Source organism: Apostichopus japonicus, chromosome 20, assembly GCF_037975245.1.
Source record: "Apostichopus japonicus isolate 1M-3 chromosome 20, ASM3797524v1, whole genome shotgun sequence".
In the NCBI taxonomy this organism is placed as follows: domain Eukaryota; kingdom Metazoa; phylum Echinodermata; class Holothuroidea; order Aspidochirotida; family Stichopodidae; genus Apostichopus; species Apostichopus japonicus.
The window spans coordinates 10,402,662-10,474,750 of NC_092580.1; the positions used below are offsets into that span (position 1 = coordinate 10,402,662).

General features: G+C 38.3%; 3 protein-coding genes and 2 long non-coding RNA genes across 12 annotated transcripts in view; 2 read left to right on the forward strand and 3 right to left on the reverse strand.

Annotated features, from left to right (window-relative positions):
* Positions 1–26,061: 26,061 nt before the first annotated feature.
* LOC139961691 (ankyrin repeat and SOCS box protein 13-like) lies at positions 26,062–37,064 on the reverse strand. Of its 6 annotated transcripts, none has more exons than XM_071961094.1 (7): positions 36,910–37,064; positions 31,655–31,714; positions 31,277–31,470; positions 30,620–30,770; positions 29,387–29,521; positions 27,999–28,190; positions 26,062–27,187 (listed from the first exon to the last, which is right to left on the reverse strand). In XM_071961094.1, the coding sequence occupies exons 2-7, from the start codon at positions 31,692–31,694 to the stop codon at positions 27,045–27,047; spliced, it is 855 nt and encodes a 284-aa protein (XP_071817195.1). In that variant the 5' UTR covers positions 31,695–31,714; positions 36,910–37,064; the 3' UTR covers positions 26,062–27,044. The 6 variants fall into 6 exon arrangements, with proteins under 6 accessions (XP_071817195.1, XP_071817192.1, XP_071817193.1 ...); XM_071961091.1 differs by lacking the exon at positions 36,910–37,064 and adding an exon at positions 34,189–34,364; XM_071961092.1 differs by lacking the exon at positions 36,910–37,064 and adding an exon at positions 34,120–34,364.
* A 183-nt stretch (positions 37,065–37,247) lies between these two features.
* On the forward strand, positions 37,248–50,702 carry LOC139961692 (uncharacterized). Its single transcript, XR_011790967.1, has 3 exons — positions 37,248–37,552; positions 48,959–49,120; positions 50,408–50,702. It is a non-coding gene; the product is annotated as an uncharacterized lncRNA (long non-coding RNA).
* Positions 39,811–43,759, forward strand: LOC139961799 (uncharacterized). Of its 3 annotated transcripts, none has more exons than XR_011791019.1 (3): positions 39,811–40,917; positions 41,729–41,943; positions 43,423–43,759. It is a non-coding gene; the product is annotated as an uncharacterized lncRNA (long non-coding RNA). The 3 variants fall into 3 exon arrangements; XR_011791020.1 differs by having other exon boundaries at positions 41,732–41,943; XR_011791021.1 differs by having other exon boundaries at positions 39,811–40,255.
* Positions 50,703–53,789: 3,087 nt separating the features above from the next.
* On the reverse strand, positions 53,790–59,812 carry LOC139961938 (uncharacterized). Its single transcript, XM_071961638.1, has 6 exons — positions 59,699–59,812; positions 58,783–58,853; positions 55,877–58,166; positions 55,533–55,591; positions 54,898–55,120; positions 53,790–54,591 (listed from the first exon to the last, which is right to left on the reverse strand). The coding sequence occupies exons 2-6, from the start codon at positions 58,839–58,841 to the stop codon at positions 53,920–53,922; spliced, it is 3,303 nt and encodes a 1,100-aa protein (XP_071817739.1). The 5' UTR covers positions 58,842–58,853; positions 59,699–59,812; the 3' UTR covers positions 53,790–53,919.
* A 6,534-nt stretch (positions 59,813–66,346) lies between these two features.
* The window catches only part of LOC139961619 (leukotriene A-4 hydrolase-like), a 21,689-nt gene continuing 15,946 nt past the window's right edge, over positions 66,347–72,089 (reverse strand). Inside the window, exons 14-18 of the mRNA XM_071960954.1 lie at positions 70,647–70,701; positions 69,381–69,476; positions 68,497–68,579; positions 67,956–68,060; positions 66,347–66,632 (exon numbers count right to left, since the gene is read on the reverse strand). Of these exons, the coding sequence (XP_071817055.1) occupies positions 66,509–66,632; positions 67,956–68,060; positions 68,497–68,579; positions 69,381–69,476; positions 70,647–70,701 (463 nt within the window). The 3' untranslated portion in view covers positions 66,347–66,508. The remainder of the gene's footprint in view (positions 66,633–67,955; positions 68,061–68,496; positions 68,580–69,380; positions 69,477–70,646; positions 70,702–72,089) is intronic.

Below are 72,089 nucleotides of genomic sequence, written 5' to 3' on the forward strand. Positions count from 1 at the left end.
GAAGGCGAAATTCGCCGGTGTCCTTCCACGCACAAAAAAACATGGAGCCTCAATAATTACCGACTAAGGATTTCCTTAGTTTGCTGAAGCACCTTCGGGTGGAAGCAGAACACGAGGTGTATCGTATCGTATCGGTGTTCGGCGAGCGGTGAGGTGGCAGAACGGGAGAGTGCACGTCTGCAGTACCTGAGGTCCCTGGTTCAAACCTCGGTGTCGACACTGACACCAATTTTCACCCCGCTCCTTTCTCGTGGTAGGAAAGTGGCTACACGTGGAAGCGGTACTCACGTCCTTCGGAGGGGACGTTAAATTGCGGTCCCGGGAGCAGGACTACACACCCCTGCCTCGTTACTTCATGGCACTATTCGAAAAGAGAAGGCGAAATTCGCCGGTGTCCTTCCACGCACAAAAAAACTTGGAACCTCAATAATTACCGACTAAGGATTTCCTTAGTTTGCTGAAGCACCTTCGGGTGGAAGCAGAACACGAGGTGTATCGTATCGGTGTTCGGCTTTTGGTGTATTCTCTTTTGCGTCCGTTCTGTTTTTGGGGGTTTTGCCTTCCTTCGGTGCTCGCTCCTTAGTTGTATGTGGTTCCCTTGACGGTGTTTGGTGGTTGGACTGGGGTTATTTATGTAGAACTTGTTTTCGTGGCGACACTTCGATATGAGCTCTGGGCGTTTGTTCAGGAGGGTCCGTTTGTCTGCGTTGATAATGATGAGTTTTTCAGTGAGACAGAGGTTGCACCGCTTCGACTCGTTGCTGTAGGCTTTGGCTCTGCTGGCGATCGACCAATTGATAGTGAATGGCTGGTTGTTCTGTTTCAGCTGCCAGATGTGCTTCGAGAGTTCCGTTGCGTTTTGGTGTTTTTCGTGGTTGAGCGACATCTTGTGGTTACCGTATCTGAGCTTGAAAGGGGGTTCCGTTAGGCCTATGTATGTCTTGCAGTTGTCGGTGGTTTTCACTTCGGCCTTGTATATGATGTTAGATGCCTGGCAGTTTCCATTTAGTGGGCATGTGTCCTTTTTCGGCAGTTGCAGGGTTCCTTTTCTTTCGATGTGTGGGTGGTAGATATACGTTTGTTGTGTCCTTTGATGATGCTGGCGATGTTGGGCATGCAACTATATATATATATATATATATATATATATATATATATATATATATATATATATATATATATATATATATATATATATATATATGGTCAATTCCGTAGTGACTCACGTGACATTTTTACTAAAATTCCTCTCTATTTGATATCATTAAACAATAAAGAAATTACCTGGGAGAAAAGCATTCATGTAGTCAGTGAAGGTACGCCTTAATGCTTACAACAGTAGAGAAAAAATATTTATACCTCAAGTATTGGGGGTGAAATTGGCGAAAAACTAAACGTGACTCGCGTAATAGTTACTATTAGCAAAAATCAGAATGCACACACAAATGTTCGATTTCTTATGTCTTATTCAAATGTTTCCAATAACTTTTTATAATCATATACCAAAGTTGAAAAACACCTCTACCTCAATTGCTATGCAACTTTGAGAAAATGTTGTAACGCATGAAAATAACGATGAAGATGTATTGTGACTCGCGTGACAAGAAAACGTGACTCGCATGACGAGTTCATTTTTCGGATAGTTCTAGACCAAATGCAGTAGTGAATCGAAGGTATAGATCTTGGGAATGTCCAGATGATATTAATGTCCCCGAGTTACCCTCATGACTGTAGACAGTAGGTAATATACTGTACGGGTAGTACAGTTGTTCAGGCAATATATCTTGTCAATTAATATTTATAACAATATTTAGTCTGTTGAAGTCACTCATTTGAAAGTTATAGAAGAAACATCTATCAAAATATGATTCAATTTACCATTCTCATTTGTCATATTTGAATAAACCAAAAGTGTAATATTTGAGAAGATACATTCGCTCATAGGATTTTGCAAATGATTGAGCAGTTAACCTTAAGGTTGTCAAGTCATAGCACATGCCATTGCCAGATACTAATATAGATTATGTTTGTATATTACTAAAAAAGCAATGACACGTGCTAACTTTCCAAATGTGGTGATAAAATAGGCACTATATTGCGAATAAATATTCATGAATTTAAATTCTGATATTTCAAATGAAATTACTATAATTAGTTTAATTATGTGTGCCCATATTATTCAAGTTGCCTAATTAAAGGGGAATGCTTATATGATATCTTTAATCAGTGATTCATTCATCAAACTATAACATCCCAGTAATTTTCACACAGTAAATAGGTAGAAACACTATCTTGAATTGACGTGACTCGCGTGACGTGACTCGCGTGACATTCATAAAGGGTGATTTTCCGCAAAATTTGAATATCTTCTGGAAAGGAAAATTCAGTAATCCTTTTGGCATCTATGTGAAGACTTGATATTCATTATTTGGAGAAAAACAATTGTACAGGCAAGGAGAAAAAAACAAAAACAGTCAATTTTGTGACTCGTGTGACAGTAAATCGAGGGTGTTTTCAATTCACCACTTGTCTAATGCATTGATGTCGAAAAAAAAATTGAAGCTATTAAGTGAGCACTATATGCTATAGCAAATATAATAAGTGGAACACACAGTAAATAGGTAGAAACACTATCTTGAATTGATGTGACTCGCGTGACGTGACTCGCGTGACATTCGTAAAGGGTGATTTTCCGCAAAATTTGAATATCTTCTGAAAAGGAAAATTCAGTAATCCTTTTGGTATCTATGTAAAGACTTGATATTCATTATTTGGAGAAAAACAATTGTGCAGGCAAGGAGAAAACAAAACAAAAACAGTCAATTTTGTGACTCGCGTGACAGTAAATCGAGGGTGTTTTCAATTCACCACTGTTGTCTAATGCCTTGATGTCGAAAAAAATTGAAGCTATTAAGTGAGCACTATGCTATAGCAAATATAATTTAGTCCAAAAAACTGATGATATCTATGATTACTATGTACAAATCTGCACAAAATGAATTTTCACTGTATTGTTCATAATTTAGTTACTACGGGAAGCATTTGTTATTACCGACCCCATAATCAAACAAATGATTTTTCAGGGGTGAAAAAAATAAAAAGTATTCTATTTATTGGAAACTTATACAATTTTAATGTACAATGACTTTAATTTTGTTGGTATGATGTTGACCTTATCATGGAATTGACCATATATATATATATATATATATATATATAGGAATAACGGAAAAACTGTTAAACAACTAAGCTGCATTTAGAGAAAGGCTGGATCTCGAGTGAGATACAATAATTGAATTAGGTAAGTGATTGGAAGTAAAACAGCCAATGTTTGGTTTTTGCAGAGCTTTCGAGCAAAACTAGCTCTTCTTCAGTGCATGATCACCGAAAGTGACAAGGAGTAGCAGGAATTGAAACTCTTTTATAGAGGAGATGTCGGCATGGTTGTAAGGGCAAAGCGACTTACTGATTTCTGCTGAATTTATCAGAAGTTTTAGAAATTCGGATTATTTTAATCCGCGTCGGATTATTTTAAATCCGATTCCGTCGTAATTGTAAAGGAATTGTTTTGGTTTATCTGGGACGGCAAATCGTTTCTGATGTTTAAACCGAATGGTGCCGTGGTCTTTAGGTTTAGTTCCCAGAAATTTTCTTTCGCTTTCCTAGATTTATCTGTCCAAGAATCGTTCTGGTCAATGGCAATAACACGCAAATTCTCAATTGAATGATTTTGGAGATTGAAGTGATTTGCAACAGGTTGGTAGATCTTTTTTGTTTTGATCGCCGATCTATGTTGTGTCATTCTCATTCTAAGAGTGTTTTTTGACTCTCCAATGTATTGTAAGTTACAAATATTGCAGTAGATGAGGTAAATGACATTTTTGGATAGGCAGTTAATTTTGTGCCGAATTTGGAACGTGCGTTTCGTTAGGTTGCTCTGAAAGGCCCCGGTCGAATCGACAAGTAAGCACGTTTTGCAATTTTGTGTACAGGGCGATGATCCTGTAGTTTCTGTTATGCTTTCCCCTAATGGGGTGTCATCCCGAAAGGATGCCCGAACTAAGATATCCCGTAGGTTGCTGGGTCTTTTAAAAGCGATGACAGGTAATTCTGGGAATACTGATTTCAGGCGTTCGGTGCCTTGAAGTAGGTGAAAATTCTTCTGAATGATATTAGCCAGTGGTGGGAGACCAGGGTGGAATTCAGTAACCAATGGTACCCTTTTGGAACTGGTTTGACGAGTTTTGTACATCAATGTTTCGGTACGGGGTTTGCTTTTAGCCTTTTTGATGGCATTTTCAATAGTACCCCGAAAATACTGTCTGTTTAGGAGGTGTTGTGACAGTTCTTTAGTGCGTGAATCAAAATCGACTTCAGAGGAGCAAATGCGTCGAATGCGCAACGCTTGACTGTACGGAATATTTCTGGTACAGTGACGTGGATGGCAACCGCTTGGTAAGAGGTAGTTGTGCTTGTTCGTGGGTTTATTGAACAAGTCTGTTTTGAGTGAACCATTTTGTAGGGTCACGGTGGTGTCCAGAAAGTGAACGCCAAGTCCAGAAAAATCAGCAGTGAATTTGATAGTGTGATGAAACGAGTTTATGTCATCAATGAAGAGTTTTAGATTTGCCTCACCATGGGTCCATATCATAAAGATATCGTCAATGTAACGTAACCACGTGTGTGGTTTCAAGTTTTGTCGAGATAAAAATTCTTTCTCGAGGTTTCCCATAAAGATGTTGGCAAAAGAAGGTGCCATTTTGGTACCCATTGCGGTGCCATGAATTTGGAGGTAGTGTTTGTTGCCAAATACCAGATTATTGTTGGTCAAGATGAGTTGCATTAATTCGGCCAATTCTTTCTTCGTGGGGGTTTTGCCACGTTTTGGTTTGAATGATTTTGTGCAGGCCGAAATGCCCTCTTCGTTAGGGATATTTGTGTATAACGAAGACACATCCAAGGTAACTAACAGAGAAGATAAGGGAAGATTTTTTATTTCCCCAATTTTCCGGATGAAATCCGTAGTGTCCTGCACATAGGACGGTAGGGCCGAAACGAGAGGTTGGATGAGGAGATCCACGAATTTGGAAATTTTTTCAGTCGCTGTGCCATTACCCGATATTATGGGCCTCCCGGGATTGCCTTCTTTGTGAATTTTAGGCAGAAAATAAAAGCGACCAGGTTTTGGGTCGTTTTCCAGGAGGTTTTGGCCTAACTTGCGGTCAATGGAACCGTTAGAGACTATCTTTTGGATGACTCTTTTCACGTTTTGTGTGATTTCTTGAGTAGGATCAGAATCTAGGAGTTTGTAGTGTTGAGGGTTGCCGAGTAGTCTGTTGGCTTCCTCTCTGTAGAATTGTTTGCCCATAGCGACAATTGCAGAACCCTTGTCGGCTGGCTTGATGTTAATGTCATCGCGCTTCCGGAGTTCATGAATGGCCTGTCTCTCAGTTTTGTTGAGATTGTCGCGGAAGTCTGGGGCGGAGGTGTGTGTTTTAACATCCTCTTCAATGGCCGAAATAAATGATTCAAGAGGCGCACAATGGGCCTTGGGTGGATTCCACGAGTTTTTTGGCTTAAAATTGGAATCCAAGTCGTTGGTTTGTTACGTGGTGTTATTGCCATTTTCGTCGGCAAAAAATTCACGGAGACGTAAGCGTCGATAGAACAGATTTAGGTCAAGAGAAAGTTTCTGAGCGTTTACTTGCCGTGGTTTAGGGCAAAAATTTAGACCTTTGGAGAGTAGGTTTGTTTCTCCTGCCGAGAGTTGGCAATCAATGGTAACAACTGCACTTTTGGTGGTGTTGCATGCGGTCTGTATCTCTTTCCGACGGAATCTGCGAGACCTGGTTCTTTTTGAGGTTTCAAGTTGGGTTTCACCAGAAGACTTAACTCTTTGCGTGACATTATCCCTCTTCAATTTGTGACATTGTCTTGAAGCTAGGGTATGTGAGAGGTTCAAGCAAATTTTGGAGATGGAGTCAAGTTTTCTTTCGAACTCGTTCTTGGGGAGTTCTTTTTGCAGTTTTCTGGTTTTGGAATCAATTTGCTGGCTAAGTTCGTGAATTGTATTGCGACAAATACTTATTTGCACAGCCATTAATTCAAGCGAAGCATTCTTAAGGATTCCTTTCCAATTGGCAAAGCTGTCGCTATCAGAAAGTGGTAAACCAGCACGGACCTTGATTTTAAGTCCTTTTGGTACCGTTTTGTTTTTACGGTATAGTCTGTAGTTGGAAAGATGATGCCGATACCTAACCCGTTTTTCGGAAAGGCGTCGAAGCGTTTTCAAAGTTTCAAAGGTGCTCTCCATTTTGATATATTTATATATATTTATATATATTTATATATATATATATATATATATATATATATATATATATATATATATATATATATATATATATACACTTTGGGTGCTTGTATACCATTCTTTCAATCGAGTTCCCTCTTGTGCACCGCTATTTAGTTGGTAACTTCGGTATACACCGGTACTTGTCACTACCCCCCCCCACCACCACCACCCCATACCCCACTTGTTCGATAAATCTTGCCTAAAGCACCCGACCCTCGTTGTAGTGACGATAACTGAGATGGATGTTGGTAATGTGGATCCACGATAGTTATGGCGTTGTATTATAACTTCGTCATACATGTTATGAATTTCACGAAAACTATTGTGGACGATGACACGATTGCACTTACTATAGGTATAAATGACGCAGGTTTGAAAGCGTTGGTAGAGTATTGGGTTGACTTATTATCTTATTCGATTCTGCATATAACTAGGCATTTAATTTGTTTTATGTTGGTTGACTTACGCACAGTTAACGGCACAGTGTATAGTTTGATGGTGTCAACAGCAATCACCTGAATGGAATTGTATTGCGCAATGTCGATGGAATTTGTCAATGTCTTTAGAGTTAGCATCCCAGTCGCTTTCTGTAAAAATCCGACTTTGAAAGGCCTCCAAATTGCGTGTAATAGTCCACGATAGTTATCGTGAAATTCGTAACAGTTATATTACAAGACCATAACTATCGTGGAAACAACATTATCCTCCAGTTATCGTGACCACAACGAGAATCGGTCGCGCGCCACTGCGTATGACCAGCTATACGATGCTCAATCTGGAAAAGAACTTTTTAACCTTCTGATCTAAATAATCTTAAATATGATTTAAAATTGCACGTGATTTCAATTCCTAAATTGCCGAAATGGGAGATATTCAACCACCGAATGAGTAAAATCATATAAAGATCATATGAAGAAGAAAGGGGGAAATTGCCTCGGGGCCACTGATGTCTGACTGTGCAGCTTGGTCATAAACTTACAATTATGTTTTTTTATTGTAATAGCAGCACGACGCTTGCCTGTGATTGGTTAATATCGGCTATATAGATATACCACTGTCGATTTACACATGCACTGAACGACCAGCAAAGAAAAACTTATCGTATATATAAGATTTCTTCCATCGATAACAGTTATACCTGAAATACGCCTGTAGAAAATTTCGTTATGAGTAAAAACCGTGGAAAAATCGCAAAAGATTTTCAAAAGTGTCATTATTATATACATCATGCAGCTTACTACAGATACAAATAAAAGTCATATGTATTGGAATACTTGTAATGTGGAGTTTACGATCGAAATTCCAAGCATAGGGAGTAAACTGAACCAGCCCGAAAAATTACTCATTGTAACTTTGTTCGCAATAGTTGGATTTTTCATCGTCATGGGCAATGGCTTAGTTATTACCGCATACATGACTAGTAAAAACATCAGACGGAGTCATTTTAATATTTACATCGTGAATCTAGCGATCGCTGATTTCTTCATCGGATTTATGGCTGCGCCTGTACAAGTTTACATTATTCTCAGTGGTCATAAAATGGGATTCTTATCAATTTGGTATTATTTACAATCTTTTTCGACAACATTCATTTTCACGAGTGTTTCTCTACAAGTGGCAATGAGCTACGATCGTTATGTACTTGTTACGGATGCTTTCGCGTATAGGAATATGACTTCCACGAAGAAAACAAGAAATCGTGTAATGTTCGTATGGATTTACAGCGCATTGTCCTCAAGTTTGAACAACGCATGTTTTCATATGTTGTCCATTTTACCCAAAAGTTGTGTACAGTTTCCGTTACACTATATTGTTGCGGTGGTAGTGCTGCTTCAGAGCTATATCATACCACTCATAGCCATTGGTTCATTGAACCTTGCGATATTTATCAAATTAAGAATAAGATTGCAAATGTTCAGAAATAAAGCCACAACTATCTCGCTAAGTAAGAATTCTCAATTCAAAATCACGACAAATCATTCACAAAATGCTCGCAAAATGGGTCCAGATTACTACAACTTGCCACAAGGAAGTTCACTTTTCGATCAGTTCGAAGAGACGAAAGGTATTGAATTGTCCCTCGAGTCTTCGTCGGACAGAAATGGAGAGTGGCGAACGCAGGCGACGGCGACGATACGACGAGAGACACCGGAAGTGGGGGACACAAACGTAGAAATAATTCCACGAGAATTATTGTCCGTATCGACTATTTCAAATGTCCTCATGGAAAACAAATCATCTCAGAGACGAGATGACAAAATCAACTTTCGTGTTAATCAAAGTGAGTCAATTCGTTTGCAGAAACTGAGAAAAGCTGGGCGGCAGCTGTTTCTAATCGTATTTACATTCATAGCCTGTTGGCTTCCATTTCAAACGCTACTTCTAGTGTCCTCGGACGATTCCTATTCTTTCAATGGAGCAGAACAATGGCTCTTTTATTTCTTGATACTGTTCTACATCAACTCGGTTGTAAATCCATTGTTATATATCATTACTTGCAACAAATTTAAGAAGCAAGTTTATAAGATCATCTCAACATTATTGTATCTTTAATGAAACACTTGCTTAATTTCCTATTGGAAATGCTCCGATATATGGCCACGGCACATTTGCATGAATATAACTCGGTTGTTGCTTTTCGTAGAGGCTCTTTTGGAATGAATGGTTAATTTACACTGTAGACAAAAAAAAACTTTTGATATGTTCTGAAATGTTAGCAGCCATTGTTATCAGTGCAGGTTTTGCTTCCTTTTTTTTAAACTTTTCTACTTTTATTTATTAATTGCTTGATTTTAAACAAATTTTGTCACATGCTCATCGTTCAAAACGGCTGGATTACTACATCCGTTGATGTTATTATTGTCTGAAGAACTTGTTTTGATTGAATATAGAAGTTGTAAAAGACAACTGAAGTAATGTTGAGGTCTTGGAATAAATGAACTGACGTTATCAGCCTATAAATGAGCATTCCAGATAGGCCTACTAAACGTACGGTATGCTTTGAACCGGCAAATCGAGAAGATCGCAATATATGAAGAACATTACTACGCCTCATATTTGCTTGATTATCTCACCACTTATAATACTCAAATATTTTGAATTTAGGCAGGCTACGTGTTTGTACATGAATCTTTTACTTTAAAAAGTTTAAAATAGCGGCGTGAAAGTGTATTCTCCGACAGGAACAAAATTGTTTAAAAAAAGTTTCATTGTCATATACAATGACTTATTTCATCTGTTATTGTTTCCATTATTTGAAACCTCTTCTGCATAGGTTTTTTAAATGTTGATGATGTGTTTTATTAATATGGTTGCATGGGTGGCGGAATAGGGCTCATTCTGATAGGCCAGAAACATCAAGGGAGGGTGGGTGGGGCGGTTGTGGGAGAGGATGAGACGTGATTTTCACAACTAAAATGCTATCTCACTCCATGTGTGTATCTCTATCTTGCATTGATCTCCAGTTTGCATTGCCGGTTGTTATAATATGCCGCCGAACTACGTTCAAAGCAAATTTCGTTCGGACTAATCTTTCGCGTGTCTAAAGTGAACTTCCTATGAAAATATGCCTGTTTCCTACATATGATGCATGATTTTTTCATTCTTCTTTGTATATACCTTTTAATAATTCCATATATGAGATGATACGGATATTCGTGTCACAAATCATTGGGTTATTTGCATTAGCAAATATTTATATTCAGTGATAGTTATTGGTGTTTGCGTAAGCTTGCATTTTAAAAAGGGGGGGGGGACTACTTAATAAAATATCTTACATAAAAAATTTCATCAAATTGATTTCTCCGTACAGCTTCAGGTGATTATATTATATGAATATTTTTTCGACCCTTTTAGCGCGCTAAATGACTTTTCTAATTTACTCGGAATTCTGCGTCAAAAATTCATAGTAATATATTGTATATATAGGTAAGGTCAAACTAATCGATAACACCAATTAACGCGATTCTCCTTTAAGTACAACCATTAGAATTCTGAATTAAGTTTTTAATTTATTTCACGTCTGTGATCAATTAAGGTGAAGCCATTACTAGAGAAACGTGCATTAACAGAGAGCTCAGCGGTGGGTTCTTTGTTTGTTTTCTGTTCATCATTCAACATTGGCAAGTGCACAAGTCTTTAAAATCATCAAAACCGGAAGCTTTCAACAGGTTCGACCATATCTTCACTCATTTCATGATTACCAGTTCATTATCATAGCCAAGGGTTTTATCAACTTCAGTTTTATAAGAGATTCAAAAATAGATAGCAAATACAATATATATATATATATATATATATATATATATATATATATATATATATATATATATATATATATATGTATATATTTATATATATATATATATATCGAGATCCGGCTATATATATATATATATATATGTTGAGACTAGTTAAGACTAGTGGAACACTAGTAGTTGTAACTTAGAGTTTCACGCGTTGAGCGATCATCAGACAACTGATATATCATACAACTATACATCATTCAGACAACTATATATATATATATGTAACATGTAACATGTTTGATCTCTAGAGTAAGGCAAAATATGTCACCAAAAACAGAACTAGTATTGTTCGATACAGGTGGCAAAAGCCTACAGTGGAATTACGACCTTCCTTACCGGTTTCGAACCTCTGAACATTCAGCGTCCATAACCTAGTGGTAAAGGTGTCCGCGTACAGAGCGGAAGGCTCGGGTTCGAATCCCGGTGGAGGCTGGAAGGTTTTTCACTGTTCTTGATTTTCCAACTCACTACGAGTATATATATATATATATATATATATATATATATATATATATATATATATATATATATATATATATATATATATATATATATAAATATATATATATATACACATATATATATATATATATACACACATATATATATATATATACACACATATATATTTACATAGCGGAGTGTTTGAAAGTAAAACAGCCAATGTCTGGGTTTTTAAGACCTTTCGAGCAAAACTAACTCTTCTTTAGTGAATGATCACCGGTTGTGACAAGGAGTAGCAGGAATTGATAATTAGGAGAATGCCATATATCTGATTTTAGTATAAGTTGAGATTTCATCAAGCAGCATTGAGAAATCCGAAAATCACAGGTACATTCCAATGATATGAATATGCATATTTTATCATTATAAAGCATTGCGTAGTTGCTTTGGCATGTACATTTTTTTCATTATTTCATGAAAGTCTTCATTCATACATTATGTAATACCAAACAAGGAAGCAAGCGAGGCTGACACACCAAGGTCCCCGTCCATACTTGCAACTGATGAAGTGAAAGCACATCTCCCTGAGCTGATTAACTCAGTACATGACGTGTAAAACAGAGAATCACTGGACTGACCGACTAGCTTAGCACAAACCAAATGGTTCATGACATGTTTTACGGTCCTCTCTACCCATCCTACACGCACTCTCCTACTCCCCTATCCCTCGTCGCCACCCACACCTTCTCCACTGGCCTCATCAATCTTCTTTACCTCCTCCTCTAACCTCCTTACCTCTCCCTTCTCTTCCTACCGTTCTTATGATCCCGTCTAGCTTGTTTCCCATAACTCCCGCCCCCACCCTTCCCAACCTCGGTCCAGATATTTAATGGTTCCAATATTCATCAGAAATGGTCAATATTCCTGGCTCTGTTCGACTTCATGAACAACATGTATCAAAAACTTGTATTACACCGCTAACGACCCCTTTCAACAATTTTGCGAGAAACTCTCACCAAAACAAGCAAGAAAAAAAACAGAAAGTCTTGACACAGGCAATGAATCAATCAGCCAATCGTTATTTATATCATAAATATGCATATGAAGTTATTTACAAATATACTCTGTCCATGTTTTATAATTTATTGCTAAACCACTTGCGTACTAAAGTAAATCATAATATTTTCATAAAACTATTTAGATATGTATACGACCTACCGCACATTGCACTGAAAGCAAACTTAATTTTGCTACACAATATCTGGTTAGAACTGCAGAAAGTGGGTTGAAAACACAGCATTTGGGAATGTTTTAGCACCACTTGAAGGCCTGTGACAATGTGATATCTTCTTCTTTAGACCCCCCCCCCCCCCGCCGCGCCCCACTATTGTTATGTCTGATGAGGTAATATTGTAGATACTTTTTAAGAGCAAGCATCACAACCTGCCAACATTAAAATAGTTTCTTATACCAACATAAAAGAAGAAAATATACCATTAACAGTGGATGCAGAGTGCTAACTTGAAAATGTCTTAAGCATTGTTAAGACCTATTAATATTTCGATAACAAACATTGGTATCATGCACGAAAATGGGCGACTCATATCTTCAGTTTTTGCCCAATTGTAGGTATACCGGCGATATAAATACTCAGTAGGTTTTGGTAAGATTGAAGAAAGAAGAAAAAAATAACACGCTGACATACGATGAGTACATTGCGTGTTGTTTGTTGTTTTTGTTCTTCAGGGGGGTGGTGGGGGTTTGGTGGGAGGATGAAGGTTGGTGGAGGGGGTATATATATATATATATACACACACTTTGGGTGCTTGTATACCATTCTTTCAATCGAGTTCCTTCTTGTGCACCGCTATTTCGTTGGTAACTTCGGTATACACCGGTAGTTGTCACTACCCCCCCCCCACCACCACCACCCCATCCCCCACTCGTTCGATAAATCTCGCCTAAAGCACCCGACCCTCGTTGTAGTGACGATAACTAAGATGGATGTTGGTAATGTGGATCCACGATAGTTATAGTGTTGTATTAAAATTTTGTCACACATGTTATGAATTTCACGAAAGCTATTGGGACGATGACACGATTGCACTTACTCTGGGTAAATGATGCAGGTTTGAAAGCGTTGGTAGAGTATTGGGTTGACTTATTATCTTATTCGATTTTGCATATAACCAGGCATTTAATTTGTTTATGTTGGTTGACTTACGCACAGTTAACGACACAGTGTATAGTTTGATGGTGTCAACAGCAATCACCTGAATGGAATTGTATTGCGCAATGTCGATGGAATTTGTCAATGTCTTTAGAGTTAGCATCCCAGTCGCTTTCTGTAAAAATCCGACTTTGAAAGGCCTCCAAATTGCGTGTAATAGTCCACGATAGTTATCGTGAAATTCGTAAAAGTTATATTACAAGACCATAACTATCGTGGAAACAACATAATCCTCCAGTTATCGTGACCACAACGAGAATCGGTTGCGCGCCACTGCATATGACCAGCTATAAGATGCTCAATCTGGAAAGAGAACTTTTTAACCTTCTGATCATATAATGAATAAAATCATACAAACGAGCAGGAGTTCTGTCGTTTCCTCCTAAATAATCTTAAATATGATTTAAAATTGTACGTGATTTCAATTCCTAAATTGCCGAAATGGGAGATATTCAACCACAGAATGAGTAAAATCATATAAAGATCATATGAAGAAGAAAGGGGAAAATTGCCTCGGGGCCACTGATTTCTGACTGTGCAGCTTGGTCATAAACTTACAATTATGTTTTCTTTTATTTTATTGTAATAGCAGCACGACGCTTGCCTGTGATTGGTTAATATCGGCTATATAGATATATATACCATTGTCGATCTACACATGCACTGAACGACCAGCAAAGAAAAACTTATCGTATATATAAGATTTCTTCCATCGATTACAGTTATACCTGAAATACGCCGGTAGGAATTCCGTTGTGAGTAAAAACCGTGGAAAAATCGCAAAGATTTTCAAAAGTGTCATTATTATATACATCATGCAGCTTACTACAGATACAAATAAAAGTAATCTGTATTGGAATACTTGTAATGTGGAGTTTACGATCGGAATTCCAAGCATAGGGAGTAAACTGAACCAGCCCGAAAAATTACTCATTGTAACTTTGTTCGCAATGGTTGGATTTTTCATCGTCATGGGCAATGGCTTAGTTATTACCGCATACATGACTAGTAAAAACATCAGACGGGCTCATTTTAATATGTTCATCGTGAATCTAGCGATCGCTGATTTCTTCATCGGATTTCTGGCTGCGCCTGTAAACGTTTACATGATCCTCAGTGGTCATAAAACGGGATTCTTATCAATTTCCTTTTACTTACAATCCTTTGCGATAATATTCATTTTCACGAGTGTTTCTCTACAAGTGGCAATGAGCTACGATCGTTATGTACTTGTTACGGATGCTTTCGCGTATAGGAATATGACTTCCACGAAGAAAACAAGAAATCGTGTAATGTTCGTATGGATTTACAGCGCATTGTCCTCAAGTTTGAACAATGTATGTTTTCATATGTTGTCCATTTTACCCAAAAGTTGTGTACAGTTTCCGTTACACTATATTGTTGCGGTGGTACTGCTTCTTCAGAGCTATATCATACCACTCATAGCCATTGGTTCATTGAACCTTGCGATATTTATCAAATTAAGAATAAGATCGCAAATGTTCAGAAATAAAGCCACAGCTATCTCACTCAGTAAGAATTCTCAATTCGAAATCACGACAAATCATTCACAAAATGTTCGCAAAATGGGTCCAGATTTTTACAACTTGCCACAAGGAAGTTCACTTTTCGATCAGTTCGAAGAGACGAAAGGTATTGAATTGTCCCTCGAGTCTTCGTCGGACAGAAATGGAGAGTGGCGACCGCAGGCGACGGCGACGATACGACGAGAGACACCGGAAGTGGGGGACACAAACGTAGAAATAATTCCACGAGAATTATTGTCCGTATCGACTATTTCAAATGTCCTCATGGAAAACAAATCATCTCAGAGACGAGATGACAAAATCAACTTTCGTGTTAATGAAAGTGAGTCAATTCGTTTGCAGAAACTGAGAAAAGCTGGGCGGCAGCTGTTTCTAATTGTATTTACATTCATAGCCTGTTGGCTTCCATTTCAAACGCTACTTCTAGTGTCCTCGGACGATTCCTATTCTTTCAATGGAGCAGAACAATGGTTCTTTTATTTCTTGATACTGTTCTACATCAACTCGGTTGTAAATCCATTGTTATATATCATTACTTGCAACAAATTTAAGAAGCAAGTTTATAAGATCATCTCAACATTATTGTGTCTTTAATGAAACACTTGCTTTATTTTTTATTTGGAAATGCTACGATATATGGCCATGGCACATTGCATGAATATAACTCGGTTGATGTTTTTCGTGAAGGCTGTTTTGAAATGAATGATGAATTTTAATAGATATACTGTAGATTTAAAAAAAAAACTGTTGATACGTTCTGAATTGTTAGCAGCCATTGTTATCAGTGCAGGTTTTGCTATATTTTTTAACTTTTTACTTGTATTTTTAATTGCTTGGTTTTGAACAGTGATCCTTTAATACTTTGTCACATGCTCATCAATCAAAACGGCTGGATTAATACATCCGTTGATGTTATTATTGTCTGAAGAACTTTTTTTTGATTCAAATAGAAGTTGTAAAGAACAACTGATTAGTAACGTTGAGGTCTTGGACTAAATGAACTGACGGCGTTTATCAGCCTATAAAGAGCATTCCAGATAGGCCTATTCAACGTACGGTATACTTTGAACCGGAACATCGAGAAAATCGCAATATATAAAGAACATTACTATACCCCTCATTTTTGCTTGATTATCTAATTCTTACCACCTATAATCTCAAAATTTTGAATTTAGGCAGGCTACGTGTTTGTACATGAATCTTTCAATAAAATATAGTTTAAAATAGCAGCGTGTGAGTATATTCTCCGACGGGAATATAATTGATAAGTTTCATTGTCATATAAAATTAATTATTTCATCTTTTATCATTCTTGTTTCCATTATTTGAAACCTCTTCTGAATAGGTTTTTAAATGTTGATGATACGTTTTATTTATATGGTTGCATGCATGGGTGGCGGAATAGGGCTCATTCTGATAGGCCAGAAACATCAAGGGAGGGTGGGTGGGGCGGTTGTGGGAGAGGATGAGACGTGATTTCACAACTAAAATGCTATCTCACTCCATGTGTGTATCTCTATCTTGCATTGATCTCCAGTTTGCATTGCCAAAGCGGTTGTTATAATCTGCCGCCGAACTACTTTCAAAGCAAATTTTGTACGGACTAATCTTTCGCGTGTCTAAAAGTGAACTTCCTATGAAATATGCTTGTTTTTTTATTCACATGAAAGATTTTTTTCATTTTTCTTTGTATATACCTTTTAATAATTCCATATATGAGATGATACGGATATTCGTGTCACTAATCATCGGGTTATTTGCATTAGCAAATATTAATATTCATTGATGGTTATTGGTGTTTGCGTAAGCTTGCATTTCAAAAGGGAGGGGGGGGGGATAATATATATGCCTTCTTTTCATAACAAATGTCATCAAATTGATTTTCTCCGTATATCTGTAGGTGATTATAATATGTGAATACTTTTTCCACTCTTTTAGCGCGCTAAATGACTTTTCAAGTTAACTCGGAATTCTGCGTCAAAAGTTCATGGCAATATATTGTATAGAAAATGTATGGTTAAACTAATCGATAAAACTTATTAACGCGATTCTCCTTTAAGTACAACCATTAGAATTCTGAATTACGTTTTTAATTTATTTCACGTCTGTGATCAATTAAGATGAAGCCGTTACTTAGAAACGTTCATTAACAGAGAGCTTTTCGGTGGGTTTTATTTCCTTCTGTTCATCATTCTACATTTCCCCATACAAGCTTTACTTCTTACTAAGCCTATCTAATTGAGGATTACTCAAAGCGATATTTGTAAATGACCCAAGTAAGAGAGACTCCTGGATCATTTCATCCACCTCACCATTTCACTTATAGTGGATATTTAATTATTCCTTTCCGATGTAGAAATGGCAAGTGCACAAGACTCTAAAATCATCAAAACCGGAAGCTTTCAACAGGTTCGACCAAATCTTCACTCGTTCCATGATTACCAGTTTATTATCATAGCCAATGGGCATTCAACAGCAGTGATACAAGAGATTCAAAAGATAGATAGCAAATACAATATATATATATATATATGTATATACACACATGTATATTTACATAGAGTGAGTGTTTGAAAGTAAAACAGCCAAGAGCTTTCGAGAAAAACTAACTCTTCTTAGTGCATGCATCACCGATTGTGACAAGGAGTAAGCAGGAATTGAAACTTAGGAGAATGCCGAATATCTGGTTCTGGTATATGTTGAGATTTCATTAAGCACCATTGAGAAATCCGAAAATCACAGGTACGTTCCAATAATATGAATATGCATATTTTATCATTATAAAGCATTGTTCGATTGCTTCGGCATGTACAATTCAAATTATTTCAAAAAGTTCTTCATTAATACATTATGTAATACCAAACAAGGAAGCAAGTGAGGCTGATACACCAAGGTCCCCGTCCATACTTGCAACTGATGAAGTGAAAGCACATCTCCCTGAGCTGATTAACTCAGTACATGATATGTAAAACAGAGAATCACTGGACTGACCGACTAGCTTAGTACAAACCAAATGGTTCATGACATGTTTTACGGTCCTCTCTACCCATCCTACACGCACTCTCCTACTCCCCTATCTCTCGTCGCCACCCACGCCTTCTCCCCTGGTCTCGTCAATCTTCTTTACCTCCTCCTCTAACCTCCTTACCTCTCCCTTCTCTTCCTACCCTTCTTATGATCCCGTCTAGCTTGTTTCCCATAACTCCCGCCCCCCACCCTTCCCAACCTCGGTCCAGATATTTAATGCTTCCAATATTCATCAGAAATGGTCAATATTCCTAGCTCTGTTCGACTTCATGAACCACATGTATCAAAAACTTTTATTACACCTCTAACGATCCCTTTCAACAATTTTGAAAAAAAAACTCTCGCAAAACAAGCAAGAAAAAAGAGAAAGTCTTGACACAGGCAATGAACCAATCAGCCAATTGTTTTTTTTTTAAATAAATTTGCATATGAAGTTATTTACAAATATACTCTGTCCATGTTTTATAGTTTATTGCTAAACCACTTGCGTACTAAAGTAAATCATGACATTTTCATAAAACTATTTCGATATGTATACGACCTTCCACACATTGCACTGAAAGCAAACTTAATTTTGCCACACAATATCTGTTTAGAACTGCAGAAAGTGGGTTGAAAACACAACATTTAGGATTTTTTTAGTGCCTTTTGAAGGCCTGTAACAGTGTGATATTTGCTTCTTTAGACCCCCTCCCCCTGCTGTTATGTCGGATGAGGTATTATTGTATAGTACACTTTAGAGCAAGCATCACAGCCTGCTAACATTAAAATAGTTTCTTATACCAACATAAAAGAAGAAAATAATACCATTAACCATGGATGCAGAGTGCTAACTTGAATATGTCTTTAGCGTTGTTAATATCTATTAATATTTCGATAACAAACATTGGTATCATGCACGAAAATCAGCGACTTATATCTTCAGTTTTTGCCCAATTGTAGGTATACTGGCGAAATTAATAGGAGGGAGGGAGGGAGGGAGGGAGGGAGGGAGGGAGGGAGGGAGGGAGGGAGGGAGGGAGGGAGGGAGGGAGGGAGGGAGGGAGGGAGGGAGGGAGGGAGGGAGGGAGGGAGGGAGGGAGGGAGGGAGGGAGGGAGGGAGGGAGGGAGGGAGGGAGGGAGGGAGGGAGGGAGGGAGGGAGGGAGGGAGGGAGGGAGGGAGGGAGGGAGGGAGGGAGGGAGGGAGGGAGGGAGGGAGGGAGGGAGGGAGGGAGGGAGGGAGGGAGGGAGGGAGGGAGGGAGGGAGGGAGGGAGGGAGGGAGGGAGGGAGGGAGGGAGGGAGGGAGGGAGGGAGGGAGGGAGGGAGGGAGGGAGGGAGGGAGGGAGGGAGGGAGGGAGGGAGGGAGGGAGGGAGGGAGGGAGGGAGGGAGGGAGGGAGGGAGGGAGGGAGGGAGGGAGGGAGGGAGGGAGGGAGGGAGGGAGGGAGGGAGGGAGGGAGGGAGGGAGGGAGGGAGTAGAACCTCCTATTATACCCATTCCTGTGACATCAGGTCGTCAGATCAACTATAGTTGGCCTGATAATATTAAACAATATGAAAATCAACGGTTATTTTACTATAGGACAATTACTAAAGAACGCTGAAATAATGTTGATGATTCGAAAATTCTAGATTCGTTTCCCTTTTATTTTTCTTTAATTTGCATTATTAAAATCATGCACCAGTTTTTCGGAAGGGATAGAGAGAAAAAGACACCATTTTGTTTCAAATCAAATGATATTACCATATTCCTCTGCTCAGTAGCATTAATTTGATTGCTATGGTATTATAATAATTGTAAGGACAAACCTCGTCGAGTAGGCTACTAAACTTGTGTAAAGTGAGTGAAACTCTGAGTAACAACTACTAGTGTTCCACTAGTCTCAACTAGTCTCAACATATGTATATATATATATATATATATATATATATATATATATATATATATATATATATATATATATATATATATAAATATATATATAAATATATATATATATATATATATATATATATACACACACTTTGGGTGCTTGTATACCATTCTTTCAATCGAGTTCCTTCTTGTGCACCGCTATTTCGTTGGTAACTTCGGTATACACCGGTACTTGTCACTACCCCCCCACCACCACCCCACCCCCACTTGTTAATATAAATATATAGATAATAATAATATATATATAGATAAATCTCGCCTAAAGCACCCGACCCTCGTTGTAGTGACGATAACTAAGATGGATGTTGGTAATGTGGATCCACGATAGTTATGGTGTTGTATTATAACTTCGTCACACATGTTATGAATTTCACGAGAACTATTGTGGACGATGACACGATTGCACTTACTATAGGTAAATGACGCAGGTTTGAATGCGTTGGTAGAGTATTGGGTTGACTTATTATCTTATTCGATTTTGCATATAACCAGGCATTTAATTTGTTTCATGTTGGTTGACTTACGCACAGTTTACGGCACAGTGTATAGTTTGATGGCGTCAACAGCAATCCCCTGAATGGAATTGTATTGCGCAATGTCGATGGAATTTGTCAATGTCTTTAGAGTTAGTATCCCAGTCGCTTTCTGTAAAAATCCAACTTTGAAAGGCATCCTTGAATGGCGTGTAATAGTCCACGATAGTTATCGTTGAATTCATAACAGTTATATTACAAGACCATAACTATCGTGGAAACAACATTATACCAATATCCTCCAGTTATCGTGACCACAACGAGAATCGGTTGCGCGCCACTGCATATGACCAGCTATAAGATGCTCCATCTGAAAAAGAACTTTTTAACCTTCTGATCATATAGTGAATAAAATCATACAAACGAGCAGGAGTTCTGTCGTTTCCTCCTAAAATAATCTTAAATATGATTTAAAATTGCACTTGATTTCAATTTCTAAATTTCCGAAATGGGAGATATTCAACCACAAAATGAGACAAATCATATAAAGGTCATATGGAGAAGAAGGGGAAAATTGCCTCAGGCTACTGTCTGACGGTGCAGCTTGGTCATAAACTTACAATTATGTTTTTTTTTATTCTAATAGCAGCACGACGCTTGCTTGTGATTGGTTAATATCGGCTGTACAGATATACCATTGTCGATCTACACATGCACTGAACGACCAGCAAAGAAACAAATTATCGTATATATAAGACTTCTTCCATCGATTACAGTTATACCTGAAATACGCCGGTGGAAATTCCGTTATGAGTAAAAACCGTGGAAAAATCGCAAAAGATTTTCAAAAGTGTCATTATTATATACATCATGCAGCTTACTACAGATACGAATAAAAGTCATATGTATTGGAATACTTGTAATGTGGAGTTTACGATCGAAATTCCAAGCACAGGGAGTAAACTGAATCAGCCTGAAAAATTACTCATTGTAACTTTGTTTGCAATAGTTGGATTTTTCATCGTCATGGGCAATGGCTTAGTTATTACCGCATACATGACTAGTAAAAACATCAGACGGACTCATTTTAATATTTACATCGTGAATCTAGCGATCGCTGATTTCTTCATCGGATTTATGGCTGCGCCTGTAAACGTTTACATGATCCTCGCTGGTCATAAAACGGGATTCTTATCAATTTCCTTTTACTTACAATCCTTTGCGATAATATTCATTTTCACGAGTGTTTCTCTACAAGTGGCAATGAGCTACGATCGTTATGTACTCGTTACGGATGCTTTCGCGTATAGGAATATGACTTCCACGAAGAAAACAAGAAATCGTGTAATGTTCGTATGGATTTACAGCGCATTGTCCTCAAGTTTGAACAACGTATGTTTTCATATGTTGTCCATTTTACCCAAAAGTTGTGTACAGTTTCCGTTACACTATATTGTTGCGGTGGTACTGCTTCTTCAGAGCTATATCATACCACTCATAGCCATTGGTTCATTGAACCTTGCGATATTTATCAAATTAAGAATAAGATCGCAAATGTTTAGAAATAATGCCACGGCAATCTCACTCAGTAAGAATTCTCAATTCGAAATCACGACAAATCATTCACAAAATGTTCGCAAAATGGGTCCAGATTTTTACAACTTGCCACAAGGAAGTTCACTTTTCGATCAGTTCGAAGAGACGAAAGGTATTGAATTGTCCCTCGAGTCTTCGTCGGACAGAAATGGAGAGTGGCGACCGCAGGCGACGGCGACGATACGACGAGAGACACCGGAAGTTGGGGACACAAACGTAGAAATAATTCCACGAGAATTATTGTTTGTATCGACTATTTCAAATGTCCTCATGGAAAACAAATCATCTCAGAGACGAGATGACAAAATCAACTTTCGTGTTAATGAAAGTGAGTCAATTCGTTTGCAGAAACTGAGAAAAGCTGGGCGGCAGCTGTTTCTAATTGTATTTACATTCATAGCCTGTTGGCTTCCATTTCAAACGCTACTTCTAGTGTCCTCGGACGATTCCTATTCTTTCAATGGAGCAGAACAATGGTTCTTTTATTTCTTGATACTGTTCTACATCAACTCGGTTGTAAATCCATTGTTATATATCATTACTTGCAACAAATTTAAGAAGCAAGTTTATAAGATCATCTCAACATTATTGTGTCTTTAATGAAACACTTGCTTTATTTTTTATTTGGAAATGCTACGATATATGGTCACGGCACATTGCACGAATATAACTCGGTTGTTGTTTTTCGTTCAGGCTGTTTTGAAATGAATGGTGAATTTTAAGAGATATACTGTAGACATTAAAAAAAAAAAAAAAAAACTTTTGATACGTTCTGAAATGTTAGCAGCCATTTATCAGTGCAGGTTTTTTAATATTTTTTAACTTTTATACTTGTATTTATTAATTGCTTGGTTTTGAACAATGATCCTTTAATACTTTGTCACATGCTCATCAATCATAACGGCTGGATTAATACATCCGTTGATGTTATTACTGTCTGAAGAACTTGTTTAGATTGAATATAGAAGTTGTAAAAGGCAACTGAAGTAACGTTGAGGTCTTGGACTAAATGAACTGACGTTATCAGCCTATAATAAACATTCCAGATAGGCCTGTTTAACGTACGGTATGCTTTGAACCGGCACATCGAGAAGATCGCAATATATAAAGAACATTACTATACCCTTATTTATTTTTTCTTAGATAATCTAACCACATGAAACATGTTAAGAGCCGCAGAAATGGCGAATTCACTAACACATAAATTGACTAGAGTCTGTACAGTGGAGTGCACAGGATTTCAAAGGTCACGGATGATGGGGAAATCGAAAAGTCGGACATGGCCTCGCGGCCCTTTGCGCACGCCACTGGGTCTATAGGTTACATTCCAAGGATATATAACATGATATCGTTTCTCGAGAAAAGATCAAGTAATCTTCCTCCGTCCCAACCTATGATAGTTAGTCAAAACTGGTTAATTATTATTATTAAGTAGTAATATTAGTAAATAGATTCCGCAGATTGCACCAAGTTTGTAACAAAGCAAGTGGATGTTAGCAGTCCAGAGATATCCGCACCTTGCCCTGCACGTCTACGTACGGTAAATACAGCATCCGCTAACAATGATGTGGAAACTGTTCATGGTTTCTCCGGCAACCGATATATAGCCTACTCTATGTATTGATTGGTGAGCAGTGGATATATTTCATCAAAGTTTAGGAATTGATTTCAAGTTACATGCGCATTTCGAGACAACACAATGATTAGTTTGGCAGGGATCACAGCTGGACCAACCGCACAATTACCCAAATTATGAAAACTAATAATAATGCCAAATAAACAAAATCCTTGAGATTCGTTTGGATATTTTGGCAGTTAGACCCTAAAATTTTCTGTACAGAAGCGTTCATAAAAATCATTGAATTATAAAAGCAAAATTATATCAAGGATATGTTTGGATAACTTTGAATGAAGAGCCCTATATATTTGTACAATTAAATATTTTGAATTTAAGTAGGCTACGTGTTTGTATAAGAATCTTTCACTAATTTTTTTTTTTTTTTTTAAATAGCGGCGTGTGAGTTTATACTCCGACGGGAATATAATTGTTGTTTCATTGTCATATAAAATTAATTGTTTCATCTGTTATCATTCTTGTTTCCAATATTTGAAACCTCTTCTGAATAGGTTTATTAAATGTTGATGATATTTATGGTTGCATGGATGGCGGAATAGGGCTCATTCTGAAAGGCCACAAAAATCAAGCGCGTGGGGGGGGGGGGCGAGGGTTGTGGGAGAGGGTAAGACGTGATTTTCACAACTAAAATGCTATCTCATCCATATTTATATCTCCATCTTGCATTGCCAAAGTATTTGTTACAATATGCCGCCGAACTACTTTCAAAGCAAATTTCGTACGGACTAATCTTTCGCGTGTCTAAAAGTGAACTTCTTATGAAATATGCTTGTTTTTTTATTCACATGCAAGATTTTTTCATTTTTCTTTGTATATACCTTTTAATAATTCCATATATGAGATGATACGGATATTCGTGTCACTAATCATCGGGTTATTTGCATTAGCAAATATTAATATTCATTGATAGTTATTGTTGTTTGCGTATGCTTGCATTTTAAAAGGGGGGGGGGGGATAATATATCTTCCTTCTATTCATAACAGATGTCCTCAAATTGATTTTCTCCGTATATCTGCAGGTGATTATAATATGTGAATACTTTTTCCACTCTTTTAGCGCGCTAAATGACTTTTCAAGTTAACTCGGAATTCTGCGTCAAAAGTTCATGGCAATATATTGTATAGAAAATGTATGGTTAAACTAATCGATAAAACTTATTAACGCGATTCTCCTTTAAGTACAACCATTAGAATTCTGAATTACGTTTTTAATTTATTTCACGTCTTTGATCAATTAAGATGAAGCCGTTACTTAGAAACGTTCATTAACAGAGAGCTTTTCGGTTGGTTTTATTTTCTTCTGTTCATCATTCTACATTTCCCATACAAGCTTTACTTCTTACTAAGCCTATCTAATTGAGGATTACTCAAAGCGATATTTGTAAATGTCCCAAAGTAAGAGAGACTCCTGGATCATTTCATCCACCTCACCATTTCACTTATAGTGGATATTTAATTATTCCTTTCCGATGTAGAAATGGCAAGTGCACAAGACTCTAAAATCATCAAAACCGGAAGCTTTCAACAGGTTCGACCAAATCTTCACTCATTCCATGATTACCAGTTTATTATCATAGCCAATGGGCTAATCAACAGCAGTGATCATACAAGAGATTAAAAAATAGATAGCAAATACAATATACAATATATATATATATATATACATATATATATATGTATGTATATATATTTATGTATATATATATATATATACACACATAAGCTTTCGAGCAAAACTAACTCTTCTTTAGTGCATGATCACCGATTGTGACAAGGAGGAGCAGGAATTGATAATTAGGAGAATGCCGAATATCTGATTCTATTGGTATAAGTTGAGATTTTATCAAGCAGCAATGAGAAATCCGAAAATCACAGGTACATTCCAATAATATGAATATGCATATTTTATCATTATAAAGCATTGCGTGATTGCTTCGGCATGTACAATTTTTTCATTATTTCATGAAAGTCTTCATTAATACATAATGTAATACCAAACAAGGAAGCAAGCGAGGCTGATACACCAAGGTCCCAATCCATACTTACAACTGAGGAAGTGAAAGCACATCTCCCTGAGCTGGTTATCTCAGTACATGATATGTAAAAATAGAGAATCACTGGACTGACCGACTAGCTTAGTACACACCAAAGAGTTCATGACATATTTTACGGTCCTCTCTACCCATCCTACACGCACTCTCCTACTCCCCTATCCCTCGTCGCCACCCACGCCTTCTCCACTGGCCTCATCAATCTTCTTTACCTCCTCCTCTAACCTCCTTACCCCTCCCTTCTCTTCCACTGATCCCATCTAGTTTCCCATACCCCCCCCCCTTCCCAACCTCAGTCCAGGTTTTTAATGGTTCCTATATATTCATCAGAAATGGTCAATATTCCTGGCTCTGTTCGACTTCATGAACCACATGTATGAACAACTTTTATTACACCTCTAACGATCCCTTTCAACAATTTTGAGAGGAACTCTCGCAAAACAAGCAAGAAAAAAGAGAAAGTCTTGACACAGGCAATGAATCAATCAGCCAATCATTTCTTTTTAAATAAATTTGCATATGAATTTATTTACAAATATACTCTGTCCATGTTTTATAGTTTATTGCTAAACCACTTGCGTACTAAAGAAAAGTATAACATTTTCATAAACCTATTTCGATATGTATACGACCTACCACACATTGCACTGAAAGCAAACTTAATTTTGCTTCACAATATCTGTTTAGAACTGCAGAAAGTGGGTTGAAAACACAGCATTTGGGAATGTTTTAGCACCACTTGAAGGCCTGTGACAATGTGATATCTGCTTCTTATGACCCCCTCCCCCCCCCCCCCCGCCCCACTATTGTTATGTCTGATGAGGCAGTATTGTAGATACTTTTTAAGGAAGAAAATATACCATTAACAGTGGATGCAGAGTGCTAACTTGCAAATGTCTTAAGCATTGTTAAGACCTATTAATATTTCGATAATAAACATTCATATCATGCACGAAAATGGGCGACTCATATCTTCAGTTTCTGCCCAATTGTAGGTATACTGGCGATATAAATACTCAGTAGGTTTTGGTAAGATTGAAGAAAGAAGAAAAAAATAACAAAGCTGACATACGATGAGTACATTGCGTGTTGTTTGTTGTTTTTGTTCTTCAGGGGGGTGGTGGGGGTTTGGTGGGAGGATGAAGGTTGGTGGAGGGGGGGGGGTCAGTTGAGGAAATGGGTAGGAAAAGCGTTTGGTCTTTGCTTGTCTTGTCAGAAAATGTAAACAGTACCTTGCAACTTTCTTAAACAGAAAACCACCATTAAGACTGTTTCTATGGTAGAGTAACAATCAATTTTCATTGATTTCCACACAGAATAATCCTCACCCCGGAGAAGCTTTCATAAGCCTTCTTCTAAGTGCTGATCGATCAAATCGTATCAAGATGTTGACAAAACATGAAAGGTTGTACTCTATTCCGAACCCCCATAGTTAAGCACCATTTGTCCAGTCCTTGACCGGAGTCATGGTGCCCAGGGTCCTCTATACAACAGCCTATCTATAAGTGGTACCGGAAGTCCAACATTGACCAGGTCTCTGGTATTCCCTCGCTTCACATGCTTGTGTATTGTCATTCGGCAGGAATCTTGGAGACTTAAAACATCAGCTGTAACGACAAAAAAAATAAACAGAGTAGGGGATTTTTTATTTTGGCAGACGAAACCTTAAAATTTTTATTATCTTTTTTAATAGTATAAATTAACATATTTCTGTTGAAGGGCCAATGGGTGACTGCATCAGCGTGAATGTTTTGATTTCCTTGAAACAACTGAAAATTATACCTGATCAAACAATGTTTTATCTGTTAAGAAAGAAGCTGTTTGGTTTTGTTTATGTACTGTGAGAATTCCATATCTGTCCTTACAAAGGGTGACACTTCACGCAGAAGTTTAGTTTAGTAACCTTTAAATACATGACATATCACTGGAATGCTCCTTTAAGGCTACATTGATAATGACACCAGCTCCTCGAGGCTGTCTCTAATTTTGAAGTTTGATCTTTTGTGTTGTTTCTTCTTAAATTCTAAAAACTCAACAGAAACAATTAAGTTCTTTTATTAAACTTAATACACAAAAAAATTGCACCCTCGGATGACACCATTTACCATCGACAAAGTTTGTAATGCATTGTAGTTTATATGTTATTTGAGGCCAGAACAGTTTACACATTGACTTTTGTGTTTGAATCTGAGGAACTGACCCATTTGAAAAATGGCCTGTGTTTTAAGACTACATTAGTCCAGCAGCTTTTATCTGATGAATGTCAGCTGTATAGTTAAACACAGCCTGCATTGATGGCAGTGTCTTTCTGAACAGTCTACAACTTACCAAAATTTATTACGTGCCATAAATGGAAAGTAGCTATTTATAATTAAGTTAAAGACAATCATGCAAAGAAAAAATGACTGTATAGATTACTTTCATACTGCTTAAGCAGTTTATACATTTCTGTGTCGGAACTGATGAGGTCGATAGGTCTCCTGCCTCTGTTGTCTCGTTGATTCAGGTTGGCTCCGAATTCAATGAGTATTTTCACCAAGAGAAGACTGCCCGCAGCTGCGGCCAAGTGAAGTGGACTCTCGTGGAGTTTGGTAGCGTTCACATTAGCTCCTACGAAGAGACAAACGGTAGTGACAGGACCATTAACAAAATATATATATATAATTATATTTATATATTTACAGTGCAAGGTGACTTGTACAAATTTGTCAAGTTTTTTTCCTGCTAGAGATAAGGCAGTAGACTAGACTTGACTCAGGGCACTCACCGGCAAAGATTCGACTAACCCGCTTTACAATGAAGTGACTCTGTAACAAACTCTGCTTGGAAACTAGAGAAAAACTATTTGCAAATCATTCATAGAAAATGGAGACCTATTAGTAAAATTTTTTGAAAGCAAATTTAGAAAGAAATTGCAAGGAATGTAATGTGTAAACAGTGATCTTATAGTAAAAGCCAACTCGAACCAGATCGAGCCATCGAGTCTGAAGTTGGTGGTAATCATCTTTACTGAAGCTTACCACTGTTTTGAGGAATTGTTTCAGTAGCATTTTAATAATTAAAGAAAACTAAGAATATCATACCTAGTCAATAGTTTCTTGGTTTCATTTCAAGAAAGGAAGGAAAAGCCAAATATTTTCAAAGTTACCAATGTTTTCTCTCTTTGGAGTATATATATATATATATATATATATATATATATATATATATATATATATATATATATATATTTCGACCAAAATGGGATTAAACATGATAGAAACAGTTCTGTTACAACCACTTGTTTGCTGGGTGGTGACAGTCAGTCTACACTAGCAATCACACATTAATTTACATTCCACACAAACCCAGAAAGTTCTCTTAAAAGTTATGCTCACAGAGATTAGGCTTGAAGACATGCATATGAGTAACTTTTCAACAAACAAACTGATTGGTAAACCAATTTGGAGAGCACAACAAAGCTATTGGATACAAGGAGGTTGAAACATGTTGTCCACTCTGCAGGATTAGTGTAAGTCGTGCCTCCTATCCTCTATGCTCAAACTGAATTCTCCAGCCCTAACTTGGTGATTGATCCCTATATGAACCATATCTTTGATGGGGGTGCTACACCATTCTTTCAAATTATTTTAGCTAATGCATGCAAAATCTTTACTCCATATGAATTCTTTAAGTGGTGTCAGTTAATGTTGGCACTACAGTGGAAACTGCTGTAAGCTCCTACACCTCCGTATCCACCACCCCCACTTAAACCCCACCTCCCCCCACCCCCTTCCTCACCCCAAACTATATGCCTGTGTTCCTACCTGCTAGTACAAGTTGCAAAGCCGATGCAACATTTCCCTTGAAGCAGGCTGCATGCAATGGTGTCCCAAAATGGCCGTCAGAGGCCTCCAACTTGCAACCGGCATTTATCAGAGCTGTGACTGCTGCCCAGTGGTCTGTTAATAGAATAGAAATATATATCAAATATATATATGAAAACAAAATCGTATCACATTTGAGTTGAAGAGCTGAATTTGAAATATAGTTCCAGTTTTGCATTGTAGCTACTTTTGCAAGCGAACACTTCAAAATTTTGATAAGAACACTGGAGTTTTCTATTGATCCAAAACTTGTACAAATAAGCTTTTTTCAATTGTTTTTGTACATTATTCATTTTCACTTCAAATCCAAGCACATGGAAGCCAAGCATGTGCCATTTAATACACTACCATCCAGCATACAGTAGGTTTGAAATGAATCTCTCTACCATTTTCATACTCTCAATGTATCACTTTAAATGTAACTTGTTAATACATCTGCGATACTGTAGTTTTATCCCGGGTACAATTTTGCCGACCCAACTTTTCATAGATTGATGCAACCCCAGCGGAAAAGGTGGGCCTTTATAAGCATATCTTCTGTGTAAGCAAGAAACATTTGATACTATTATTATTATAATAATAATAATAATCATAATAATAATAATAATAATAATAATAATAATAATAATAATCATAATAATTATAATAATAATAATAATAATAATAATAATAATAACAACAATAATAATAGTAACAACAATAATAATAATAATAATAAAATAATAATCAGCAGTTATGTTTATGACGCTTAAGCGACCACATGTGGGAGAAACCCGCAAGGGCTTATGGATTACAACTTACACGTTGGGTGGCTTAAAATTTGACACTTGAACTCAAATTTGGAATCTTTTCAATATAGAAAGTCATTTCAGATGGGAAAACCGTAGATTGCTCTTGGATGAAAAACCCACCTTACTATGACCCGGCCAGGCATGGAACCCGGACCTCCCCATTTCTAAGCCTCATTGCAAGTTCAAATGCCACCGCCTGTATCCACTCGTCCACAGCACCGGTTAAAATATTGTTATTGTTGTTTCTTGAATACTATGTTGCATATATTACCTAATTTAGAGATATCACATTCCAAACATAGCCGACAGCTTATTCGTAAATATTTTTTCTTGACTATTAAAAAAGAGCTGTAATAAGGCAGAGTGACCATTTGGGGTATACCTCTTAGTGCTGCTTCATGGAGAGGAGTTGATCTGGCCATGGGGTCATTCACCAGGACACCACTGTCCAACAGAAGGTTAATGCAATCTAAACTGCCATTGCAAGCCGCATCGCCGAGCGGAGATGAACCATCAATATTTCTCACGTTCACCTAAAGGTAATCAAAGAAATGGACGATGAATTTTAATTGATCAATTTCCATTTCCAGATGCCTTTTTGTCAGGCATGCCAAATTTCTTGTCAGAGTACTGCATTAAGAATTTGCTGTCATTTATTACATTGAAAGACCACTGCAGAGACAATACTAAAATGTGATCTGTTGTAGATTTGTATTGAAAAAGTCACTGAAGCTGTCAGTCAAGATTGTACAGTCTGGTATAAAACAAACCCTTATTTTCCAAAAGATGAGAATTCCTTATTATCAGCAGCACATAAATTCAAAGTGGCTGGTCAACCTAGTCTACCCCCAGAAATAATTTATTTAAATGACTAACACTGAGAGGGTTTGAGGATTCGACAAGAACCACTTATGGCATTTTGAACAGAGTGACTTTGAATACTGCTGCACATAAAAGACCAACACTGAAGGGTTAACTCGTGGTTTTGGGGTTTAACGAGCACCACTTCCTTAAAACTAGAAGAGTAGTTTACTATTACCTCAGCTCCAGCCTGAATTAACATCTTAGCGCAGTAGAAATTTCCACGTGAACATGCTTCATGTAGAGGCGTTACACCATCAACCGTCCTGCTGTTGACATTTTTGCCAAGTTTGATGAGGCCATAAAGAGCATGCAGTTGGCCTTGGTAAGCAGCAAAATGGATGGGAGTCCGGTTTTGTCCCAAGAATGAATCTGCAAAGAGGAATGTTAGGAAAACAGGAGAGGTGTGACTTTGAACAGTGGTATTAGCTGACATCAGCAATTAGAATTTCATATTTATCACTATTTTAATATATAGCATTGTGCACAGGAAAACCATAGCTAATATTGTAGATAACAGAGTTACAACGAAAAAATATATATATCTATACTACACCATTGTATCCAGAACGGGCTGTGGTTAAAGATGTAGTCATTGTTCTTATTCAAGGCTTTCCTGTGTAAAAACAAGAAACATATATGGTATCTTCATATACTGAACAAACAACACATATTTTTGATATAATCATAACTTAGGTTCAATTTCATCCTTCCATCTATTTAATGAACTGAATTTCATTAACAAGTTATTTTGAAACATGACATACTGTTATGACAAAAAGCAGTATCAGTGACACGTAGAAAATAGATATATAACATGCAGGGAACGACTTGTCTGCTGAGTCCTGCATAGCAATATGCAAGATATGTACTACACATAAACCAGCCTCTTACACCAAAGGGGTAGTTAGTATGAAATGAATTTGTAAAAGTAAAAAATGTGATTCAAAATGTAAATTTAAAATTACTCCGGCTGGGCTTGTCAACGTTTGAAAAATGTTTCATATCACACCAGCAAAGAATGTGAGAGCTCTTAAGCCGAGAAGACACTTGGACTGATTGTATATTTCCATCACTGAATATATATATGTAACTATGTGGTATGGCTTAATACCAATACATGCAATCAGATTTCTTTGGACATTTCCACTTTTTTCTATCTAACATGATTGTCCGGCAGGATTAACAACATTTCAAAACAGATTGTTAATACAGTTGGGGGGGGGGGGCTTTCCCAGCAGTGATTTGGCCATCTAGTGACTGTCATTTGCCTTACACGAGGGCAAACTGTCAAATATTTAGTCCTCCAACTATTCTGATCTTTATGCGCAAACCTTGATATATATATATATTGTAATTTTCTCATGGATCTGAATTTGAGTCACCACATTTGACATCATGTAGGTACCCTTCAAACTCAGAGGGGGAGGGAGAAACATCAACAATAGACCTATGACAATTTGTCCTTCTTTCTTCAGATAAACTATATGGGAACCTTACATACTACAGAACATCTCTAACACTGCAGATGTATAGGCCTACACAAACTGAACTACAATAAGCGTACTAGCACACCAGTCAAATAGTGACAAATACCCTTTTATGAACTCTACCAGCATGCCTCTGCAGTCAGGCCTGTTTCATGTCAATTTAATATAAACAATTTCACGCTGCTCTATATCTAAGCAATAAGTGCAAATTGTACAAAAAAATACTACATGATGGCATCCAAATAATCAAATAAATGCAACTATTTCAGTAATAGATATTATGTGTGCAAAAGTCTGTATTACTGACACCTTGGCCTACAAGTAGTTGCCGTATTGAATATTTGGTGCATCGGAATAATTATTCTTTTCTATCCACACACTGCCCAAATATACGGAATTTACTACCACAAACATTGATATTCAGGCTATGTATTGTGGTACATGGTATTAACCTAGCGTCTCTCCTAACTGCACTGATAGAACACTGTAGTTGCCATTTTCTTAAAAAGTGAAATAGTTACCATGTTGTCAACCACAACTTTAACATACAAAGACTTAACGGAAGCAACCAAAATTGCCACAGTGAAAGAAGGAAATATCAAGTTTTTTTTAGATGTTTTTCGGGAATGATTCACTTGTTCCACTGAATTATATCATAAACTTCAACGTATGCATAAATTTATGAAAGTTTTTTACTTGCTGCAAGCAGTTTGATAACCAGACATTATAGAAATCTTTCTGTTTGTGGTGGAATTTGGTCAAACCAAGGATGATATCACATAACTGAAGGATAGAACTAAACCACTGAGTAAATCAGTGGGATCGTCATACTGCTATTCCATAAAGGAACATTATTGCCCTTACTGTTGCAAATTTACAGTATACTGTACCACCATACTAGGTCATCAGTAGTGGATTTTGCCGTTGCCAATGAAAAAGAAATACACTGACAATTTCCTGCCAGCAGACATTAAAAATGTAAACATGTGATGATTAAGTTTGATAACAATAGTCAGTCAAAGAAGTGGCAAGATTACCACACCTACTGTAACATTAAGCCCTAGGCCCCTAGTGTTAATAATATGTATTGCTTAATTATTATCAGTAAATATTATTTGGCTACTCTGCAAAGCCTGTACAGTTACTGATGTGTCTCGAAATTTAGGAAGATGTCAGCACGAGATTGATTTTGGCCAGTAGATTTTTTTTTCCGACTGGTTGTGTCAACATTGTGAAATGATAGCCCGTACATATATAACTGCCTAAAAGTATTTAACTACAGCCTAAGTTTACTGTCAGTCACGACAGTTGATGTATGTTACCACACTGTACTGTACTTGCAACGGTTACGGCACAAGTCAGGGCAGACATTTACTAGATTTTTTGTAGGTTGCAAAAAACTACAGCAATAACCTAGGTGTATATCTAGGCCTAACTTAGGCTAGGCCTAGGTCATAGACCTAGCCGTTAACGTAAGTAGTACTAGTAGTACTAGCCTAGCCGAGACCAACTAACTGGTTGAAACTGTCACCATTTTAATGTCCTCTAGGCCTAGCCTATTTTGGAAAGGTTGATTACTTCGATAACGTTTTTCTGTTACTTTAAAGAAGCAGGACAGTAGACTTCGTGAAAACTGAGTTGACCTTCACGAGTACGTTGGAACCCGGTATTTCGGATGAGACTTCGTCTTGTGTTATTGTTATTGTTGTTATGTAACAATTCAGTCCAGGGTCCACCCTTGATTGACCGATAACCAATGCAATAATAAGCTGGTTCAGCTATATGCTGCCAGCTAGTTGAAATCGTCTCGCAAGTGATGGATGTCGACACAGGACCCTAAACCTTGGAGTAGGAGTTGGTTCCTCGAAGGTACAGCTTTATTTTACCATTTTCACTACACTCGCACCCCTTAGCAATTGATAACAACGTTTGCCCAGACACTGGCAGTGCTTTCGCAGCCAGTTCTCTTTCTTGTAGCTATCGTAAACACAGAAATATATCCATGTTCAACTATGAAGTCAACTATGAAGGAGGGGGGGGGGGGGGCGACTATCATAAGTGGGCATTGGGGAGGCAATTCTTGCACCGTCTCAAGGCTTGGCGGCGCCACTGGTGAGAGATCATATAGTTTGTGCTGTTTACACGCGACCATATGATCTTAGCCAATTGAACTAATGCAACCACTATGAATGCATAACTGCTACAAATATAACAAAACGTCATACTATATATTTATTCGCTGGTTTCAGATTATTAGTGCTTTTTGTGACTATATAGCTATACTCTAAATACCGGCTACTGTCATGCTGAGTTTCCACTGCAGAAAATGCAGCCTTCCGTATATACGATGGTCATTGAAGTAGAGAATAAATTACAGAGATGGAACTCAACCCGGTAGTTACTAACCACAACAACCCTTACCGAAATCCCAGATCTGGGCCAGATATAAAAATCCAGATCTGGAATTTCAATCTGGGCCAGATCTGCTGCAGATCTGGAATTTATATCTGGCCAGATAAAAAAATTGGGCAGATATAACTTGATATAAAATAAAGTTTTATATGGCCCATATAAAATTTGATCTGGTTAAATTTTATTGCATCCATATCTGGGCCAGATAAAACTTTATCTGGTTGATATAAAGAAAATCCAGATAAACTTTTATATGGCCGATATAAAATTTGATCTGGCTAAATGTTATTGTATCCATATCTGGGCCAGATAAAACTTTATCTGGTTGATATAAAGAAAATCCAGATAAACTTTTATATGACCAATATAAAATAATATATCTGGCTAAAATGTCAATCAAATAGGAAATAAGTGGCCAAAACTGGACTAGCATTGATATTAACTTTCCAGCGTGATCAGTTATCTCTGTTCTGGTACGGAGACCCATACAGAGAGCAAGACACACACAAAATATAAACACAGCTGTGTTCCGACTCAACTGGATTGGAACAAAGTGGAAATATGTAATGTGCAAGCTCCTTGCTGTTACCTAATCCGACTGCTATGGTCATAAAATGAACGCTGTTCAAAAATAATACTTGAAGGTTGAGTTCTTTATTCTTCTGTTGTCCTGCAGATGTTGATACTAAATTGCGTTGTGCTATTCTTTTATTTAATATATTTGCTTTAATAAATAAGTTCCAGGAGGGCGATATATGTTCCATTCAGTATCGAAGTTCAGTCCCAAAATATATTCCTTGTTGCCATCCGTTCCAAAAACTTCTTCCTTACTTCGGACTGTTCAATTCACTATAGAAACCTTTGCCAATGTCCTGACATCAATAGGATATTATTTATGAATCTTCATCACCTTTTCTAAATGTACCAATCCTTTCTGTTAAACTTCCTTCTGCTCTTTACTCCTACCATGTGGACACTAGTGTACACATAGCTCCCTTTCCTATCTCACTCCTACAAAGTATCAAAACACATATGTCCATTGTTCAAAAGTGGTCTTCACACTTAATCAACCTCTGAGTCATCCTGTTTCAAGCTAAGACCCTGTGGTTGCCTAGCAACCCAGATAGAGATAGTTATTCCCCCTTTGACTTAGTGTATACACTGATGTAAGTGATTTACTATTGAAATATATATGCAAAGTGCAGTACCACAATATAGTGCAATGTAAATCTCTATGAAAATACACTATGTAAGAGCATACAGTCTTAAAGTTTTATCTGTCAATATAAAGTCAAGTATAACTGGATAAACATGATGTATATCCAGTTATACCTGACTTTATATTGACAGATAAAACTTTATATGCATATCTGGATTGACTCTATATCCAGTCATGTCTGGCTTTATATGGCCAGATAAAACTTTATCTGCATATCTGGATTGGCTCTATATCCAGTTATATCTGGCTTTATATGGCCAGATAAAACTTTATCTGCATATCTGGATTGACTCTATATCCAGTTATATCTGGCTTTATATGGCCAGATAAAACTTTATCTGCATATCTGGATTGTCTCTATATCCAGTTATATCTGGCTTTATATGGCCAGATAAAACTTTATCTGCATATCTGGATTGACTCTATATCCAGTTATATCTGGCTTTATATGGCCAGATAAAACTTTATCTGCATATCTGGATTGACTCTATATCCAGTTATATCTGGCTTTATATGGCCAGATAAAACTTGATCTGGCCAGATTAAACCAGATATAAAGCCAGATCTGGCATTTCGGTAAGAACAACCTACAGGATGTGTCCAATAAAAACATATGTTCTATTTGAATGCGAAATAAATAAGTGTAAAGCATTGAAATGAAGGTATTTGTAGTTAAAAAAACACACTTACTATATAAACGAGTTTGCAGGCGGAAAAACTCTCTGGTTTGACCTACGGATCGGTTTGACACGGAAGCAGACTTCGATAAGTTGGCGATATGGCTTTCTAACGACTGTCACATTTATTTCCAGACAACATATTCCAGATATTGGGGACGACAGGATTTGAAATAAAATATAGAGAAAACGTGAAGTAATTGATTTGCTTTTATATTCGCCACGTAGGCAATTCATAACTTCCGCCATGCATAATAACATTACAGTTTATATCATAACAAAACAAAGACCGTTAAAAACGCCAGGATATCACTCTGAAAATGGTGTTTTATACCATTCGGCCCAGCTTAAATCTGATATGTTTTATTCTCACTGTTGTAGCTAAAGCCAAAGGAATTCATTTATGGAGGAGGCTATCGCAATTAACCGGGATTCCGAGGAAAGGAATGCCTACATGGCACCATGTAGCTTTGCATTGTCTGGGTCCGAAAAATATAAAAGAGATATCTAACACCTTTCCATCTGACCGGAAGTCTTGGATTCAGCTGCAGTGTTGTAAAGGCCTATTCAATGAAAGGAATCCCTGAAACACCAGTTTGACGGTGAATGAGTGCTTATCCAACATGGAGGGGAATCAAGTGGACAGTATTTACGGAGTTGGTGTATGGTTTTGTCAAACCGAGTTTTTGCGTTCTTTAGTAATTCTTGTAACATGTTTCCTCCTACGTTTAATAAAATATTGTGATGAGAATTCTTTCGCTCATATTCGATATTGCGTACATTCAATGCGATATGCAGGTTAACAACTCTATTGCTTCTTCTGTTGCACGTTACTACATTTTCGGGTAATTTAATGGCTGGTAAAATATTTTTTCCTTCTTTTCTCAAAATATATGCTTATATACAACTCTTACTGACAACCATTCTATAGTTTCTAAAATAAACTAGGAGATGTGTGTTGTTTCTCTGCGTAAACTGTTCAGCTTGCTACAAACGACTACATTTAGCCACACGTGTAACAAAAATCATCACATGCCAATTATTGTAACTGTATGTGATAATGCTATACAGATTTACTAAGAATGTGTAGTATATATCCCTTTCCAATTAGGCACTCGTGATACACATTTGACGTTATATCGTCATGATCATACGGTTACAGTCTCGATGTAAGAGCTGAGGGATCAGTTTTCGTGCCCAGGCCATATATTGGGTGACTTTTCTTAAAAGTACATTAAACTATAACACGAGCCACAAATTTTCATGTTTTCATATACACTAAATGTATGAAAGACGAAATTGGTCAATAAAAGAGGTGAACCCCCCCCCCTTCAAATATTATTATCATTATCGTTTCGTTATCTTTATCTTTATCGATTAATTATGCGCTTTAATAAAATGTCACACTTATCGCTTGAATAAGTTATCAGGTTTTGCAAGTATGCATCAATAACCAATTGATTTGAATAAGAAGGGGTTTTGGCCAGGCGCGGCGGAACGGAAAAATTATTGGGGGGGGGCTAATGTGTGGAGACTATCTAAGCGGAGCGGCACCATCGGTTGGCGCGGAGCGTACAAGAAAATTTTGGGTTTTTTCAAACCCCCAGATGGCCGGAAACGGCACTTCCCGAGTGTTTTATGCTGCGAATACCTAGCCCTAAAATATGGGTCTCAAGCCTGCAATTTCTCAGATTGCACGTAAAAGTCTGTAAAAACATTGTAATTTGTATATTCGATGGTGTTTTAAGAGAGTAGCTATTACTCGTAGTGTATTCGCAAAGACGTTTTTGAGTGTAGTAAGGGCAGTGGCGGAGTTAGGGGTACTGGTCAGGGGGGGGGGGGCAAGAATGGTCTGTAGGGGCGCTTTCGACACTATCAGAGCCTTATATAGAGAGAGTTGCGACAACTGAAATTTGGGCGCCATTTTGGGGCCAAATGGGCAACATACAGTATGTGTGGGAATGGACGTTCAGGTGGATAGGGGAATTTTTCGATGGCATTGTAGAAGTGTGAGCGGGATTCTGGGTTTTATTTTTGGCCTGATAATGTTGTGGTGCTTTTGGGCGCCGAGGCTGTGTAAGTAGGGCGTCGAGTGTTGAACGGGAGGGGGGGGGGGGAGGGATTGGCTGCGCTCAAGTTCAAGGGGATGAGGTTGGCACATTTGGAAGTCCAAATTCAACAGTTGATATTCTGGTACGGTAAAATTGTATTATGACTGGTTATATATCATATTGTAACACATATTGCACAGTTGCGGAATAATGTACATTCTTCCATTGTTGCCATGGTAACCAAACAAAGCCTGTGATTGGTCAAAATTGGGATTAACTGTAACTTGAGCTAGCAATGGCTGATGAAGTTGATATTTGGACATGTGACTGGAACTGACATGTTGCACAGAATCATGAAGCTAGGTCTTTGAAAATTGGTTGCTATGGTAACTAAATGGACCAATCACATCAGGTTTGGGGCGATTACATCTGAATGTAATCGATTACGATTACTTGAGAATGTATGATTACGATTACGATTACAGCCTAAAGTTGAAGTAATCGATTACGATTACATTGTAATGTAATCGTGATTACAATCATGATTACATTGTGGTTACTTGCACAATCCTCTGCATATCTGTTTAATATAACTCTCTGCCGGGAAATAGGGCAATGAAATAGGGCAAGGGAAGGGCATTTACAGTATATACGGACAAAATTGTGGAAGTATATCTAGAATTCCTACCAGGCATTACACATTTATGCCTTAACACGTTTAAGATGTGTAACCCATAAGTCCAGTAAAAAATACAATTTAAACAGACAAAGAGTAAACAGACAAATACTAAAGTAAAACAAATGAAGATTTTCATGCAACACTTTATTTCAAATGTATGAAATACGAATAATAAATTGCAGCTGACACACTGAAAAAATAAACTAGTCAATATTGCCACGGACTAACGTTAAATTAGTCTGTAACGTTAGCCAATGCACACGGACTACCAAAAATCTTCGTTTCATCGCTGCTTCTTAGTCAGTTTACACTGACTAAGGAAAATATAATCGCAGCTTAGTTGGTGGCGACGGACTAAGGTATTTTAACCCATGGACTAAGACCGATACGGACACCCCAAGTTACGCCATAATCGTAGCTTGGTCGGTGTCGACGGACTAATGTATGACGGACCACTTCGATTCAATTCAATTTGGAAACCGAGAGGCAACGGCAGCTTGCTGGACTTGGCATAGTTTCATACGATCACTCTAAGCAACTTTCAACCGTAAATCACCCAAGAAGGTCTTTAGAAGAATGGAGGTATTAACTGCCATCGTCGGCCTACCTGTTATTTCTTTAACTTGAAGGTAAAATTAAAGTTAATTGTTAGGCCACTGGCACTAGTACTGTATTATGGTTAGTGTAACGCTACCGTTGTAACGCTACTGTTGTCACGCTGGCGTTTCGCAATACACAAGTGCAATGACAGTGAGTAGCCTATAGGCTTCTATTGGGTACTGCAGTGCATTCTCAACACTAAAGTGTGCATTCTAAACACCAATTAACAATGTGTTATGTGTGTATTGGGCTAGATTGAACAGTGGCACATAATCTTCTAATTTATTCCCAAACAAATGCTGGAACTATAAGTCTCAATAGTTTATTTGAAGTCTACACTCATTTGGTAAAATTTCCTGTAATTTCCCATGTGAATCTAAATGGGTAGGCTTTGTGATATTGAATAAGCAAGGCTAGACCTTCAAACGTACAGTCACAGTAGGCTGAACAAATTATGTTGGCTAGTCAACGGTATTATATGTTGCGAGCAGTCAGGATGCACGCTTCAGTTCTATTTAACCTTCTCATTTATCATTTTTTAGTATTTAATTTCCGGTCACACTCAGGAAACAATTGCGACATTCCTTCACGGTCGACTTGTTTACTGTATGAAGTATTAACCGTTTTTTCTCAGGAAAGCTTGATAGTCTGAAGTTATTATAACATGTGCTTTTAGTATACTGCCAAAAGAGTAAGTTGTTGTATTTGTATTGATATTTTATGTAGAAGTAACGGAAAATTTAGTATGTTTAGTTTGGTCTAATTGCACGTTTTTTTTCTTCTGTCCAATGTAGTGCAGGGTTCACTTGCGCGAATTCAAATTATTCTGTTTATGTATATGTATATGCATCGATTCATAGATTATGATGTTTTTTTGACATTTATTTTCAATTTTTTAATTCAAGCATATCTGTTTAGTAGCAAAGTTTAAAGGTTAAGATTAATTAGTTTTCTCTTTTTGATCCTAGATTGAATGAAACTCATTGACGTAAATAATTGATCAGATCATACAGTTTAACGCAGTTCCTAAAACTCTGGGTATTCTCTAGTCTTCGCCGGTCCATTATATACTTTAGTACTACTAGTAAGACTAAATCAAGACGACCGAAAGACAAACTTAGTGTAACAAAGTACTGATTCTCCTCTAGCCTAGGTCTAAACAGGCTTGTTATGTGAGCAAGCAAAATAACAACTAAAAACGATTATGCCTATAAATAAGTTGGCTCAGTGCATTTCTGTTTCTAAAATTTTATATTATTAAAGATCATAAAACAAACAAAGATTTAGCCCATGTTTTATTATCTCTGTATTCTGGGCATTTGATTCTGGTTGCAATGGTGATGACACTCTCTTTCAAATTTTCAGCTTTATACAGTCTGCTTCAAACTTTGGGATTGTTTTTTGAGACTATAGTGGAAGCAAATCTCACATAACTTTGTGGTGACAACTTTTTTTTTGTTCTTTTTCAAATGATGAATACTTTGCTGTTTTTTTTTTTCCAGCAGGAATTGAAAAGCCAAATATCTAAGTCAAGGGTGAGGTTTCCTGTGATGTACGACACCAGTGTGGAGGCAACAACAGAAGAGGAGAACTGTGTTATATATGGCTTAAAGACATGTTTTAAGATGATATATTGGTACCCTTCGCAGAACAAAAGAGTTTATCCAAGAGTCCAAAAAGCAAAGGAACAAGTACCATAGAGAAAAAAGATGGAAGAGTGAGTTTAATTATTGTACCCAACTGTTTAATGATATTAAAGATACTTTTCATAACCTGTTTTAAAAAAAAAAACAGTCTAGTATATCATTTACGTGCAAGCTTCATAAGTTTGGTCAAATTTTCACTGATCTGTAGAGCGGGAGTCCAGAGGGTTTGGTTAGCTGGGAAGGTAACCAATTGCCTGGTACATCACAATGTTCACAATGCATTCCTGTATATGAAACCTGATGACTGGCAAACCGACTGTGGTGGATGTGGCTGGGAGAGCAATTTAAAGTCACCTACCCTGTAATAGCTAACCTAGATCAGCTTTCATGGTAACCACATCAAAGTAAGAACAATGTGTCATGTATGGCCCCAAGAGCAACAAATGGCCATCGCCAGTAATTATTGGTGGTGGGGTACCCCTGCCAGTGATCAACAATTGACCCCTCACGGCTGACCTAGGTCAGCTCATGAGGTAACCACTTGAAACCTACTGGAAAATGTTGGTTAGGACTTCAGATAAAAGGGATGGGCATTGCCAGTAATTTTTATTGGTGGGGTACCCCTGCCAGTAGACCCCCAATATGCCCATCCCCTCATTGACCTAGGTGAGCTCATGATTTGACCAGTTGAAACCTACAGGAAAATGATAGGTATCACTTCATATGTAAGGATGGGCATTTCCAGTATTTTATTTTGGTGGGCCACCACTGCCAGAGTTCGCCCATCCCTTACATATAGAATCCTGTCAATCATTTTACAGTAGTTTTCAACTGAGCTCATCTAGGTCAATGGGAGATGGGCATTTTGGGGGTCTACTGGCAGGGGTACCCCACTAATAAAAATTACTGGCAATGCCCATCAGTTGTATCTGAAGTCCTAACCAACATTTTCCAGTAGGTTTCAAGTGGTTACCTCATGAGCTGACCTAGGTCAGCCTTGAGGGGTCAATTATAGATCACTGGCAGGGGTACCCCACCACCAATAATTACTGGCAATGGCCATTTGTTGCTCTTGGGGCCATACCTGACACATTGTACTTACTTTGATGTGTTACCATGAAAACTGATCTAGGTTAGCTATCAGGTGACTTTAAAATTTCTCTCCCAGCCACACTCACCACAGTCGGTTGCCAGTCGTCTGGTTTCATATACAGTACAGGAATGCACTGTGAACATTGTGATGTACAAGGCAATTGGTTACCTTCCCAGCTAACCAAACCCGCTGGGCTCCCGGTCTATTGGGCTCATTATTAACATGATTAACATAATTATTAAGCTTTGAAAAATAACTTGGTGTTATGCTGTTCAAAGCTAATAATTATTTGGTAAAGCTGTTATTCCTGGCTTATAATTTGAGGGACCTAGATTTAAATGTATACCTCCCAATATGTTATAAAATTTTAATGTAAATGTATGTTTATGATAATGTGAGTTATCATGTGCTATATCTGTATCTGCGCTTACACGTATATCATATTTTCTGTTCACAGGTCAATAATGGTGCAGATTTGGGCTTCCTGAAGACAAGTGGGAGGCCATTTGTAGTTAAGAGAAACACTCTTTGTTCGTGAAGACTTAACTGGTGTCGATTTGGGGTACCACTTTAAAACGAAAGTCATGAGGAACCCTTGCCCAAGATTCAACTTTGCATTATTGTGCAGTGCTATACTTTTGCGATTCATGTTTGATCCATGAACTTGTCTTAACTTTGTTGGAATAAAATCATATTTTCAGATTTTTGTTTACAGTGATTTCTTCTCTATCTGTTGAAAGTCAGCCTTTGCAGACATCAGAAGTTTTATCAGAAATAAATACTGCCAACGTACACATTATTTGTGTTTCTTCTGCTCTCTTTTCTTTCAGTGATGCTAGTCAGTGAAACTAGTCGGGTTTAATTCTTTCAGTGATTCTAGTCAGTGCAACTAGTCAGTCGATACCGACTAAGAAAGGTTAGTCGGGAGAGGCACCATCCTGACTAATGTAAAACCTGCTATAAACTAGTCGGTGGCTCATATAAATTAGTCGGTAAAGACCGACTAATGTCACCAATTAATGTAACTGACTAATATACATTTACCGACTAAGAAATTGTTGATCGACTAAGCTGACGGACTAAGATGACCTACTAAGAAATCCAACTGACTAAGGAATAAATTAGTCGGTATAGCAAGTGACTAAGGCTATGTTAGTCGGGAGAGGCACCAGATGGACTAACGTTATGTTAGTCGGTGAACCAATTTAAGTTTTCAGTGCAGGACTTTACCACCATAATATGATCCAAACTGGGTGCTGTAAGGAATTTACACTAATCTGGAACTCACATCGCAAATATATGGTATATGTGAGTAGGATATTTCAGCGTTATGAGAACTAAGCTGCTGCTGGAATTTGAAAAGATCTACTTCAGAATATTTTTGTATGAGAGTCAGGCTTTTATCTACGAATTTTATGTCTAATAACTTGAAAAAGCTGCATCTATATACTATAGGATCCAAAAAGTCAGAAATTCTTCAAAATACCAATTGAGCCTCTATTACTAGGCATGGGCTTCTATTATTAATGGATAAGGTAATCGTGACCAGACAACACCCCCCGGACAACCCCTCCCCCAACAGAAGCATAAATATGTTGTCAGAAGTCGAAAATTAGAGAAGTTTTCTTTTGGGGGGGATTGCTGAGGGGGGGGTGAGTTGCCCGCCAACCATGGTAAAATGCTAGGCCTAGGCTCAGTCAAATTGAATTTCCTGGGTTATGTCCTCTTTTGCTTGGAACTGCCCGGTTGTAAGAATGTGAATTAGGATCTGTATACCGTACCTATGTATGACATGGACAAACATGATTCCTGAGCCTAATTTGGCCTATGGTTTTCAGTTGACTCTGTTAATTTTACCTGCTACCCTCTAACAGGACACAATGTTCTAGGAAATATTTTTACCTAGCCTACAGTGATATTTTAGTAACCTAATTTTTCAATATTATTTCATAAAAGATAGTGGAGTTCTGGACCAGTTCAATTCAAATCATCAAGTGCAAAGCAGAATGATTAATCATTTCAATGGTCTGCCAGATCGCCACCCAAATTTTCATAAATAGTAATCCGAACAAGCTCATGACTCAATGGAGCCAAGCAGTTTTTCATTAGGGGGCTAGGCTAGCCCTTGGTGATTTGTATTGCACACTGTGCTTCGTAGATCCCCGATTTGTCTTGCCACGCTGGAGCCTTCAATTTAAGGAATATACCCACTAAACTTTGCAGAGATATTTTTATGCACCTTATAACAGATCTCATCCCAACATCGCAACTTTCTTGATCAGAACTTGTTAAAAATAGACCATTTTCATGCCTGAAATTTATGCTGTTTTCTGTGATGTTAACTATGCGTGTATGTACACTGCACAGTGCACCATACATAGCTGTAAGGACTGTGTGGTGTAACCCACAGTCCTGGTTATCAGGGATGTAAGTGCAGCCAAAAAAAACCCGGAAAACTATTCGGAGAAACCGGGGAAATGTCGTCCTAACGCATCCTACTCCTAGCTCTGAATACTTACGCACTATCGTCATGTTAGGCTAGCTCAAAAGTATATTAGCGCTCTAACACATCATACCCCTAGTTCTGACTACTTACACACTATCGTTATGTTAGGCTAGCTCCAAGTAACGAATACGTCGCAGCGAATTCCGGAATAAAAAACAGTCTCACATTTGAAAGCGATCACGAATATCGACTCTCATATGCGTATCCCGTAGATTTACCCGCTCACAAATATCACAAGCGTTATTTCCGAAACTTATGTCGAGCACCAGCAGTTACGAATCAACGTGAATTAGGCAAGGTTTTTCAACGACAGAAATGAGCTATGGCGATTTGAAGTTCGCACGTACGCAACGATGTTCACATGGCACACACAATGTTGTACAGTGCAATGCGATGTGTAACAGGAAATGGTATTTTGGTTGATCGATGAGTGAAAATTGAAGTTAGCTTGCTGCAACGGGCCAGGCATTTTTGCCGCGTTGTGTATTTGATATTTGTACAATTTTGTGGAACTTTATTGGAATTAAAAAAAAAAACGGATTTCCGTAAAAATACGGAAGACTTACATCCCTGTGGTTATGGACTAGGCTAGGCCTAGTGTTACGAATCTTAGTTCATTGTACTAGGCCTAGGTGAAGTACTCACATCACAAAGTTTGTGATTGGAGTTCGCCTTCCAGTGAAGCCTGTTTACTTTTGCCTCCCATGTTTTCCTCCTATCTAGGTTTGTTGGGAATCTGAAAAGTTTTGAACCGTTTTCGGGACGATTTGAACAGCCCCACGCTGAACAGCCAGGCATTTTGTGATGGCAGCGCATATGCTGACTGCTCGAACGTACGTTGTTGCAGAATTAGTTGGCCCCAAAATGGTGCCATGAGGTCACGTGATCGAAAATTCCGGGACCCGAGTTGTCGCAACTCTCTCTATATAAGGCTCTGGACACTATCTAAGCGGAGCGCCACCACAGGTTGGCGCGGAGCGTACAGAAAGTTTTTGAGTAAAGTTACTCCCTAGATTGCAGGAAATGACCCTTTCCGGGCCTTGCTTATTTGCAGATAAACGGAGAATAAATAGGTGTCGTCGCCATTTTGTCGGAAAATTACACCAACAGAATATGACAAATGTCAATAGGTATATGAGAGCGCAATAAAATAGTCAATAATCGCGAACAAGTTAAAAGTAGTGAAAAGCTGAAAAGGGCGCCAGCAGTCCATTTGAGTCCGTCAGGAGGGGGGGGGGGGATCCGCCCCCTGACTGTATATATGGACGCTCCGCCACTAAGTAAGGGGATGTTGGAGAACTGGCTGAAATGAGGCAAGTCATTGGCCTAAGACGAAGTTGTGTTACGCTTACCGGTACTCACACTCACTGCTTCCACTTTTCACGGGGCATGAAGACGCGGTTGGGTGACAATGTGGTCTATAGCCAGGGGACGGGCCGAGGGACCAGGGTCCCCCAGCAATTACTAAAATTATTACACCTATATAGTATACGTGTACATCGGACAGATCGACAAGTATGCATTGAAAAATGGGCAGATGCACGTTTCGGAGCCTTGGTAAATATTGGGGGGGCTTATCATGCATTTGCCCCCTCAACTTTTTCATTGGGGGGGCTGAGCCCCCCCAAGCCCCCCCGGTTCCGCCGCCACTGGTTTTGGCTCAGAGGTCGTTGAAGTCGACTCCCTTGTAAGGTGGTTCCCCCCCCCCACGCCCCAGTCCCCCTAAAGTAGACGTAGAATGTTGTATTCTGAGGCATGTTAATGATATAACTTAGGTATTTCGATGCGATGATTAGAAAGATACGAAGTTTGTTTAAAGCCGAAATATGTTCCTTTTTCATGCAATGCAATTCAAAAGGCAAACTATACACAAACAATTAATCCTGACGATGACTTTGGAGCTGAATCACCATTCTCGTTTAAGGTGATCAGCAGTGTGTGAAACACTGAATGTAGTGCTACCAGGGCAAGGGCGGCGGAACCGGCGGCGGGGGGCACAGGGGGCACGTGCCCCCACTTTTCCTCAGGTTAAAAATGTGCGCTTTTTCTACATAAAAATTGTACTCTTGATCACCTTATTAGGTCAGCGATATTTCAGTAAGAGATCTAATCCTAATTTAGAACTATTAATGAAGTTCTGTGGGTCAAACTCAAAGCTATTTCGAATGGAAAATAATTGTTAGTATCTCTCCTGTCTGACCACAATGACATTCGCCTGACATTTCCGAATGTTCTCCGCCTAATACACATATACCTACTGGCACCAATGAGCGCAGCCTCCGGAGAGAGATCCTTCTCCGTACAACGCCGGATAAAGACATGCTTGCGGAGCACAATTGGTGAAAAACGGTCTAATAATATGCTAATGATATCATATCCATAAAGCAAGAACGGACGGATTAGTTATACGGAACATCGCTAAAGAGTTTACAAAGCGAAACCCACGTCGAATGAAATATTTCGGGAAGTTTTAAATGTTTACTACCACAAGGCTTCTAACCAGTGGCGGAGCGTCCATACAGTCAGGGGGGCGGATGCCCCCCCCCCTGACGGACTCAAATGGACTGCTGGCGCCCTTTTCAGCTTTTTACCACTTTTTACTTATTCGCGATTATTGACTTCTATATTGCGCTCTCATCTACCTATTGACATTTTTCACGTTTTGTTGGTGTAATTTTCTGACAAAATGGCGATGACACCTATTTATTCTTCGTTTATCTGCAAATTAGCAAGACCCGAGTATCTTTACTCAAAAGATTTCTGTACGCCCGCGCCAACCTGTGGTGGCGCTCCGCTTAGATAGTGTCGAAAGTGCCCCTACAGACCATTCTCGACCCCCTGATCAATACCCCTAGCTCCGCCACTGCTTCTAACATTCTGGTGAGTGCCTTTATGCATATTCAATTTCCCCAAAAAACCTAATGCATTTCCAAAAATGCATTGCTATATTATTTTGTGACTTTGTAATAAACATAAGCCATTTATAGCCTACTTTGAATAATGAGTATAGTTTTAATATCGCATCCTTTTGTATTTTGCCATATTTCATTTGCTTTCATGCATGTATCGATCCGTGTACAGGGACTTGGACTTTATAATGATTAGGTATTAAGGTTTTCAAACTGAACCGTTGTAAATCTGCATAATGTCTTTGTTATGACAGATGGGGTAAGGTGCATTAGAATTGGTAACTTACAATGAGTCACTGTCTCTGAGTTCTGATGGCTTCATCAGATTTGAAAGTGGCGGAAGCAAGAGTGTCTTTTTAAATGCTCAGTTTAAGAATATCTCTGTGTTATTACTCCAGAATTATACTCTTTTAAGGTGCGATACGTTTCGTAAGATGTTTTAATATGATTGCGTTGTTGTAAAGTATATTGTCTGTGCATAAAACTACCAGCTGCTCTCATGCAAAGTGAAAGGGAACTAAAACAAGAAAGACTGCTCGATGGAATGTGACCATTTCCTTCTGTTTGGTTTGCTGTAGCTTCTGCCGAGCGTGCCAACACCATTCGAAAGTTCCTGATTGGTGAGCACAAGCTCCTCGTCGTAACCAACGTGGTTGAACAAGGTATGGATGTACCAGAGTGCAAGTTGGTAATCAGACTCAACTATATTCCTAGTGATACGGGCCACATACAGGTCAAAGGTCAGCAATTGTTTTGTTTTTTGTCTTTTTTATTTTACTCCCTGAACGGCTCATTTTGAGGATTACTTACTGGACATTATCAAGCCAGCATATCTTAAGCAATTAATCAGTAGTAATTTCTTTGGGGCTTTATTTGATAAGGTTTGTTTGTGATTGTCATTTACTTTCATTTTTTTTTATACTGTAGTATCTCAAAATGTATGTCACTGCTAGTTTTTTAGATTTTCTTGACTTTTCTTTGAGAGTGAATTGTCACATCATGCATTTTAGCAATTTGATGGCACCTGAACAGTTCCAGAGGAAGCATTCTATAAAAGTCTTCATCTTTTCATTATCTTCAATTGTCTATGTCTCGTTGTGCACACAATTAAGTCAAGAGACATGTAAGTTATACACATATTCCTTGTTTCAGAAATATAAAAGCAGGGGCAGATACATGGGAGGAGCCCCCCCCCCCACCCCTCCCTATTGTTTGGCAGCTGGTTGTGAAGGGAAAGTTTTGTAAATAAATTGGAGGTTAAATTGTAAAATAAGAAATTTAAAGAAATCAGAACAAAATTTACAAAACTGACAATGCAAATTATACATACAGGTTATCTCTCTGGGTGCCGTTTAGAGCCACATATATCTAGTTTAAAGCCTTTTGGCTTCCCATGCAGACGCCACTTCTTTCCCAGTGAACGAGAACTACTGAAGGCTCTTCAAAGCTCCCTGACTCTACGCTTCCTACTGGAAACACACGTGTTTCCAATAGGAAGCGTAGTTTCCAATAGGAAGCGGGAGGTTGTTTTGTGTGTGAGGCGTATTCACAAATGGCTCCGGAATACGAAGAACGTTGTTTAATTTTTGGCAAAATATCGCACAATTTCGCATCAGAGTACCCATAATTAACCAAATGAAATTTTTGTGGGATATCTTGAGAAATTCTGTACAATTGTCCCATGGGTGGTTACCATTTCAGGGCCTGAAATATGACAAGATCTTGTTAATTTTGTTTATTACTAAACAAAATTTTCAAGAGGGTTGTAGATGTGGGATATCCTGGAATCGACTTAACTGCCGTGGATTCAGGATTATTTACAAATGAATGGACCTGAAGTTGTTTCAATTATTCTACCAGTTAACTAACAGTATTCTCCTCTTCCCCCTCCCCCCTCCCCCTTCACCAATCTCCCCCTCTCTTTGTCTCATGGACTCAATATTGTCAGATCAATTTTTGTTGTTGTAGCATCCTTTAACAAGATTTTGCAAAATCTATTACAAAATCCTTCATATATCTGTTTTCAGGTAGAAACAGAGCCAAGGGTGAGAAGAGCTACTTAGTGGCATCTTCAGGCCATGGCAACTTCAAGAATCGAGAGCTCAGCAACAGGAACAGAGAGAATATGATGAAGAAATTGCTGGACAAATTGAAAACCATTCCAAAGAAGGAATTTGTATCAGAGTCCAAAAGATCCAGAAGAAGAACTACCTAACGAAGAAAAGGGAGGACCAGAGAAAAGAGAGGATGAAGGATTTGGAGGCAGACGACGCCGCCGAGTTCCATCTCTTCATCAACTGCAAAGTGTTAGCCTTCCGATCGGCAGACGTACTCTGCCTCCGGGCGTACCACACGGTGCAGACGGAGAACTTCATGAAGAAGAAGATAGAGCTGGCCTCGGGGCTGACGTCGAGCGAAGCCGAAAAGGAACCGCATGACGATAAGGTGGTGGGTATCGTCCGTTGCAAAAAATGCAAAAATAGATGGGGCAGCTGGGTGAAGTTTGAAAGCTGGACTTTCCCATCCATCCAGATTTATAACTTCGAAACGAGGAATATGGACATTAACGAAGCCGAGGTCTATCAAAAATGGCAGGTTGTCCCTTTCAAGGTGACAGAAGTCGATGACCTTGATAAGAGTAATAACTAGAACCAGGCTATGTCCAAAGTTTAACTCTTTCTCGGGTGAAGGGACTATTCTGTGACAGTGTGGTTTACATTTACAAGGTTCTAAAATTCATAAATCTAATTCTAATAGACAGACAGACAGACAGACAGACAGACAGACAGACAGACAGACAGACAGACAGACAGACAGACAGACAGACAGACAGACAGACAGACAGACAGACAGACAGACAGACAGATAGACAGATAGACAGATAGACAGATAGACAGATAGACAGATAGACAGATAGACAGATAGACAGATAGACAGATAGACAGATAGACAGATAGACAGATAGACAGATAGACAGATAGACAGATAGACAGATAGACAGATAGACAGATAGACAGATAGACAGATAGATAGATAGATAGATAGATAGATAGATAGATAGATAGATAGATAGATAGATAGATAGATAGATAGATAGATAGATAGATAGATAGATAGATAGATAGATAGATAGATAGATAGATAGATAGATAGATAGATAGATAGATAGATAGATAGATAGATAGATAGATAGATAGATAGATAGATAGATAGATAGATAGATAGATAGATAGATAGATAGATAGATAGATAGATAGATAGATAGATAGATAGATAGATAGATAGATAGATAGATAGATAGATAGATAGATAGATAGATAGATAGATAGATAGATAGATAGATAGATAGATAGATAGATAGATAGATAGATAGATAGATAGATAGATAGATAGATAGATAGATAGATAGATAGATAGATAGATAGATAGATAGATCTGGCAAAGAGAAAGGAAATATGGGTTTCAATCTCAATGTCATTGATGACATGTGATGGAATCAGTATACATGTATTAATGTTAATTATTTTTTGTAATATAGTGCATGGAATAAAGATAAATATTAAGTACAGGTGTTCAACTATCATGAATGGAACGTTAACTCTCATACTCTTCTGCTTCCTTCAGTGTACCTGATCTCACCCATCAGATCTTTCATCATTTATACTACTGTACTACGTTACCCTTCCTTCCGCAACGTGAACTAAACTGAGCTACTGTAGATTACAACTGCTATTTTTGTTAATATGCGTGTACTACGAGTACAAGTTGGCAAATTTTAATAGACTGATGGACTTGAAATTGTTTGTAAATTAGGACAATTGATGTATATATATATAGTGGTCAGGAGTGTACAGTTATAATTATACTTATTGTAATATTGCCAAAATGTCTGCATATTTCAATTTATTTTCTTGGCTTTCATACTACGGTTCAGTAAGCAAAGAACTGCATGTTCATTACTGTTGCAAACAATTAAAATAAGTAAACACAACCATTCAGGGGGCTGTGGGGTGTCATTTGCTCTCCCCACCCTCTCACCTCTCCTTTCAACGCCCACACAAAAAGGTAAAAATAGTTATTAGAACAGCATTACATGTTGATCTAAAAATATACCTAATATATAGTCGAAATATTCCTCAGAATGCAACATTTTATATTTCACATCTAATATTTTATATTTATCTGGTGGCCCCCCTAAACCCCCATACTATATGGGAGTTGGGCTCAATGACGTCTGGTCCACTCCTCCCCACCCCATTTTCTTTTTTAAATACCCAGATACAACTGTTATTTTTTTTGTGATTCAGCACTCTCTGCCAACGAATTCTAAGCAAATTAAACAACAAGAAATATATGCAGCTGTTAGGCAATGTGCAATTTTATTTACTGATGTAACTTTCAATCTTGCCTTATTTTCACGTTTTCCCATACGAATACTTTAAAATATGTTGATGTCCTGGTACATGAGTGTCATATCAACACTTCTGATATTAAAACACAAAGTATTTGTAGAGTTTGGTCGCTCACGGAGGATATTAAGTGTCAGGAAGTCGTTAGACCCTTGTTATATTTCCTAATATCGCAAAGTACTATATAGCAGGTACTCCGTACTTGATGAAGTCTCTGTTCCAGTTTCTATATCATCGTAGAAATGTTTCTTATAATTACTCTATAGCAGTGGCGGAATAGCCACACAGGCATTTGGGCAAAGCCCGGTTTGCCGGTGGCCCGGTGAGCCTGGTAAAAATTACAGCCCATTTTCATAGTAGTTTATAGAATACAGACTGGCTGTGTAAAAATATATTTTTAACTGTGGGAATCAGCTCATGAAATCACCATGTTAGTTAGTCTGTTAGTTCGTAACAACGTGATATTGGCAACCCGTCCGTGCAAATATGTTTTACGGCAAGATATACAACTACAGTGACCAATGCATTCTGACATTTACATAGAAGTAAAAAACGGTAAAATATTATTAGATTATATGGATATCACTCAGTAGCTAAGTCCTGAGAGATTATGTATGAATATAAGTAACTTACACTAAAAATATCGATGGTGTGGCTGCCAGAAGCAGCGAACTGCGTAGGCTCCTACTTTCGTAGACATGCCATGTGCTCGTGTTATTGAACATGTATGTTTTAGTGGATTTTATTAAGGTTTTTTTTTTTCATTTTGTTCAAGCGAGTTGTCACAAAATGCTTGGAAAAATCAATAAAATCCAGTCTAAAACATATATTTTTGTCTATTTTTGTTTACGTTTATAACTTTTCTCAGTGTAATCGAGTGTTGCTTCTGGAAAATTATTTTTTGTTTTTTTTTAAAGGATTATTGCAATATTTTTAGTTAGCGATATTTCTATTAATAGAGGAAGAAATCTTTCTCAATTATAGGTTTCCCTATTTTATTTTATTGAAATTTTTTATTACTATATACATGATAAAGAGATTTACATGAAACTTTATGACGCACCGGGCGCTGAAAATGTTTTTAAATACCTAAATATTAATAAATAAATATAATAAATGTTCATTCTCCTCTACCCTGCACTCCTCCATCTAGCGTAGCTGGCCTGTCTGTCTTTAATATAAGAATCAATCTCTCTTATCAATTCATGGACATTTGGTCTTTGGTTCCAGTCTTCAGCTAAACATTTGAATCCAAGTTTCCTGAGAAATCTTCCAGGAGATGTGTCCACGTTTGCTAGCACTAGTCCCAAAGCGTATACGTCTGTATACAGACTGTATGGCCTGGTTCCAAATACAACCTCTGGGGCAATGTGGGAGCATTGCTTACGGATATTAGCATGTTCGTTTCTTGGGAAGTGTTCGTATTTTGCTTTCCCCGTCCTGCTCACTGCTTTCCCAAAGTCAATAATTTTGATCTTGACGTCTCCATCTTCCCCCGATGGACCTCTCAGGAACATGATGTTATCAGTTTTCAAATCACAGTGAATCATTCCTGAGAAATGAATCTCCTTAATGGCGCGACAAACTTGAATGGCTACACTGAAGGAGCTCGGCCCATTCAGGCCCTTGGCATCGATGACGTCAGCTACCGTGGTAGATTTAAAGGTGACCGGATCACCGACGAACTCTTGAACGAGGACAGGTACATCGGTATTACTGCCAATTCGTGAAATACCGAAAAGTTTAGGAATGCAGTCTAGATGGCTCAGAGATGTCAGCATTGAGGTTTCTTTCTGCAAATCCTGCCAAATGAAATCAACGATAAATATTGATAGTATGAAGTATGAAATAATCCACAGTCGGGTCTTAACAACGATGGCGAGTTATTAAGGAAGTTGTGGACTTGACAGGTTGTTCATATTTGAAATTGAAGGAGAGAAAAAAGAATAAATATCATAGTAATTATTATGTAAATATCTTTTAATATAAAAAGGTGGCATATCCGTTTTAATCTCAAATTCCATCAAAATTCGTAATATATAAAGTAATTTACAAGACTATATTTTGTTTCATTCCTATGATATTAATATAAACACATTGACGTATACCTTGATGATACTCTTTTCATCTCGGTTCTTGTGATGAACTTTGACCGCACACACGCGTCTTGAAGATAGCTGCCTCATCAACCTGACTTCACCAAAGCTTCCACTTCCTAGAATCGTCGGCATCTGCATCGAGTTACAAATATCTTCTAAGTCACTCTTTGCGATGACGTCACAAGACGAAGGGAGATTGTAGTCAGAGGCCTTTAAATGCTTAGGAAGTGGGCTGTGTAAAATTGAAAAAAAGTATGATCGGTACCGTATATCTCATGTTGTTACCATGGTGATACAGGTCAATTCACCAGTAACCATAGCAACTAATAAAGTATTCCGATCACAATCGTCATTTCATTGTGAACATGACACTGGGCCCTGATGAGCTAAAACAAGTTGAAGTGTGTACGTTAAATTTCATCAATTACAGTTATACACGAACTATACACGAAATAACAGACTGTCGTAGTGGCATGACTTTTAGTAGTTCATGAATCTATCACTATAGATATATTAAACTGTTTATTACAGTGGTTCTCCTTTTTGTTACTTTGAATCTCCTGTTTTAAATCATTTTTTTTATTTAGCATTATTAATATATTTATTTTATTGTGTTAACAAGAAAGTATCATATAGATTCCTACCTGTGCACAGCAAGTTGCTGAGTATTCCACAGTCTAGCAGTATAATTCTGAAATGGATTCTGAAAGAAACGGAGGAGAGAAAAATACGTTTATGACGTGCGATAATACACTGCTGAGCTGTAACGTTATATCTTGGTTACTCAGTTCTATTATTTTAGTTATTCTATCGGATTAAATTTCTCATGTAGTAATGTTATAGAATGCATATATTGTTACCAAATTGATACGATAATGCATATGACATAAATAGATACATATCATGACGCGTTCTCATTTACATATATTTACATAATGATTGTGATTAAATCATTCAGTATCTATGTGAAGTCCCTTGCGGTACTCACATATAGCGGTTGTTGCTGGATGTTTATGTTCTGCGCATGACGAGGAGGGGACTTCTTGGCGGTAGTTGCTGTTTGAACGTTCTGCAAGAACGGATTCTTCCAAGGATATTGAGGTACATTCTTTAACGCCTTTGATGAGATGGACAGATTCGGTGCGTTGTTTTGTAGTGGAGTAGTCGGTGATCCTCCGAGCTTTCCCCAAGCTGGTGAAGTCAATTTAGGTGTCTTGTACCTAAAACCACCGATAGGATTCACTCCTACTGCAGTAGGTATCAAGGGCGAGTTGACATTTTGTCCTAGTGGCTGACCAACCATCGCAACATTTGATGTACCTTGATGAAAATGGTTAGATCCCATCCAATCTGTTGCAAGATTCCAAGCCTGCATGACAGGCGGTGCATGAAATAGTATATTTTGTGTATCAGTGTTTCCAACGATACCCGGTGTTTTCACGGCTATTTTCTTGCCGATAGGTTCAACTGTTGGGTTGGTTGGTTTAAAAGGTTGCAATGTGTATTTAGGACTGCAAATCTTATTAATAGCAATGCTATGTTGCGGTGTTGCATTTTGCGATGATATGGTGTGGTCGACTGGAATGGGGTTATTTAAGATCCAGTGTGCTGGCATTTTGCATCCATTATCAGGAAAATGGTCGTACACCCGACGGTTGGCAGATATAGATTGCATGAGGATGTCATGATGCTCTGGCGACTTAACCACTTTGGACAATGGATGTGAAATTGAGAGCTGACCGAAAATGCTATTTGATGATGAGCATTGGGCGGTTTGGCGAGTACCAAATAGTTGATGTTTTACACTCATTTGTACAGGTGTACACATTAGCGGGATCACGTGATCAATGATACATGATGAGGCACCATTCTTGACAGACTTGATATTAGGTGTGGTAAAGGTCACGGTGTTATAAGTCCCGAATTTGATGGCGTTGGCTACAGACAACATAAGGGGCGACGGCCCTGCTGCTTCCCCGAGGGCGGAAACCTCCTTCGCAGAGTTGGCTGTGGTATCAAGAGGGCGATAGTGTACCAGCTTGTGTGGCGCTGAATAACATATTCCATTGGTCTCGGGCTTAATCATACCAGAGACGATGAGGGATACGCAGTTTCGCCCGAATGTGATGGAAAATCTCGCAAAGCAGATCGCTGCCGGTTCTGATTGGCATCTCGGTTGAGTAAACCGATTGATGGAAGATCTCAGTATCTGACAACTTAGTCCAACATGTATTTGAGCTGGTGTGGATAGGGCACGTCCATGACCATTCATAATAACCATTGGTGTCACTAAAGATTGGACCACTCGAACATCTCTGAAATTAATGAAATGTCCCATGTTGTTATGGCTTCTTCTGCTATTACCGATAGAAGTTGACGAACGGAAGCTTACTCCACAGCAAAGGCGAAGGGTAGGTATGTCACCTGATAATTGACGTGAGGGCGTAGATGATCTCAGTGCAGATAACATGACCTGATGTTGAAAGGAGTCACCAACATGGGGTATGTTGGTGATGTCACTCACTTGGCGATGTTTGTTTGCCGACGAGACCCGAGTGTCAAGTGCCAGACGTGAAAGAGGGAGTGATATTGATGTCGTTATCAAATCCTGTTGTTGGAATGATTTAACAAAACGACGGTCATTACTGACGTCACTCACTGGGCGATGATGGTATGTCGACGAGGACTGAATGGCAGTCTCTTTAAAGGAGGTGGCTTTTACATTTGTTGTGGCTACATCTCCTTGACAACCGAAAAAGAAATATCCTGCTTTGATGAACGAAGAGGATGATCGGATACCGCATTCGACATGGCGGTCAATCGACAACTCACGGATATGTTGGCTTTGAGCTTTTATGGCCTCTTCAAAGTTGTTGACTGCTGGCAATATCTCATGGTGATCAGAGGGATTGCGATGGTGTTTATCCCGGGGGGTGTTTTGGGATTGGTGCCGTTTAGATTCATCCCTTGTGCTGGTAGTAATTAGGGACGATGGCTCTCCTGAGAAGATAGTATCAATCAGTGATGAAGACTTAGTGGAAGGCACGGCACGGGTGCCTTCATCTTCTCCAGGAAAGCTTAAAACTCGCGAGGCAGGTTTTTTCATCTCGCTTGATACAGTCACGTGACTGTCTTCTTGTATCGGGCCATAGTTTGGAAGACGACGAGGAATAGGATGGATATGAGCAGGAATATATTCTCCGGCTAGACCATCGTCATCAGCGTATGTGCGGCCACAACAAGGCAAGGTACAAAATACCTTCTTCCAAACCGAACGTCTGAACGGAACAAAGAAAATACATTGAAAAATTAATAGTTAAATCATTGTAATAATATGTCGATATATCATACTACAATGGAATGTAAGTGACACTATTTAGAGTATGAAATGTACTGAGACTTTAATATAATATATATATATTCTTGAATAAAGTATAAAGTATAAGTATATTTCACCTTCTACCTTATTTGTCGATTCACCTACTAAAATGTTGGACTTGTAGTGCCTATTCAAATTATAGTCGGTTGTAAGTATTTTGATTTGAAATTTTGTCCATTTGATCAGATTTCCTTCGGTTTAAATTTCGGCAGATATACTTAACAACTTGACAACTTAACATAAAGTTAAACATATTGATCATAATGAATGGTTGTGAATTGATTCATCTGATATTGTCACGTGATAATGGACTATGTTTTGTCTCATATGAGGGAAGGTAGGGCAGTTCGAAAGTTAAAGAAAGTGAACGATTTCAAGCAACCAGCCACTATACCTTTGCGAAAATTATGACAAAACGAATAGGTATTTCCACCCTTCCCAACCTTCTCTCCCTCCACCAGTCCCTTTCATAACATTCTTGAAGAATAACAACATTATATAAGTTAAATTCTTACCTCTCTAGACGTGGTCGGGACGGGACAGGTGTTCGTCTGAAAGGACTTCCGAATGGCATTGTGGTAACCGACTGTAAGAGATTCCAGAAAGAATAATGCTTTCATTATAAACTTAAATATGTAATGGAAGTTTCGGCTACAAATTATAATGTTAAAATCATTCACAAAGATAGACATAATACCATCACGATCACATGGTCACAATTCTAATGTAAGGGGAATGGACTGTATATATACAAATGAGGGCAGTGTTCATCTTTTGATTTGAAGCGCTTGCTCTATCTTTCCTTTCCTTTCATTCACATTCAACTGTAACTCATACAGCTATACATAACTACGGTACCATACAAAAGCATCTAGGATGCTTAAATATTTCCCTATATAAGTGTCAATCTTCTATTCAGCTCACGGGTTTGCGTTTGTCTCTATTTACATGGATATTAATATTTGTTGTAACTAGCTATAGGGGATGGTTGAATAAGATATAGAGAATGACTTCACCGGGACTCAGGTTTCAACTTACGGGTACAATAGACTTATAAATAATAGTCCCCTCTTAATTTATAGACTACTAATATTAGGTTATGCAAAGTGAACAATCTTAATCAAACACCATGCCTCAGCACGCTTTCAATGTTAGCCGCTAGGGAGTTCCCCTCATATTTGGACTGTAAATATCGTCAAATTGAAAATTTACGTAATGGCTTGCCGCCCTCTCCCCCATGAAATGTTTGTCGATGTCGTTGGAACGCCATTTCGGGAAGGGCGGGGGGCACGGCTAGCCTAAGCTACTAAGTCATCAGAATCATCCACGTAGATAACAGATTCGTAGATTTTTTTCTGATATTACAAATATTAGGTTTTATCTCCATGTAGTAAAACCATTCAACACAAAGGCAAATAATTATAGACTTACCGGAAGTGGAGTTGTAAAGAGTTCCAGAAACTGGTAAAATAATCGCTGTACTATTCGCTTTAAGCAAGTACGGTGTGTTCGTGATGCAGAAGCAAGTTGAACTGAACCATATATATCAACATTGTTGCTACGTTGATAATTCTTGTCTAGGTATAACTTTTGTGGCGTCATAAACACCAAAGTTTTTTTACGACGCAACGCGATTTTCATTACGACGCAATGCGCGCGCATGCGGAATCCACGAAGGACTTGTACGGTAGCTGATTAAACAAAAAGAAACGCAAGAAAGAAGGACGCAGAATGCGACGACCGAATGCGCGCAAACGTACATAGAGTGGCTTCATCTTTAAGTGAAATCACGCTGTCCAAATGTGCGCGCGCGTGCATATGGCTTCATCATTTTGTGTGTAAGAAATGTCTGAAGCATATGGCTATAACACATTGACGGCTAGCGTGCTTATGTTAACCATGGAGATCTTTCAACTAGTGAGTAACGAAATTTGTATCGCGCTGAAGACGCAATATTTCAAATTTCCGGTCCCAAAAAGTTAAACAATCTTTGGAAAACATAACTGATGAAGTAAGAATGAGGTGATGGAAAGAGATGATGAAGAGACTGTTATTGCAGTGTTGTATTATTTATCATAAAATCTGCAACAAAATTCGATGAACCATTTTATCTTTCACAATGGGCTAAACGTTTAGTCCAGAACAGTCACATGTTAATATTGTTGATGTATGTATAATAGTCTTCTTTGTATATCAAACTCATGGGTCGTAGTTATTTTTGACATTATTGTTGAAGTAGAAGGTGGTGTGGATTTGTCACGTAACCAATCTGCTTAAATGAAATATTTATAGAGCCTGGAATATAATGATTTGTGCACATACATTATGTGTAGTCCTGTTAAACTGAAATAGAGATTTAACAAAGCTATTTACATCTAGGTGCAGTAACTTCATCGTTACTTGAACACTAACGTAAGGACAACAAGGTCACACTAGATACATATGTGTGATTTAAAAAAAAAATGAAATCGCAAGATAACGTCAAAGATGACGTCATCATACATCTTCATCATGCCTTTGTTAATTGCTTTTATTAAGAATATGATTTCCAAATTTGAGCACAGCTGAGGACTTTTATTACACTTAAGTCCAACTGTTATTCTACTTGAGGCTTTATTAAGATTTAGGCCCACGTGTTATAACACTTTAACACTTTAAACTTTACTACTTTTACGACAATTTATTACCCTTTTTTAGTCTTTTGCAAATCGTATTCAGAACCGTACAGTCTTACTAACCTTTTAATAGGCTATCAGTAGTCCTGATAACGGCGAAAGCATCCGTTATGTTGTTGACAAACAGGACGGTTTCAAATGGAGTGTTAGCTCAGTGGTTAACGCCGGTGCCTTTCAATCATAAGGTCCTCGGTTTGAGTCACTCTCAGATTAATGTATGTCGTCCAGTTAAAGAGTTGTTGACAATTAACAATTCATAATCACGTTAAACATGAATGTAAGCAAGGGCGTAGGAACCGGGGGGCTGGGGGCGCCACCCCCCCCCACCAGTGAAAATATGGTGGGGCGGAAGTATCATTCCGCCCCCCCCCCGCTTCGCAAGTCAGAAAACCCCTTTTTCATTTCCAAATGAGAACAAAATCTCATTTGGAGCACCAAATTGCATCTAAAGCCAGGTAAATATGCAAAATTATTTACAAAATGGAGTGGGTGCTGAAGTGTGCTATATTGCACCAAATTGCATCTGAGGCCACCTGGAAATGCAAAAAAAATCCAAAGGGGAGGGGGACACCCCCTCCCCTTAGACCCCTCCCCCAGGCCGGCCGCCAGTCTTCAGCCTCCCACTCAAAAGTTCCTTCCTACGCCACTGAATGTAAGAGACTGACTTCGGTCAGCTTGCGGCTTTGATAAGCCAATGAGGCTTCTTCGCGAGTTCCTGCTTGCAGGAGGGTCTAATATACATCATACATACACGCACACACACTTACACACATATAAAGTCGAAATATATGTACCTCTTCCATACAATGCAATTCAAAAGCCAAATTATAAACACTAAATTAATCATGACGATTAATTTGGAGCTGAATTTCTATTCTCGTTTAAGGTGATCAGGATCGAGTGTGTGAAAACACCGAATGCAGTGCTACCAGGGTTTCACAATGAAGGTGGGGAGGGGGATACGGGCTGCCAAGGGCGTAGGAACCGGGGGCTGGGGGGCGCCAGCCCCCCAGTGAAAAATGTGGAGGGGCGGAAGTATCATTCGGCCCCCCCGCTTCGCAAGTCAGAAAACCCCTTTTTCATTTCCAAATGAGAAAAAAAATCTCATTTGGAGCACCAAATTGCATCTAAGGCCTGGTGAAAATACAAAATTAAGTTTACAAAGTGGGTGTTGAAGTGTGCTATATTGCACCAAATTGCATCTGAGGCTACCTGGAAATGCAAAAAAATTCCAAAGGGGGAGGGGGACACCCCCTTAGACCCCTCCCGCAGGCCGGCCATCAGTCTTCAGCCCCCCCCCCACTCAAAAGTACCTTCCTACGCCACTGCTATTATAATGGTTGTATAGTTAAAGTTAGGCACATTATTAACACACATTTATTAATCTCTCATGCTTTGTATTCCTTACCCAAAACTAGGGAAAAGTTATTTAATTCAGAAATTAAAAGTTGGAATATTTTACTCACCTTCACTGCAAAGCCGCCGCAGGTAGTCCACAGAAGGCACTCCTACCTCGCTTGAACGTCATGATATCTATTAAATTTGGCGCCAAGTGTGCCGTCTGTCGCGTGGCATACCTCATGAATATGGATATTACTTGTCTGGTCATTCCTCGAAGTTAGCCAACCATGCATATTAAGCTGTGTTGGAGGCTGGACTGTTGGCCTGCGTATATGGCAAGGCAAACCATATGGGACAAACACCGCATAACATATCCTCATTCTATTACGAATATATACGCGTATTAATTCGAATATATATACGTGTATTAAAGAGTTTTGAGTTTTGAGAGTTATCACATTGTAGCCTCGCCAGTACAATAAATGGGGGGAGGGGGAGGTTAGGGAGGGGTGTCCTTTTAAATCTATTGCCAGATGCTTGTTACGTGAGAGTTCATATCTATATAAATTCCCAATCATATATAATAATAATTATAACAAAGATTTACAATGCGCACGTATACACCCAGAAAATAGGCGCTCAAGGAGCAACGTAGGCTAATTTTTATGTATTTGTATTGTATTTCATTTTAAGCTTCGCTGTCTTAAGGAGAATTTCGTTAGTTTTCTGTATCATCTACAACATTTAAATGATAAATTCATTTTATATTTGAACAATGATTATCATCCTACGGCAACTTGAATTACTTTTTTGTAACATGCTCAGGCGCGTAGCCAGAAATTTGCCAAGGGAGGGGCGAAACTGTAGATTCAGAAAATTTTGGCTGAAAATGCGTCCCAGATCGCTGGAAATGGCACTTCCCAGGCCTTGTAAGTTGCATCTAAGCATTTCCTCTTTTGAAAATACTAGCGATATCATAAAAACATTAAAAAAAAATTAAAAATATGCTCAAGGGGGGGGGGGCGGCTGCCCCCTTCGCCCCCCCCCCCTTGGCTACGCGCCTGAACATGCTATCCTTAAATGTAAGCCATGTTCGGTGTGAAGATGGAATATGTGATCTAACACATGCATGCATTCGGCTGAAGAACAAAGAATGAAATAATTTAAACGAAAGTAAATGATCTTGGCGATCGAAATAGGCCTTTAAATATCGATCAATGATTGTGATTTGTTTTTACTTTTATTTTTGTTACTGTTTTCTTTCCTTGAGGAGGGGGGGTGAGAGGTGCGGGTGGATCTGCACTTGAAATAAACGAAAAGGCGTACAACTAATATTTTAACGGTTGTTCGGTAGAGAAGAACAATGGTTTTTATTGACCTCCGTAGAATTTATAAATGTCTCGAAATTTCGTCAAATGCATCGTTTTCTGAGCAAATTTCCAAATTGGTTATATTAACAAAACATTCAGCCACTATAATAAAGCTAATAATTAGAGATAGTCATTTTTATGAAGACGAACGAAAGCCAAGAAATTTAGCAACATAAAGCATGGAAGGCCCAAAGTCAACATTAATGTTAATTTATAACATTAGGTTCACTAAATGCTCAGTTGGGCAGCTTTGGTTAGTTTCCGTCGGGCGACTGAACGTCGTCGGAAAATCGAATTTCTACGGAAGTTTAAAAGTGCCATCAACATAAGAAAAACTTTGCCTCAATAAGTTGACATTTTTCAGTAAATTGTTTAGATAACAAGATAATATATTATCACAAATTAGAAAAACGTTTTGAATTTGCATACTGGTAGCCTATGGGGTGGACCTAGCAGAAGGGGTGTCCAAGGGGGCTGAAGGAGGGGTCTAAGTCGATGGGTTCCCATTCTCCCCTTTGAGAATCTTGTTGTATATAAGGTTTCTTCAGTATGAAGTGATGCGATCTTTTGCAACTTACCAAAAACATTAGTTTTTAGGAACTTTTAGATACGTCAGTAGACCAACAAACTCTTCATAATTTCGTTGACAATGATTCAAGCTTTTAGAAATGAAATCTTACACATCTCATTAGTTACATAACGAACATATTTAAGGCTATTTATGCACATACAAGGCTTTGTTTAGTTGACTCCTTAAAGTTATGGGCTGTAGGCCTTGCAGGGGTGAAAGGGGAGGGGTCACAGGGGGCCTGGACAGTGGTGTAACTGAGTTAGGGTGATCACTTCCCTCGAAGAAATTGCTTCATGTACTATAATAAAGGGTGCTAAAATGTCAGGTGCTACCTTCATCATCAATCGGGGATAAAGGTTCTGTCAGAGTTGGTGTTTCGATTACATTCAATCCTTTTTAAAATCAAGTTTAGAAACAAGCTAGACATCTCCTTCGGGACCCCCCAGGACTTCCTCAGTATTATACTGCCCTCTTTTTGATCTCCAAACAATAATTCAAAAAGCAATTTTTTGGGCACAACATAGCATTTAATTCCTATTATTTACCTAATTCATAGTCTAATTATGCCACACAATGCACCATTTGACACCAAAAGTTTTAATTTTTTTGAGTAGGACCGACAGACCTCTCTATATGGGAGTTGACTTCAGCAGCACCAAGGCAGCCACCTGCTTTAAAAAAAACCAAGATTTTTTTCAGGCCCTTACATAATGCCTAATCCACCTACCTAAATCAGTTGGGGAATATTAAAATTCAACCTCCCCCACCTCACCCCACCCCATCCCTACACCTTTGAAATCCTGTGCACATCACTGCTTGGACTAGCTCAAGTTAATGCAAACCAGTAGAAGCATATTATCCAAAGTTTTCTATATTATGAGCTTGTTTTATTCACAAAATTTCAAAACTGTGTCAAAATGTCAACATCTTGCAACTTTTGCGACATGTTCCGAAAACTAGGAAAATTGGAAGGGGGTGATGGAAAGGGATGGAGTAACCACCTTTTATGGATCAAAATATGAAATGGATTCATATTAAGAATTTCATCTAACTTACAAAGACATCTCAAGGAGGAGTAGTATTAATTTGACCGACTTATGAAACTTTTTAATTTCATTCTGGATTCAATAGACATAATTACCATTTCAAATATAAATCCATCCCTCACAGAATCAAATATATCCATCCCTTACAGAATCAATCCCTGTCTATTCATTTCAACAAGATCGGGCATAAAAATAAAAAAAACACATAAAAGAAGTGATAAAATGTAAAACATTTCTGGGAAATTACACACATTTTACATCGTTGAGTGTTTAACTTGATAGTGTTTAACTTTTAAGGAAGTTACAAAAATTATTTTGCACTGCTTTGTGGTTAATACCATTAACAACTTTTCATTATTTCTATTGATTTCAGCATCAAAGTTGTAACTGAAGATTTTTCCTTTCACAGGTATTGAACAAAAACATGGAAAATGTCTCAGAAACGAAATCAATAGGGGGGGGGGGGGGGGGGGGGGAAGTTGTCTAAGGTTGGTTAATTGTAATCACACGTAAAATGTGACATCAGCAAACTTAAGAGAAATAGTCAAATTCAACAAAGAACATCAGCCATGTACTTACTACTAGTGACAGCAGTCAGTTACTAAGTAATTGTGACAACAGTGACATCAACAAAGTACTACTTAAAAAGTAACATCAATGATAGTGATATCAACAATACCAAGTGTTCTGAGACATTAGTAAGGTACTGAGAAATAGTGATATCAACATAGTATGAGTGACATCAACAATACTAAGTAACAGAGACATCAGTAAGGTACTGAGAAATAGTGATATTAACAAAGCACAAAGTAAAAGTGACAGCAGTTAAGTACTAAGTATTAGTGACAGCAGTAAAGTACTAAGTAATAGTGACATCAGCAAAGAACTTAAAGTGACACCAAGCAGATCTAACCCGGAAGAATTCATCTAGTCCTGAAGATTTCAAATGTTCCCTCATATACAGCATTGACGATTGCACTTGTTCATTTCCAGTGGCTGCATAGAAAAGAGACAGTGAAAGAGAATGACCCCAACCCCTCCCCAACCATCCCTCTCCCCCCCACTATCCCCCACACCATTCCCTCTCCCCCACCATCCCCTGTCCCCATTTTCCTTGAATTCTATTTGCCAATAATTGACACTACAGTTACCATTGTTCATGTATCATTATTCATTGCAGTAAGGCTATTCTATAATTCCATATTTGGATTCAGGTTCCACCCACTCGCCACCTTACTTCACCCGTCGATTTCCTTCAGGTCCTTTGCTATCATCGAAGAAGTGATTGGATGCATGTTCTCCTTGTGGTCATTAAAGGCCGATGTAGCTTTCTCATGAGATGGTTTGAAGTTAAAGAGATCCCTAGAAACGATAGAAATAAAATAGATAGCAATAAAATAGATAGAAATAAAATAGAAACTCATCTCACACACTGATTAGGAGAGTCCATCTCTGTATGTCTCAATGCATGTCCACTGAACAACAAAGAAACGGATCAAATCTCTTTACATAACTACCTTTCTTTTCATTGGTATTTTAGGCCGTGAGATACATCAATCCGTAAAGGTGGATGCAACATGTTGATGGAGACATTGTCCCGTCCTGACCATGTTTCACAACTTTTCATGAAATATTTCTTCATTTGCACAGCACTTTTTTTTTTTCATGTAAAAACATGTAGTATTATCACGTTCCTGTTGTGTCAGTAAATAATGGTACATTTGAAACACTGCTACTTGAAACACTTTCACACATTTTTATGTCAATCGCCAACTCTCGACTTGTTCTTGTGGAATATAAAGGAACTGCAGTTGTGACAGCCCGTAACCATGGCAACTAGAACTATTTCCACATATTGGAGCATGATGTGAGCACTTGGTAACATGTCTTCAAAATTTTCCAATGTTAATACCACTCTATACTGTGCTCTCATTTCATGCTTCCAAGCACTCGGTTCTGACAGTATGAACGGCTCATAGCCATTATCTTAAAGGAAACAGGATATGCATACTGCTCATACTGTCAGTATAAGTGCTTTGAAGTGGAACATGACAATACATCTGGGTGTGAGCTATCATGTTCTAGCTGTAATGTGAGCTATATTGTTCTTGCCGCAATATTATCTATCAAGTTCTTGCTGTGATTTAAGCTTTCACATTCTAGCTGTCATATATTAAAGCTATAAAGTTCCAGCTGTATTGTTAGCTGTCATGTTCTAGCTGTAATGTGGGCTATAATGTTCTAGCCACAATGTAAGCTATCAAGTTTTAGCTGTGATATAAGCTACCAAATTCTAGCTGCCACGTATTAAAGCTAGCTGTGATGTTCTAGCTGTAATGTGTGCTACAATGTTCTAGCAGCAATGTAAGCTATCAAGCTCTAGCAATGATTTAAGCTATCACATTCTAGCTGTCATGTATTAAAGCCATCATATTCTAGCTGTCATGTAAGCTATCACGTTCTAGCTGTCGTGTAAGCTGTTATTTTCTAGCTTTTAAATAAGCTATCATTACTGTTTGTGGCACATTTACACACAATCCTATATACTAGACACAATACCAGTTATCACAGCAGGCGGTTTTACTATCTTGGTGGGTTAAAAGTCCACAGTTCACATTTTCATCTATGTTATGAAACCTTAAAGTTTGCGTAACAATGATGAGATAAAAGTGGATGATTACTTACCTGAACAGGGGCCTTGTGAATTTCAGCCTTCCCCATTTGGTGGCAAACTCTATTGCACTAGGTATGCAAGGCTCATAAGAAGCTCTCAAGCAGAGCCTCAACCACCTGAGGGAAAACAAAACAGTCAAAACAAAACTTGGGAACTGTAGTTTCACATGGCACATTCCTTGAACACATTTCCAACAATCAGTTGGTGACTTCATAGAGCAGCTAGTCGCGAAAACGACCTGATTCTCTGACAATAAAACATATAACCTTGGACAATAATGACTGTTTCTGTCAATGAAATACTAAAGCTTGAGAAAATATGTAACTTTTCAACTCTTGATATACTTCTATAAATCAATTAAATTTCTCAATCTTCGGTTATCAAAGTAAATTTTAAGAAAAAAGAAGAAAAAAAGTCCATGACACTTTTCTGTTTCTGTGTTTTTCCCTTCTAAGATGGTCTATAAAATATAAACCCAATACAAACTTTGAGCAATGTCAACGGATAATGAACTGTCTTCAGAATAAGAAAACTGATGTAAACTTCACTCACCTAAATTTTATTTCAGCATTCCCTGAGGCATTGAAATTGAAGCACCTGTGCATCTCTCGAACACAAACGTCAGTCAGTGGGGGCTGCCAGGGGTAAAAATAGAAACAAACAGATAATCAAATATGATATCTTGTATATGTTCAAGAGAGTAGGGGGTGGGGGAGTGATTGGGAGGGGGGTAGGTGGCAAAGAATGCTCTAAGTGATGCAATTTTTCCCGCTCTGTGCCAAATCAGAACAGCACATATGTGTTTCAATGCATTATTTGTAACTGCTTTCCCAAACTGAAACTTGGACAGGTAACATCACAAGACTTTATCCTGGGATGCAATCCCCCCCCACCCCCTCCCACCATCAGATAGAACATTGCTGAATCCTAGTGTAAAGTACATGACATATCATCTTAATCCCCTCCAACTCCACAAATACACAATTTGTTGTTGTTTACCTTACCTTACTATTCTTACTCTTTCTCCAAATATTAATATTTTAGCATCATAAACCTGTAAATGGCTATCGACAAGTTTTTGGAGAACATGAACCATGTGCAATAAGGTGCTAATAAGATAAGGCCTGTAATCAACCCCCTCCCCCCCTCTCCCCCTGCCAGTGCAGACTACTGTTTACATCACTCCCCCATTATTTGTGCCACCACCACGCATATACAAAAACTTTACAGGATACAAACATCATGCCCCTCCTTATTATTCGTTCCCTCAACTCAGAACTCCTGGCTCTTATCATGCTCCTGTGCCACCCCCCACCCCCCCCATTTCACTGGCCCCACCCCTGCCATTTCCACATCCCAAGCATTGCATATAATAATGTGTAATGTGTAACATTCATGCAAAGCAAACTTACTTTTTTTACTGGACAGAGACTTACCTCGAGGAGTAGAAGTCTGAGGAATTCAATGATTTGACCAGAGTCCATGTCACGGATGTCAACCGAAGAAAAGTTGATCACATCCTGCTCTTCTGCCTGAGGTTAAAAAAAACCAAACATTAAAGAGATAGTTACAAAACATATATAGTTGTGTTTTTTACTTTCAATTATAAACTTAAAAGTGCTTTCAAGTTAATTTAAAAAAGTTTACTCATAGTTTCTGGCAATGGGGGTTACAGCGTCAAGTGCTAGTAACAGTAAGCTTGCTTTTTCCTGTTATATAGATACACCAATATTGCCTAACATAATGCCTATTGTAGGTTATCTAGGCCTAACCTAATTTGCATGAAAAACTCCAAGATTTGTTATCGTTGTCGAATTATGAGGCTAATTTACCCCCAACATTCAGGCGAGAAGGAATTAGCTCCATGGAATCTTATTGCAAAGAAATTGGAGAGAAATATAACCCGAGTCCAGTGGAAATCTGTACAATTTCAGATTATGAGAAAGAAACCAGCCATTTTACAGGTGCATTTTGAAGTGCTTAAACTGTCTATCATTATGCTAATAACCTCTTAATATCTCCCGAGTTAGGGAGAGGGACCTGCCTAATATCCACATGAAACTTTTCAGCTAGGTTCAGGGTTACTATGCAATTACATATGTCAAAGTAACACAGCACAAGGACACAGTATTCTCTGTGATAACTCAGACTGCCAGATGCAAATAGCATCACACAACAAACTGACACTGACAAGGCATTAAACAGTTCTGACACTTTTCAGGGAATCAGTTTAAAGTCAAACTAATAGGTACATCTAGGGATACAAGACTTCTGGAATTCACTTATCCTTTCTTCTTCATTCTCTTTTTTACGATGGATTTACAAAACTTTTCATATATGCTAAAAATGTCGGTGTAGTTTCGATAAATTTTTAATAGATAACCGTTTAACTCGACTATGGTTTTGGCTATTTAGATACTCCCAATTGGTCAGACGGACAAAATGCCAGTGGTAAAATTACTTGAAACCGTTCTAACCTTACACGGCATATTGGTTATTTAAGCTTCAAATCTGGTACCGTTTCAATGTAGGAGAGGGAACTGCTCAACTTAGATCCTCCTCCCCATTCCCCCCCCCCCCCCCTCCTCCACCCTCTTATGTCTCAACAAATTGTTCTCCTTTCTTCAGAAAAATGATGGACCAGTTCATTCAGATATGAGCTGGAAGTGCAGAAAAGGGAAAGAATTAAACATTCAGCTCACCTTTGACCACTTTTGGCAAAGTTCAGAGCAGGCTGAGCTCAGGGTGGTATCCAAGCTGAAAAGGAATCGTAGCAAATGTCAAGAGTGATCTATCAGAGTTCTACAAACACATCTGTCAGAGAGTCCACCGTACTCCTCATCTTGAGGCATTGGTAACTTATCAACAGAGCTGGCGATATGTAATGGCTACAATGCCAAAGAATAAAGAACATTTGCAATCGTGAATTTGATACTCTATATTAAATAATTAGCCATATCTGTTAATCACCTGGTGATTAGGAATATAATTAAACATTTCTGAAACACCTTGAACACCTTTAAATTAATTCATCTGAGGTTAAGATGGAAAAAAAATCAGAGACATATAAAGATTTTGAAAAGTTACTCAAAAGGCAGCAATTTTGAAGAAGTATTCCTCACATTGTGACAGCCAAGAGATGGATCAAACTTTCTATGCTCATAAAAAGGTGTGTGTGGGGTGGAGGGGGTCAAGTCTGGGCTTAAGCAAGTTTAGAATATTAAAACTTTTGGGGCAGTCCTGATGTCATTTACTTGTAACCCTTCAATCTTTGACTGTTAACCGATTCTCCAGAGCAATCGCACAAGTTTTAAAGTCGACTGGGAAAAGTGTTTCCTGTCCCCATCCTGGTCTTTACTTGTATGTGACTGTGTATATGTGACTGTGTGTTATGTGTGACTGTGTGTCGTAAAGCTTGGCCTTAGGAGCAACAACTTCACCTGAGGGCAGTTCCTTCCAGGTGAAGGTGTGTGGTAGCTGAGTGTCTGCCTTGCAACCATTAGGTAAATACCAGTCAGAAAACCCACTAATTCTCCAAACTAATTCTAAATTATCGCTGTGTATCATTGTTGATTGAAGTTTGCGATTTCCGATTTAAGAATTGGGAAAGAGGGTTTGGTCCTGTTCAGTTCGATGGTTTGCGCACAAGTTTTGTCTGCCTGTTTGTCACCATTCAATCAACAAGTATTTTGATATTAAACAATTTGGTAACCAGGACTTTTGGTTATGTTCAAGGGGGTACTGAGACAATGTGTTCACTATAGCTACTGCAGTGATTATGAATGGGGTGTATTGATATTAAACATTGGTAAACAGGGCTTTGGTTATGTTCAAGGGGTTAGTGAGACAATGTGTTCACTATAGCTGTACTGCAGTGAATATGAACAGGGTACCTTCACCTCCCTCTGTATTCGAGTAAGTTCACTGATATTGATGTATGCTCTTGTCTGTCAGATGTGGATGTTCAGTGGCGGTCTCCGGAGCAGGAACCTGTGAGGTTATAGCATACCCTGCCTCATCTTTGTTCTCTGAGCATTCATCAAAGCTAAAGGCTTCACCCGAGCCTGTGTTCATACACGATCATCTCATTTCACATGGACAGGTTTCGTACAAGCTTTCTTTGGGCACTTTCTCATCCTTCAGGC

Excerpts from the sequence above, each read along its gene's own strand:
- LOC139961938 (XM_071961638.1), bottom strand. The coding sequence starts at position 58,841 with ATGCCATTCGGAAGTCCTTTCAGACGAACACCTGTCCCGTCCCGACCA. Across the intron at positions 55,592-55,876 it reads TCCAGCAACAACCGCTATAT|AATCCATTTCAGAATTATAC; the intron begins GTGAGTACCGCA and ends CGTTTCTTTCAG. Across the intron at positions 55,121-55,532 it reads CAGCAACTTGCTGTGCACAG|CCCACTTCCTAAGCATTTAA; the intron begins GTAGGAATCTAT and ends AATTTTACACAG.
- LOC139961691 (XM_071961094.1), bottom strand. The coding sequence starts at position 31,694 with ATGACTACATCTTTAACCACAGCCCGTTCTGGATACAATG. Across the intron at positions 30,771-31,276 it reads TAATTCAGGCTGGAGCTGAG|GTGAACGTGAGAAATATTGA; the intron begins GTAATAGTAAAC and ends GATTACCTTTAG. Across the intron at positions 28,191-29,386 it reads TTTGCAACTTGTACTAGCAG|GAGCTAATGTGAACGCTACC; the intron begins GTAGGAACACAG and ends GTCTCTTCGTAG.